The following is a 72,089-nucleotide window of genomic DNA, read 5'->3' as shown; positions in this document are numbered from 1 at the left end:
TGTACTAATGAATTATCTTGATCTTATGCATTCAAAAAGATATGAAAACCACACAATGGTATACAGTTTTTATCAAACAATGACTCGCTACATACAACGTAATTCAAATAGCTTCAGGGATAGCACAGGGGGCCAGTATTATTTTTGCTTAGAGATTTGTGCAAAACTATTTAAACGGTTGAGAGACTCCAAAAGGTCATGCAAAGTTTGAGATATTTTTTGAAGTCACGCAAATCCAAAAAGTCATGCAAATTCAAGCTTTAGGAATAGCACAGGGAGCCAGTATTATTTAAATGGTTGAGATGCAAATTCAAACCTACACCGGTCCACAGAACCGGTCGAGATGATTTTTGAAGCTACATTGATCCACAGGATCGGTGTAGTTTTTGGTGTGGTCTTTGGTGCAGCATATCTGTGGCGGGGTAAATGTTTGCTCCGTTCCTAGGACCGGTGTAGGTGGGACTTTTTTTTCTACACCGATCCTAAGGATCGGTGGAGGCTAGTTTTTAAAATTCCGTTCAAAGAAAACTTGTTCTCTTGAAATAATTTAAATGAATACTATTTAAAAAAAAAATCGAGGGTGAGACACATTTTTTATGAATTTTGAAAGACATAAATGCAGCCCATCACGTGACAATCACCATAAATCAGAATTTTAATTCACACCTAAGATTTTTAATTCTCACCTAAAATTTGCGTGACAGGACCACATGGGTGAGGGTGATGAGACACATTTTTGGAATTTTGAAAGACATAAATGGAGCCCATCACGTGACAATCGATCACCGTAAATCAAATTTTTAATTTACATCTAAGATTTTGAATGAGAAAGAAAAAAATAATATTATATGTGTACTTTCAATTCTTTGACACTTCTCAAAACTTTTTTTCCTCCAAATTTATTAAAAAAATTTGAAAATTAAAAACATTAAAGTAAATACATATAAAATTTTTTTGGCTCTTTTTTTCTTTCATGTGAAACTAAATCATTTTTGAATTATATCTGAATTATTTTTCAATCACGATTTTTTAACCCTGTCGAACCTAATCCAAACAATTAATTTGTCACTATGCTCAGAGTACGGATTTCATAGTTCAAATAAAAAAAAAATTACACAGAGCAACGAACTTTTCAAATAGAACGCGAAATATTCGTAAAAAACGTATTATTCGTTATTTTATTCGTGAATAAATTGGTAAAAATTTGATCAACCATTTTATTCGCTGTTCGATTCAATAATCTCTAAAAAATATTTTATTCATATTTTATTCGCAAATAAAATGTGAATCTGTGTTAGTATGCTTGTAACATAAGTTGCAGTGACGTTCCTGTTTTCTTCCCTCTTCCTGTCGGCCTTTGGCCACATTACAAATTTTACTTTGTTACGGCTTATATTATACTTTAAAGAAAATTCTTCTAATTCGAATCCATCCCTTTTTTTTTTCCCTTCTTTGAGACCAATTCTATATATGTTCACTTGACAAATTACTAGAAATACTAAAGTTAATTATATAGGTGAGTGCTAATCAGCATTTAATCCTTTGAGTAAGAAAACTTACATGTCAATTGGTTCTGTTAAAGCTGCAATATAATCAAATAAACAAAGAAAACCATATTAGAATCAGATCTTTGAAGAACTTAAAAAATTTAAAAGAGACGTACGTAAGGTGACCAACTGAATATTAACCACTGGCCTTGCCATAAAATCTCTGATTAAACACAAACTATAAAACAAAAAAGTTAAAATAAATTAACTAGAGTATCAATGGACCCACATCAATTTTTGCTAGTAAATATAAAGGTCTGTATGGAATTTACCGAACATTTAAAATTAAATATTTGTTTTTTTTCTGAAACTTATGTTACAAGCATAGTGCATGTGACATTCTTCCCATAATTGCAAATGGGACAAACAAACTCGGTATTGGGCTTTGGGGGCTTTATTTTGGGAGGAAGTCTTCTAGATTTTCTCTTCCCCATTTTCGCTCTTGGAATTCCTGAAATAATAAATATCGAAGTAAACAAATGTAAGTTAGATTCCAAAATTAATTAAACATAAACTCAAATCTAGCTCTAGTCAACATAGTAGACACTTTTCGCGAGGGAAAAAGTGCATTTATGCGCGAAAAGTACCGTCGCGAATAGAAAAAGCAGAACAATGACGGTACTCCGTCGCGAAAAGTCATTTTTTTATCCTCGCAAAAAATGTCTCATTCTTGTTGATTGCTATCAAGTATCAACATACAAAGATTGAGATATTACTTTTGGCCTTTTAAAAAAAAAAAAAAAAAGGAAGTTTCAATTTAATATATACTTAAGAACTTATCGATTCAATATTTACGCTAATATTGTTTGCGAGAAACCTTTGTGACATTTACTAAATACAATTACAAATCATAAACCAAATTTAACAAAGTTCAGGAAACAATCTTGAAATTGATGAATATACAATATTAAAATTCAGAGTGCTCAATACAATATTTATACTTTAATTGTTTTTCAAAAATGATGTTGTGTAACAAATTAAATAAAATCAAGTAACATTTCATACTTCAGAAATGATAATATGAATAATTTAAACAACCAAATATCATATAATGCATGTTTTGCAAAAATAATCAAAATAAGGCAAAAGTAAAGATCAGGGAGGATTGGGGGTTTTAGACCTTAAGTTTATGAATAAGGCCCTTCTGGCTAAATGGTGGTATCGGTTTCTAGATAATTCTGTTTTTGGTAGATGGAAATATATTTTACTTAGAAAATATGGAACTAGAACTTCTCATTCTCTTTGTTCACTATTTTGGTGATCAATCCTAAAAGATCATGTGGTTATCAATTTAGGCTTAAATAAAGAGATAGGTAATGGAAATACAACTTTTTTGTTAGATAGATGGTGTAGTGAACATACCTTAAAACATCAATTTTCAAATATTTTTTCTATTGTTACTGATAGGTTTATTTCTGTGGCAGGGGCATTTTCTAATTTTCATTTAAGTTTGTCTTTTCAAAAGCAAATAACTGGTATTTATAGGACTGAATTGATTGCCTTGCATCACAAGTTTCAACATTTTACTTTGTCTTCTCATTTGGAAGATAGATTGATATGGAGATGGTCACAAGATGATCATTTCACTGTTCATTCTTTTTATAAATTGTTAGAGTATGGTAGTATCCCAAATTCTGAATATGATACCATTTGGAAATCTCACATCCCTTTAAAAATCAAAATATTTCTTTGGCTCGTCCGACGAGATAAAATTCTCACTAAGGTTAACTTGAAAAAAAAAGGTTGGCCAGGAGATCTTACTTGTGCATTTTGTGACCAACATGAGAGCGCTGACCATTTATTTATACATTGTTCGTATGTACGCTTGATCTGGAATTGGATTGCAACATACAATTCATTCATCTTTACATGTAATTCTTTAAATGATTTGTGGTTACTTGATGCTTCTATCCCCTTAAAGGATAGATTACTTGTAGAATTATTAAGGTAAGCTATCTTATGGAATGTATAGTTAGAAAGAAATAGAGTTATTTTTAATGATAATACTACTCCCATTTCTGCTAAATCATTAGGGTTTAAGATAATCTCTTTAGCTACTTTTTGGTGTAAGTCTAGATCTGAAAATTCATACTTAAAATTAAGTCTAATGCTTCCATGTGATATTAAGGACCTTCTAGATCAGATATTGGAGGAGGAAGAGGAGTCAATCCAAGCTCTTGGAGCTGGCAACCCCCCAGGTCATATGTCTGGAGACGAGATTTCGGATGAGAATTTATTGGATTACTAGTCTCCTAGGATATGATTGATTTTTGAGATTTTATTTGCTTAGTATTCATTTTGGTTGAAGATGCTTTTGATGTGGTACTGTTTCTACTTGTATACTCTTATGTCTGTTGATGTTGACCTGCTGTAAGACTTTTCATATTTTATCTTGGTACCTATTTTGAATACCAAATCAAGTATGCTTGATTTCTATAAAATTGGTTGTAATACCACTATTTAAAAAAAAAAATCAAAACAAGGCAAACTACATTTACCTGTGAGATCTAGGAGAGCAAGTACTGGAAAATTGTCCGACCTTCGGTTCTCCGGTCTGCTTGCACGAAATTATGTATTGGAAGATAACTAACGGGGATATGTATATAAAGACGTAAGTGCATGCATTGAATTTGGTCAAACTAGACTGAACATTAATGTTCTTCGAAAAGATAGTATATCTGTTTTAATTTGTCATTATTTAGCATATCTTTTCAATTGTATTAAGTTAGTATATCTTTATAAAACTTGAAAACGTTACTACTCAAGGACATTAAAAGAGTGTATCTTTATAAAAAAAATTATCCAAATTTATTAACAGCTCAGAGAGAACCTTTGTCAAAACTCAATTGAAGTGTTCCAAGCACCTTCAATTGAAGTGTTGTATTAGGGTTGTAAATGCCTTAGTATCTTGACATATAGGTACACTAATAGAGTACTCCAAACACCTTCAAAAGCAGTGTTGTATTAGGATTGTATATTTTCAATTATCTTGCCATATAGGTACACTAATAGAGTGCTTCAAATACCTTCAAATGGATTGTTGTATTAGGGTTATATATTTCCAAATATCTTGCCATATAGAGACACTACTAGAGTGTTCCAAACACTTTCAATTGGAGCGATGCAATAGGGTTGTATATGTCCAATTATCTTGCCATATAGAGAGACTACAGGAGTGCACCAAACACATTCAATCAGAATGTTGTATTATGATTGTAAATGTCCAATTATCTTGCCATATAGAGACACTACAAGAGTGCTCCAAACACCTTCCATTGAAGTGTTGTATTAGAATTGTAAATGCCCTATTATCTTTCCATATCGAGACACTACGAGAGTGCTCCAAACACCTTCAATTGGAGTATTATATTAGGGTTGTAAATGCTCTATTATCTTGCCATATGGAGACACTACTAGAGTGATACAAACATCTTCAATTTGAGTGTTGTATTAGGGTTGTAAATGCACAATTATTTTTCCATCTGAAAACACTACTAGAGTGCTCCAAATACCTTCAATTGGAGTGTTTTATTAGATTTACAACTACCCTCTTATGTTGCCATCTGGAGACACTACTAGAGTGTTGCAAACACCATCAATTGAAGATTAAAGACTGAGACCAGTACAAGCTTGGCTAAGGTCTGTCCTTTGTTTGTGAGACTTCACCACATACTTGCTGGCTGTTGAATCTAACTATAATAGTTGGTTTGTTGCAGCCTTCTTCGATTCTTGTTCTCCTCTTCTGGTTTGATATCTCTTTTTGTAAAGCCATATGAAGATACAGACCTTCATCGGCGCACGAATTCTCCAAAGGAATTGATAGTCGACAGATAGGATTCCAGTTTGACTGATTGTTCTGTATGTCGACTCACAAGTGAAGATATTCGTTGTTGACCACCGCCAAATCAGCCCATTGGTCGTATCCACCGAGCATGTGTAAAAGGGGATAAAAGATGCGAGTATTTTTAGGAAAGCCGAATCCTCCATATAGGCATGTATGTGTGATACCTGTGATATGCCATAAAATCTCCATAGAGTTACCGCTCAGAGCCCCACCGGTTTATGTTCTAGTTTCCATAGTCATTTTGTTAGGAGAGCATCATTCTGAGTAGGCAGGTTAATGATTCCCAGACCCCCGTTCTGAGTAGGCAGGTTCTTTGAGCATTTGACATGCATTCGTTTAGAAGAACATTCGACATACTGTTTAAACTTAACGTGTATTACACTATTTTCAACATGTTGTTTAAGCATGTTTTCAACCGGTTTAAACTTGTATTACACTGTTTCAGCATTCTGTTTCAGAAACCGCCAGCATGTTTTATATAAAACTGTTTTGTACATGTTTTACATTAAGTGTGCTCAAAGAACAATACACTTAAAAGAATAATAAGCATAATAACATAATTAAAGCCGACATTTTTATATTTACTCAAATTTTAAAATATTTTAATAAAAATAACCAAGGTTTTGAAAAAAATTTAAAAATACCAAAGTGCGGAAAAAAAATCTACGGCCTGGAATTAAAATTCGGAAGTGAAAAAAAATTCCACGGCCCCGAATAAAAATTCGGAACCGTGGAATTTTTCCATGGCCCGGCCCTTTTTAATCCGAAATTTTAAAACATAATTAAATTGCTCAATCGATCATTTCACCTAACTAAAATTTTTAATTAACTTAACGATCGTTCAGAAATTATTTGACTCGTTAAAACGAATCTAAAATTTTGAAATATAGAAGAACTATGAAATTATGTATATTAAAACTTTGAGATTTGCAACATAAAATAAAGTATAGAACATGCGGATCTGCATGGCATCGGTGTATATAGAGGGAGATTACGGCAATTTTATGCGCTCGAAGATCTTTGCCGATGATGGTTACACTCCCACTGGTCGAAAATGTGCTCGTGATGTAAGTAATGCACCTAAAACAACACACGTTTTTTTTTATCACATTTAACTCTTTTCCTAACTTTATTTTTTAATCTAACTTTGTTTTTTTTTTAGCTGCTAGTGGCGATTAAAGGTGCCGCGCGATCAATCGTTTGTCTTGGAGAATATGGCTACAGAGCTTTTGGACATGCGATGTTGAACTTGGTTTCCCCCTACATTGAGAGCCACGGCCCCGAAGCAGCTTGTCACCATGCTGCGAGATGCCGGAGAGGAAATTGATTGGCGGAGACTATAACCGGACGATCCTGATGCACCACTTGTTATGGCTTTTGAGATGCCACTGGAGCCCTCAGAGCAGTCAGAGTGAGACTACCATCGTTGAGTATTGGGCATATCTGGTTGGCTCGCCTTCCTTGACGAGCATGAACGTCCAGTTTTTCCCCAAGTATGTCATTTTTTATTTTATGTCAAGTTAGTTAAATTTAGTTAAAATTTCCTTCCTCAATAAACTAAGATTGAATAATTGGTATCCTTACAGGGTCCTGCCTACATGCCGCCACCGCCTGAGCCACATGAGCAGCATGAGTTTCCGGACCCCCAGCCTATGCATGAGTCTTCGAATTTCCAGATCAGTATTGATCCATTAGTGTATCTATTTGGGCCCACATTTTACTCCCTGCATCAGCCGTATCCAGCAAGGGCTCATGATTAGAAGTCCTCTGGTAGCGGGACTCGGCCTGACTATACGTCCTAGCTTAGGAATTCCTTATTCCATACCCCTTCCCCTCGCCACCGCCAACTACTCACACGGCCGAGGATCCCTCATTCCATACCTCCCCCCACCGCCAACTACCCACGCGGTCGAGAATCCATGGAATAGATCACTCACGATGAGCATAGAGGCTGAGCTCGAGGAGGAGATTACACCAGCTCGCAGAGCGCATGACGGAGAACTACAGTGGAATGACTGGCGTGAATAGAATTTCAGTAGTGAAAATAGGGGTAGACTACCTCACCGATTTACCCTTTCAGAATATCAAGGATAGAGAGTTTTTTTATAGTTTTAGTTCAGTTTAGCTATGTTGTGTTTTATTATGTTTGAGTTTAGTTTTATAGTTTTTGTTTTAGTGTAGTTTAGTTTCGTTATGTTTTATTATCTTTGAGTTTAGTTTTATAGATAATTCAAACCGGCACTACTAAATTCGTCAAAATCAAAATCCAACAAACAAATAAATTGATTTAAAATGGAACTTGTAATTGTTGAACAATATTTTTTCTTATGATTAACCATTACAAATCGGCACTACTATATTGAAGACATATATATATATTAGATTTTTCTCACATGCGATGATTCTGTACTGATGTCGTAATTTTGGCTGCTACCAGCATTTATTGGGGTTTGTTCGTTTGTTATGGAATTACACGGGATGAATTTGACTGAAATGTGTTCAAATAAGTGTTTGGTTGTACCGTAAAATTAGTTGCAGAAAATTTTGATATATTAAGAAAAAAATATTTTTATTTAAATTTCTAACCTATTAAAAATAAGAAAAAAATATGTAAATAATTAAATAAAATATTGGAAAATGTTACTTTGGATTTTTTTTTTCTCAAGATGCTAATTTGTCAAACAATTATGATTATGAATTTTGCAAAGATATGAATCATTTTTCATGTCCCCGTAAATAAATAATTGAAGACTACATATCGGTCAATTTTTATGATTTTTGATGTCTCCTTTTCTCTCTCTTTCTCCTTCTCTCTTTCTCCTTCTCCTTCTGTCTTCTCTTTCTACATGACCAGAAAAAAATGCCTATTTATAATGCAAAAAACCAAAAAAAATGTCGGACCGTGGAATTATTCTGCACTTTTGAATTTTTATCGAGGGTGCAGAATTTTTCCGCACTTCTGAATTTTAATTCGGGGGTGCAGAATTTTTCCATACTTCTGAATTTTAATTCCGGGCCGTAGATTTTTTTCCGCAATTTGGGTATTTTTAATTTTTTTTCAAAATCCTGGTTATTTTTATTAAAATATTTTAAAAATTGGGTAAAAATAAAAATGTCGGTAATTAAAGAACTGCTATAAGCATGTAAAAAGGCAAATTTATCATAACAGAAGGGCAATTTTGCAAAAGCATACATAATAATTTTGTTAAAAATAGATAAACATGTAGAAGGGCAATTTTATCATAATATAATAATAAACATATCATAACTAATTAAAGAACTGTTATAAGACACATATAACCACAACACATGAAATAATAATTCCATACATCAACAACCAATTATTAAACATCAGGTACTCCAGGAAACTTCAACAGTATGGCTTTGACATCTTTTGCAAAGAGGGGTTGACACATTTGACATCCCCTGGATTGTTGTTTCTGTTTTGACTACTCTTATTGCCTAGTCAAGTAAAAAGATTGTTATAAGAAAAAAAATATGACAATTAAACCATATATTCATTTTTGGGCTCTAGTAATATTACTCCAAATTCTAAATAATAGTAAGCAGAAATGCTCTCTCTTTCTCAAGGTTCTAATAAAGCAGCACGTTGAATTCCACATAAAGCTTATTTTTTTATAATTAAATTTGGTAAATTCAGAAATTCATCAGGATGAATAAAATTTAATTTTTTTTCCTAACTAAATTTGATCAAGTCATAATAAGAGCTACCAATACCAGTAGTATCACAATTACCTCATGATATACATGATGTGATTTGAGGTTTACCAGTGCCTCGATTTCTGTGATCTCATCCTCAGTGAGTGGACGGTGAAAGTTGAAATCAAACCTGAGTTGACAAGACCAAAGAGCCAGCCTGAGCGCTCGACTCAGCATAGAACGGGATCTGGTCCAACATCACCTCCAGCTCAGTCCCTTCGGAGACATGCTGTACTGAGTTCCCATTTCCCAAAATACCCTTCACTACCACTGCAATGTGAGAAGAAAGTAGGGATCGAAAAGGGCGTGGCCAATGGATTCGAGGAGGGTGGCGGTGATTGTAGGAAGTGGGAGATGACAGCAAGAAGGAAGAGGCGAAGCGCTGCGAGAGAGAGTGGACAGAGGTAAGCGCACAAGAGGGACCAGGCGATGCGATGAGCAAGCGAGCGCGACAGAGAAGAGGAGGGGAAAGGTCAGAAAAATGGAAGAGGGGGCTGTCCGATGGCCATCGGACCAGTTTTGTGTTTGATGAGTTCTGTCACCGTCAGATCTGCTTTAGGATTCGTGTGTACGGATTTTAAAGCAGACACAAAATTGCGAGCGCAAATCCTAAAGCAGATCCGACGGTAAAGAAAACTCATCGAACACAAAAGTGGTCCGATGGGCGTCGGACACCCCCCTCTCCCCAGAAAAATAGGTGAGGGTTTTACTGGGTTTTAAATTCAGAACAAATTGAATTCGTTTTAGGATTTGAGGACTCCGCTAATCATTTTTTTTTTGTTATCATACGGTAGATCTGCCCATTGAACTCAAAAGTGGTCCGAATTAGAGGTGAAAACGGATCGAATACGGATTGGATAGTGATAAAACCATATTCGTATCCGTTTTTATTTTCCGGAAATGGATACGAATCGGATATTAATCGGATATGAATACGGATCGGATATTAATTGGATACGAATACGAATACGAATACGAATTGAATATTAGTCGAATACAAATATGAATACAAATATAAATTGAACTCCTAATTCAGATATAAGCATGTAGCTGTGTTAGAAAATGAATAAGCATGTTAAGATAAAAGATGGTTAAATATCCTAAGATGTCTTCATCATGTAATGGATAAGCATGAAAGTAATAAAGTATGAACATTAAGTTTTTTAGAGAAATATGTAGTATACAAAAATCAAAACGGTAAGAAGCAAATCAATTAAACCGATGGTTAAATAGCAATAATAAATCAAAGACTCAATCAGTTAATAGCAGGGATATAACACTCAATTACAGTTAGAGGTCAAACATGAAAATATCCACAATAAAGAAAGGTAGAGAGAAAGAGGTGCGTGGCTGCGTGGCAAAATATCTGATGAATGTATTCCGAATAGCTGAATCTTTTTAGAATGGCAGTAGGATGTAGTTTGTAGACATTTAATTCTATTTCTTACTGTTTTTAGGTACCAGTCAATAGATGTTTGTCGTATTTAGACATTTACTTTTATTTCTTACTGTTTTAAGGTACCAGACAGTGGTACTGGTATTTTATAGAGATGAACATTTGGATGTAATGATGTCTATTTATTAATTTTCAATGCATGCGTAAGGTCTTCTCATAAAAAATAAAAAAATGAGTGTACTGTGTTGTATCAGTACCTGTATGATCAGACTGGCATAGTTTCAACCGTTTTGTATTTTTAAACTTTTTCTTTGGCAGAGCATGATTCAACCTTGAATCCAGTGGTATTGTTATGGTGTCATAACTCAACCGTGAACCGTGAACGGAGAGTCAGGGAGAGAAGATTATGATCGCTGATTCACTGTGCGAAAGAGAGAAAAACAGAGATCTCACATCTCACATCTCTGTGCGTGTGTTGTGCGCATCTGCCCAATTCCACTGCACCCAATTGATACCAATTGTTTTAGAAATTACAAATAATTATTTTAGTAATTTTGGTATCAATTAGTAATTTAGAAATTACAACCGATTCGATAGGCAGAGATGCAATTTGATAGGCAGGCGGGAAGAGAATGATGGAGGCGATTCGAACCTGAACTCGTTTAGAAAAAAAAAAACCAAACCCGATTTCTGTTTACTCCTAACTAATACTCTGGCTACGTCACTGGCGTCAAGTGTAGAGTTCCAACCACAGTGTGTCAGAAACCCTCCAATAGAAGGATGGCATAACACCTTTAGTTGCTCTCATGCACCACGGCACCACGGCACCACCAAACCATCTTTTACAACTATTTCTTGAACCTTAGTATAATTATCACTGGTCACCCACAAAAATATAACCTGGCTTGTAACCAAACCAGAGGCAAGTTCTTCTAACCGAGTTTGTGATACAGAGAGAAAGCTACCGAGCGAGATGTACAAGACCGACTTCTTCAGTTGCTCATCAAGCCATGTCAGGCAGTAGTCTTTGTCTGGATTTGTACTAGCATTTAATTGTAAATATGGAATACAATATACAAGGTCCAATTGGGTAAATGGGGCATGGATGTTGTTGCTTTATTAAGTCAATTGTGTCTGATTAGAGCTCGTAAAATGAGGTGAAAATGACACATTTTGCTTTGTTTATCAAGGGAAAATTGAAGGATCTTCTTCAGTGGTTTCATCGTATGCATTGTATTAAGATCACTAGACCTTAAAGAGTGTAGCCCGGGAATATATTGCTCCAATGGCTGATCATTAAGCTCTGAATTAAAAAAATAGTTTGTTTACATCTACCAAACTATGACCCAAAATACGAAAGTCATTATGTTTCGAAGAAAAAAATACCCTTAAATCTCGTTTAAGAACTGAAACTTTGAAAATATAAAATATCATGTGTCCAGTTTTCATGATTGTTGTTCATTCTTTATTTAATTTCTTCATTTTACATGATAGTTGTATAATCGCCTTATGAAATAAGAAAGGAACTCAGAAGTTTTAGAAGGCTACTTCAATCCGACCGAAACAATAACTATTTTTGTAAAATTTGACAAACAAAAACATAGTACATGAACAAAATTTGATAATTAAAATGAAAATGATCAAAATAGAAATTTGATAAATAAAACATAGTACATGAAACCGAAATTTGGTCTACATGCTTGTAAAAAGAATATTAAATCGTTCGGAATATTCAACGCTGCCGATAAAATAAAAATGATGAGAGAAGGGAGACCATATTGGGTCTTAGTGTTGAGATTATTGTTCAACCAAAGATTGTGTATAGAATCATATAATTAATATTTCATACTTTACATAATATCACATAATGGTGCCAAGTTTACAAGTAATGCAAATTATAGGGCACTTTCAGAAATTTGTAAAAATTGCATCCGCATAAAATAAATATGGAAAAGTTGTAATATATAATTTTTCAAACCAAAAGTTCATAAAGATTCACTATACATCAAACATAAATATTAGATACTTATTTAGAAAACATATAATAAAACATATATTTCCAAATTAAAACTAAACCAATGGTCCTTTAACTATCCCCTTCGAGTTAGAGCAGCTCCAATCTTTCTAGTGGAAAGGACAACCTTCACATATATCGTATCAAAATATTGGTCCATCAAAGTAAACAAACCATAGCGCCAATTTCTCTTGAAATAAAGAACAGCCATGAAGCCCCAAAAACTGATCACAAAGAAAAGGAAAAAAGAACCGAACAATATGAGAAAATCGGTGCCATCATACCCTTCTTCATCACTCACTTCGTTCGGAGAAGGATGTGCTGCGCCACGAGTAAGGATGCAATCATTTGACAGGGGAGGCCCACAGAGATTTGGATTGCCTTCATAGCTGCTATTATCAAATGTACTAAACTGTGCTTCCATATCTAATGTAGGTCCAGATAAATTATTATATGCCACAGAGAAGAATTCTAGTGTGGTTAGTTTAGTCAGCTCTCTTGGTATTTCCCCTGTCAAAGAGTTGTGAGAGAGATCCAAACTTTCTAATTGATGCAAATTGGATATGGAATTTGGTATTGCACTGCTTAAATGATTGTTTGACAAGTTTAGTGTTATCAACCAATTCATTTGACCGATATCTTCAGGAATGTTGCCTACTAGTTTGTTCGAAGACAGATCTATTATACACTGGATTAGTAGACTTTCTTCCAAATAGAAATCTAACCTTGCTTTTGACATAAGTTCCAATTCAAAATTTGTTGGTACTTCATCACTCAAGTTGACAGTATATTTAATGTGTAAGAGAAAATTGGCATCACTGAAGTTCACCTCCTCAAAATCAAAACCAAATTCCTCTGCTCCACTCATGGAAGAGGAATCATCAGCTGTTGATCCCATATCTACAATGCATAATGGTATTTCTCCAGAAAGATTGTTGTGGGACAGATCCAATATGCGTAAATATTTGAATTGACATATTTGTTTTGAGATAGGTCCTCGAAACAAGTTTTGTCTTGCTTGGAGCACTCTGAGATTGGATCCCTTAGTAATCCAAATTGGAAGTTCTCCATATAAATGGTTTTCTCCAATGTCAATGGCTCTTATATAAGAAATATTCAACCATGTTATTGGGAAGTTCCCAATTAGATTGTTTTGACTCAGATCCACAATTTGTAAGTCTGACTGATTAGAGCAATGAGGAATTGATCTAGAAAACTTGTTATCAGAAAGGTCAAGCAACCAACGGTCTTGCCCAACACACAACTCCAACGGTAAGGATCCCTCTAAATGATTTCCACTTAATTTCAATGCCCAAAGAAAAGAACGTCCAATTGCAATGCAATCAGGTAAAACACCACTTAGCTCATTGTTACTGATATCCAACACTTGAAAACTGGTATTGCAAATGCTAAATGAAATCTCTCCATTTATATTATTATCAGCTAACATTAATAATTAATATGGAGTAAAGTTCATGTTGAAAGTAAAAGATCCATAAAACTTATTATTTGATAGATCCATAAAAAAAGGGAATTGATGGCTGAATCCTCGAGAAAGTGTTTTGTATATCATCAATGAGATTGTTACTAGATAAATCTAGAATTTGGAGATTGCCTGTAGGCATGAGAGGAAGAGGGCCTTTAAAATTGTTTTTTGATAAGGTCAGGGACAATAAATTTGGAAGCTTAGTGGTAATGTTTGTTGGTAATTCTCCGCAAAGATGGTTGTCAGATATATCCAATATTAAGAGTTTTTCATGAGTTAAAAATGGAAGTTGAAGAGGCCCTGTAAAGTTGTTTTTGTGCAAATTTAGTTTGATCATGTTCGTATTGTTTTCTAACAACCACGCTACTGAAAGAGGACCCTTAGAGCGAGTATTAGAGAGGTCCAACACTCGTAATTTATGTTGAGAATACAAGAAATTAGTCAAACCAACATCAATAATACAATTAGCTAGTTCAAGGTCTTGAAGCTGAAAAGGCATATCCATCACCACTTCAACTTGAAAGTTCAATGACTCTAAAGTTGAGAGCCCCAAAACTTCAAGATTAGAATGATTAAAAAATGACCTTGTTGATAGAGTCCCCTCAAGCTGGTTATGGGATAAGGAAATGTATCTTAGGGACACGAGTCTCTCAAAAATAGAGGAGGGAAATTTTATTTGAAATTGATTATGTGACAAATCAATTAGCTTAAGAGAAGAAAAATTTCCCATACAATGAGGAAGATTTCCAGTAAAGAAGTTGAATGAAAGATCTAACTCTTCGAGATTCGTCAGTTGACATATTCCTACAATATTAACAAAAAGATCATAAATTAATTAAGATTACTCATGTGAAACTCATAAGGTCAATTAGATGATAGTGTTTCTTCATTTCCGGATAGAAATGGACATTCGCTTATGAATATAATCTCAACTTTCTATTCTCGTGATAATGAGCTAAAAGAGACTGAAAATATTAAGAGCTTCTTGAAGGGCTGGGCCATTATCTCACTATTGCATATGACTTGTATATTAGTGTGATAATTAAGGGGAGTACCCATGTATATCCTAAGGACATAATTAGCTTATGAACTTTCTATTAAGAGCTGGGTTTTCTTCTTTTCTTTTTATAATAGTAAAGAGACCCACCGACTTTTATTAAAGCCAAACTATACTGCATGAAAGTATCCCAAAAGGGTACCTACATACAGCATAAATAGTACATACCAGTATCCTTACAGTAGCATCTAAAAACAGTCAAAAATGTTTCAACTACTAAACATAGAGCTATCTAACATCGCAATAAGAATACTATTATTAGGTTACTGTTCTATATTATACCATTTTGAGCAAATTCTACGGTTGTCAAACATCTTCGATCTACCGGTGTAGAGAGACTGCAGAAAATAGAATTTTGTTCTTTTGCATTTAGTAATAAATTGTAAATTACCTTCTGATGTTAAAGTGCCGTTTAGCTCGTTGCCCGCCAATGAAAGGGCATTAAGAGAAGTCGACCAATTTCCCAAATAGGGAAATGTCCCAGAAAACATACATTCCCTCAGACTAAGCACCTCCAAATTCAGTGCACTAAGCTCTGTCAGATTTTCCATTGAAATATCGATCAAATTTAAGAACAACAAAATAAGCGTATACTGTTGTCATAACTCATAAATACAAAATGGCTAATTTATGAGAGATTATACCTTTGACAACGACATTAATATTGCCATCCATCATATAATTATCATCAAGATATATTGCTCGAAGTGATGATACTTTGGCTAAGGAGAAAATCATGCTTTTAGGCAGGAAATTGTCTGAAAGGTCTACCGTCTGTAGCTTAGTCAAATTGGACCAAGATTCAAACCCTGACAAAAGAAATTGCTTGTCAGGAATGATTGCAGTAGGAATTGCTTATTTCTTTCTTCTGTTCTTAACAGGAATAAACCTCAAATTAATCAGTTATTCTAATAAACTAGTTAAGGTGAATATATATATTTTTGAGGTTAATTGTTTTAGTTTTTTTTTTTTTTTATTGCACTTGTTCTTCTAGAAAATTCTCATCTAAGAATACAATTGAAGATACATACCAGCACCATCGGTACAATTGTATTTGCGTTGTCCAGATAATGACAGAGATCTTAGGTGACGGAGAGGCAAGAACAAAGTGACATTTAGTAAACTACCCCGATAATAATCTGATGACTCGTCATCATCATAATCATCATGGGATATACTGAGATCAAGTTGAGTGACGTGACCGGTGATTGGATCGCAGGTGACTCTTTCCCATCGGCAGCACTCCTTGCCTTCCCACAGCTTGCCATCTGAAGACTGAATAGAAAAGGGCAAGGCAGCATTGATCCGAAGAAGTGCCAACCTCTCCTCTTCCCTGCATGATATCGACTCTGACCCGCTCACAGTACTCATCTCCCCCTGTACTACTAGAACCAGAACCAGAAGCGCTACTGCCAATAATAACTTCATTGCTCTCTTCTGTTGTGTGATTGAATATGGCTTGAACAGACTACATATGTGGCCTGATTTATAGGAAGATGAGGATGATCTTAATTTGTTAGCAATTGCGTAATGGACCGGTCACAGTCGGGCGACTTGAAAATTGAAATGTAACACCCATCTCAATTCCTGGATGTGTCGCATCAGTATTCAAAGCAATGCAATAATTGTTTTAATTTTCTGGTAATCTTAAAAAGATTTTGTCTATTAATTGGCAATTCACTCACATCCATTCATTGCGGCTGATAGTTTTATATCATTCTTATGTTATTCTTATTAGAAATAAAATGCTGAACTTTTTCTTTTGAAAATAATTATTTGAAAATTATGTTTGAAATATCAGGATTGTTTTTAGAAACTTTTAAGATCAAAATAATAGATAAGTAATGATTATGGACAATTTATGTTAATTTGTTCATAAATAATTAATAAATGATGGGTCCCCTCTTTGTCTTATAGTGGCCTTATACCACAATCTTTTTTCTCCATAGATGGTCCCTCTTTTTCTATTCGGCTCATTTTCTCCAAATTAAGAAGCACTGGAGAAAGAGAAACCAATGACATGTGCTTTTAGAGATTAACTGGACTTGTCATTTCTTATGAAATGGCGTGAAATAAAGAAATCCTTACCATCCAAGACAAGCTTTGTCGACCGACAATTTCAAGTCGCGAGTTTTCAAAAACAGGAAGGCATCCTGCAGGGATGTCAAAATTTAGTTCTGCAAAAAAAAAAAAAAAAAAAAAAAAAACTAAACTAAACAATAACTATGGGATGCCATGCGCTATCTGAAAAATAAATAAATAGATTATAGTGGGACGCCATGCGCTACTCCTCTCCAAATCTGAAATTTTTTTTTTTTTTTTTTTAATAAAAGTCGGCCGCCATAGTCCAACTATGGTCTATTTAATCCCCCACCACACACACCCCCCAAATGATTTAGTCTCCTCCACCCGACAGAAAGGCCTAAAAAAAAACCCTAAAACAGCAACAGTGTATTTGTATGATTAAAATATATTTTCATTTATTAGATTAATAATTAGGTTTTTTAAGGGTGCTTAAGTGCCATATTTTTTTTTCCGTCGAACCATAGATTGGCATGGCGTCCCAATTATTTATTTTATTTTTTCCACCGAATCAAAGATTGGCATGACGTTCCAGTTAATTTTTTTTTTCCGTCAAACCAAAAATTGGCATGGTGTCCCATCCATATTAATTGATTTTTTATTTTCCCTATAGAACCGAAGTTTGACATGACGTCCCTGCAGAACCCCATGACACAATACGTCCATATTAATTGATTTTTTTTCCTATGTATAAAAATTGCGGAATCAAACATGTGGATAATATTAGTGCTATATTAAATCAAATTCAACTACAACATGTCATCCAATCATCACTGCCTACATTTTTTTTTTTTTTTTTTGATTTCAAAGCCCGCGGGCACACTGCCTGCATCTTTTGATTCGACTGAAAATGATTTGTCATTCTTCCACTTCAGATCGAAGGAACGGTCAAGATAGAGACGAACTGTTTAAATCTGTGAGTATTAAGTCTCAATAATTGCAGATGGACCTAGCATTTTCGCGGATAATCTATCCATATCCGCTACAACTGATGATGTATAGTAGAGGCTGAAATAAAGGTCCAGACTATTCGATTGAGATCGAACTGGTTTAAAGTGGACCATGACTCTTGAGATATTTAGTTTGACCATTCTTACAAGTTACAACCTTATTCGATCAAATCCAACGGTTCAGATCTGAGCACTAGTTTTCTACTAAAATCTAAGCAAGTGAACTGCAAAAAATGCGCACCTCACGTTGACTGATTGACTCCGTTCTAAATGAGTGCGTATCCCCCACCACTTCACGTTGACTGATTGACTGATTGATTCTGAGATATCTCAAACTTTGCGTGACTTTGTGGAAAATTCTAACCGTTTAAATACGTTCGGCACGAATCTCAGAGAACACATAATACTGACCCCAACATCACCCCCGAATAGGCACCAGACACGTCGGTCACGCAAAAGTTGAGATATCTCAGAGGATAAGCACTCGATGGGTAGATGGGTAGAGATATTAACATGTCAGCTTTAGTTGCACGCAGCTCACGAACTATAAAATCAAAACAACACTAAATATTGTATATGCGCTGCATGAAGCTAAAACTACTCTGTTAAAATCTTCACCCGTGCTAAATCATTCCCACTTCGTATTAAAATAAAAAAAAATCCCACAAATTCCTTCTCATTAGCAAATACCATCACATCTTTCCCTCTCCCATCAATGGCTTCCTTGAGAGAAAATCCCTTGCTTTCTTCTATTTTCTCTCTCTACCTCTTCTCTCTCCTATCCATGTCTACTTCAACATACACCATCACCTCCAACTCATCTCTCTCCGGCACCAACCAAAAACTCTTCTCTGCTCAAAAACAGTTTGCACTTGGTTTCTACCAGCCTCCCAATTCCTCCTACTGGTACATATCCATCTGGTACAATACCATCTCCCTGCAAACATCTGTCTTCATAGCCAACCGAAACACACCGCTCACTGACCCCACCACAGCCCGGCTCACCATTGGTTCCGACGGAAACTTGGTCTTGCTTAATGGGTCTAAAACTGAAGTATGGTCCACTAATGTTACCGGTATAACCCCGTTAAACAAAACCGAAGCAGTGTTGAATGATGGTGGAAACCTCATTTTGAGATATGTGTTGAATGCATCTAATGTATTGTGGCAAAGTTTCGACAACCCAACAGACACGTGGTTACCGGGCAGTAAATTGGGTCTCAATAAAACAACTGGTATTAGCCAAAGGCTCATTTCTTGGAAGAATTCAGCTGATCCGGCTGAAGGTATATACTCTGTTTTATTAGATCCAAATGGTACCACTCAATTTTTCATAGAGGGGAACAAGACTACAGTTTTCTGGACCAGTGGTAACTGGAGTGATACACTGAGAGTTTTCACGGATATCCCTGAAATGTCCCTGAATTACATGTACAATTTCACTTACGTGAGCAACGAGGAGGAGAATTACTTCATCAACTTGATAAAACCTGGTACCGGTATGATATCGAGATTTTCAATGGATCATACTGGCCAAATCATGAGTCAACTAAATTGGATGAACACATCAAAACAGTGGCTTCTGATCTGGGCTCAGCCGCAGCGGACTTGTGATGTCTACGCTCTTTGCGGGGCCTACAGTAGTTGCAATGTGAACAATATGCCGTATTGTAATTGTTTACATGGGTTTTCACAAAAATCTAAGACCAATAATGATTTGGGGGATTATACTGGTGGGTGTGTGAGAAATACCGAATTACAATGTGAAAGCAACAATCTGACTAAGGTACAACAAGATAAGTTCTATGTTTTGAATAACATGAAATACCCCGACAATTCACAGAGTATACAAGTTAATAGTGCACAAGAGTGCGAATCGGCATGTTTGAAATATTGTACCTGCTCCGCTTATTCGTACCAAAGCGGGTGCAATTTGTGGTATGGGAGTTTGTTGAATCTCCAAGATGGATATAGTGGAAGTGGTGCCCGTACCGGTACGCTTTATCTCAGGTTGGCTGCATCAGAATTTACTGCGAGTAAAAGTCACATGGGTTTATTTATTGGTGTAGTTATAGGTGGCGTAATTGCCGTGCTTTTTTGTATCATAGTTGTTTTGGTTGTAATAAAGAGAAAGAGAGATCAGAGGAGAGCTCGATTGTTAAAGGAGTCGAAAGGTACCTTAATTGCATTTCGGTACAATGATTTGCAATTTGTTAGTAAAAACTTCTCTGAGAAATTGGGTGGAGGAGCCTTCGGTTCGGTTTATAAGGGATATTTACCTGATTCAACTGCTATTGCTATTAAACAACTAAATGGTTTTCACCAAGGTGAGAAGCAATTTAGGGCTGAGGTCAGCACGATCGGTATGATCCAGCATGTAAACCTTGTTCGTCTAATTGGGTTTTGTTCTGAAGCCTCTCATAGGCTACTGGTTTATGAGTACATGCCTAAGAGCTCTCTTGATGCGCAATTATTTAATTGCAGAGATGTGATACTAAATTGGAGTGCTCGGTACCAAATCGCGCTCGGTACGGCAAGAGGGTTAGCATACCTACATGAAAAATGTCGGGACTGCATCATTCATTGTGACATTAAACCCGAGAATATTCTCTTGGATGACAGTTTGGTACCAAAAGTTGCCGATTTTGGATTATCGAAGCTTTTAGGTCGGGATTTTAGTAGGGTTTTGACAACGATGAGAGGCACCATAGGTTACCTAGCACCAGAGTGGATAACAGGCATACCGATTACTCCTAAAGCTGATGTTTATAGCTACGGAAAGATGCTTTTCGAGCTAATATCCGGCCATAGAAACAACTCTGATCAATGGAATAGTGGTTCATCGGGTTTGGATTTCTTCCCTACTTTTGCTGCTAGAAAACTAATTGAGGGCGATGTTCAGACACTTTTGGATCAAAAATTGAACGGAGATGCACCGATTGAAGAGATTGAAAGAGCATGTAAGGTGGCATGCTGGTGCATACAAGATGACGAGACTGCTAGGCCGACAATGGGACAAGTGGTACAAATTTTAGAAGGCATTTTGGAGGTCAACACGCCATCAATGCCAATGTCACTTAGGGTTATGGAGGAGAGCCCTGATTATATCAATTTCGTCTCAGATATTTCTTCTGGTATGCCTTCGAAGACCCGAAGAACCATCTCAAATACCAGTGCATCTAGTCATCTAATTAAGAACTCAGGTTGAATTCGTTTAATTTATATTATTTAAGTTTTAGATCTAGTTGTACTGTGATAGCTTGCATTATATGTATATATTGAGAAAGGATTTTGTTTAATATGTAGTTGTATAATGGGAAAAAAAAAACATATGGTTTTAATAATAAATATATCTAGATCTTTACATGGTAAGCTGAAGTTTAATCCCATGCATGAAAAATCAAACTGGACCCAATAATTCACAAACAAGTTATGAGTATCTATCTATCTGAAACCGAAAGACTGGACCCGAAATATCTACGGGTAGATAGGTACCTTGATCTGGACCCGATATGGATCGAAATTCGGATCCAAACACTTTTAGAATACATATCCAAATATAATAGTATCCGGATCCTACCCGACCCGATATCACCTCTAAATTAAACATTTAAGAAAAAACCAAGTCATTGAGTCCGTAATTTTAGTTACAAGGAAAAGTATTCTTGCAATATCCAAAAAGAAAAAGTTGTGTGGTCTATTAGGCGCATTATAATATTTTGAATATTAATGTTTTTTTTTATAAAAAAAATTCTGAAAAAAAATTGAAAAAATAGGCTGAGGCATCACTTTTTAATTTTAAGTATATATTTATATATTTTTTTTTTGTCTGAGAATATATGGGGTGGCTCCGAATGGAATATAATTTTATAATTGGACGCATTTATAATTATTCGGATTTTAAATATATTTTTATAAAAAAAAATTGTAAAAAAGCATATTTCAAATTTTAAAAAATTGACTGGGGCATAATTTTTTGAATTTTAAGTATATATTTTTATGTTTTCATCTTTTATATTCTAATTTATTTTTTTCATGTCTAACTGTTTTTCATTTTCCACATTAAATGTTAGTAGGCCTCGCATCAGATTGGTTACCAATAAGAGGGTTGATTAAAATGCATAGAAGCTATACATTCTCTTCTTTGATTTGTTAGGATGTAAAATATATTTGTTAGGCTGAATACCAGTTAATGATTTAGTGCAGCGGAAAGACGTGTTCAATTATAAAAAATAGCATCTAAAAAAACCGGAATGTATGAAACTCTTTAATAAAATTAAAAACACATCCTGAAATATATATATATATATATATATATATGAGTGTGGCTAATATACAAATGTTTGTTCCTGGACTCGAGAACAAACGGTTCGGTTCTCCGATTTTTGAAATCCAAACAGTCGATCCAAACCGTTAGATATTCAATCTATATTAAAATGTGTTTGGAGATCAAATTTTACATTTTTTGAAATTTGTTTACTATTTATTCATATTGTTTGAAAATCGTTGTTTTTATTAAAATTTTGCATCATTGAAATGATAAAGAATATTCCCGTAACTTGCTTGATTTTGGCAGCAATGATAAAGATCACTAGTCCTCTATATAGTTCTACAATTTGTCAAATTAAAGATGATTAAAATATGAAAAAAAAATAATAAACAAAGATAAAATGGAGCACAATAATTAAGTATCAACAAAAGTTGAAAAAGAAAAAAAGAAGCTAGATAGCTTACATTCAAAATATTCCCGTAATTAACTTGTGATTTTGGCAAAAATGATAAAGATCAGTGGTCCTTTATATAATTCTCCAATTTGCATAATAAAGAAGGATTAAATTATGGTAAGACATATATCCCGGTATGATTTGTTCTTCTAATTATAGAAGGTGAATTTATCTATTTCGCGCCAATATATATTTCCTTGGCGCCAATATATATTTCCTTCGTGCCAAGGTGAATTTGTCTCGGTTTGGAAAGAAAATTTTGGGGATACTATGTTTTTATTAGTGTGATTATTAAATGATACATACAAGCTAATAATTTGGTCTCAGAAAATTATTAATATTCAATGTTAGTAAGGTTAGATTTATTTTTACCGAGTGCATAAATTTATTTTTATAACTGATAACACAATAATCATAATTTTTTAGGTTTTTGAAAAAATATTTAAATTACTTAGTAAACAGCAAAATATGAATTATGTCTTATTCCACTTCATAATACTGACTTATATATTGTGCTCCCTATACTTATTAATTAATTTGAGTCTGATAAATTCCACATTTGTCTGATTAGTTTTTAGGATTTGTACAAATATTAAAGTGGACATGCACAAATATTAAAGTAACACTCACATATTCTAAAACGAATCAAACGTATACGCGCAACTCATCGGACTCAAATTTGAGTCTGATAGATGTCGGATCCAAATTGTTCCCTTACTTATACTTGATATAATACATTTATTATATACACTTACAATGTTAAATTGTAAGTTCAAACTAATGTGGCTAAAATTTAAACACATTAAGGGTTGTAAATTCATAAAATGCATAGTTGGGAATACAACAATAAGGGTTTCTAGATTCATTAAGTGTTTTTATATTTATAAACTAGTGAACAACAAAATATGAATCAAACCTTATTCCTCATTTCTTAGTGAACAATAAAATATGAACTAATTCTTATATATATATTTGATGTGTGTCAAGAAACGAAATACAACACAACCCATTTATTTATAGATAATATATATTTTTTATTTTATAAATTATACTTACAATGTAAAATTTTAGGCTTAAATTAACTAGTGGGGCTTAATTTTAAACTCATTTATAAAGGTTTCTATAACCATAAAACACTATGTTTGATATGATGATAATGTTATTAATTCTATAGTGTACGAAAAACAAGGTTTAAAGATATATTTAGAATCAAACTTAGTAATGTTATTTATAAAACTACATTTGACAGAATAATCAGTATCTTTAAGATTATTTATATGTCAAAAATATTGTGTCAGTACGTAAAAATTTAAAGAGATATTTAGAATCCACTTTAGTAACATTTATAATTAAAAACTATATCAACAATAATATTGTATTTTTAAGAATATTTATAAAAATCAGTATCAAATTTAGTAATATTTATATATCAAATGTTTTTTTTGACAATATTATCAGTATCTATAAAATCAAATTTAGTAATACTTATAAGCAAATACTATATTATACTGTGTTCGAAATATACATAACTTGCTAATTAAATTTTCAACTAATTCGACACTTAAATATACATAGTTGATAATACAACAACAACTAAATATATATGAACCAAGTTTTATTCAATTCAATGTTGGTCAACAAACGAAATACAACGCAACCCATTTATTTATAGGTATGATACATTTTTTTATATAAATTATACTTACATTGTTAAATTTAATGTTTAAACTAGTATGGCTTAATTTTAAATTCATCAAAATGTTTGTATAGACGGTTGATCTTGTAAGCTTGGATATCAATAATCACATGATGAGTGAGGCTATTGTACTTCGCAATTCGCAGATCGTTCTGTACATTGGACTCATATATATAACCATCTTCAAAGTTCAAATAGTAGATCTGAACTGCTCAACATTATTATCATATGAAAATATACTTGGAGACCAAATTTTATATTTTTTGAAAATTATTTTACTATTTTTTGAGACAATTAGAAAATCACTTGATCTAAAAATTTTGGACCACATCCGAAAGTAGTGATTTTATACCTACCTCAAAAAATTGTAAAAAGTTTCTAAAAAATATAAAATTTGATCTCCAAGTATAATTTCATAGGATAATAATGTTAAGCGATTCGGATCGACTATTTAAACTTTGAAAACATAAATATTAATTCATTGCACAGAACGATCCACGCATTGCAAAGTACCATAACCTCATAATATTGTCTAGCAATGATGTCGCACCGTTTTAATAAAACTGCTGCCTATTCATGTGGTTTCTGAGATATAATATATTCATGTGGTTTTAATATTGAGCTAAGTCTTATTAATTTCATATATCTAATATATTTATTAAATTATTGTATAAAACATATTTATAATAATATTAAAGACGTGATTAAATATTTTCATGAATTGGCAATGCGCCAAGTTGGTACATCTTTCCATTAAAGTCATTTAACCCAGCCAGAAACATCTTTCCATTTTATTGCATCTGCAAATGCGCCAGGTTGGTACAATATTTAGAAAGTGCATTTAAAATTGTTTCAAATTTAACAAGTCGCCTGGAGAAATTAAATGGTAAGAAATATATCAACGGATGCCCCTCTCTGTCGCTCCATCAATATCCCTAAAATCCTCTTTCCCCACTTACAAAGGTTTCTTTTTAAGTTCAAGTTCAGAGATATTTCTTTCTCATCAATTCCGGATATTTATTTCTTAATTTCATTATTTATCACTGGTTTAGAGAAAGCACAACAACCTCCCCGCCTTTAGGTAACATCTGTCATAATAAGGGCTGTAGAATTTTCTCCAAATTGTTTTTCATATTTCTATTTGTTATTCTAATGTGGTATATGTTTTTACAGATTAGGAGATCCCAACCTCGTCTAAATTTTTTGCAAAAGTGGGCTTCGTTCATGTATGTGATAGGTTTGATTTTTTTAAACAAGTTAATTTTGGTTTTATATTGTGTAAAAAAAATATTATATGTCATTACATGCAAAACAAGGTATTTAAAACAATAAAATCTTTCTTTTAAGTTAATTTGAAATGAGTTTATATAGTTAACATATATACTTTAATTTGCGCAGATGTGTCCGGTGTATCCACTTATGAATATCTCAGGCAGAGATGACTACTGGTAAGGATTTGGGATTTTTTTCAGAAACCATAATTAAAAAAATAATTTTTAGGGAACCAATAAGATTACTTTTTTTTTTTCAAAAACCATAAGAACCGTGGGAACCTCACGGTCTGGCATTTTTTTTCCAGACCGTGTGCTTCTCATGGTCTCGGAAATTTTTTTTTTTTTTTTTTTTTTGATTTCTTCACACCTGCACGAAAATTGTCACAGAAGATCCGAAATGAAATTCAAGACCGTGTGCATCGAACGGTCTTAGGAATTCCAATCTCAAGACCGTGTGCATCCCACGGTCCCGCCTTAAATACTCAAGACCGTGTGCTTCCCACGGTTTGGCCTTCAATTTTAAACCCCCCACGAGCCAGAGGCCTTTCTTCCCCCACGCACCCTTCTCCATTTTTTTTCTTCCTCTTCTTTCTTCCTCTCTTCCATCAGATTTTTTTTTTTTGTACTCTCATAATTAAAGTAATTTTTATTTTAATTACATAAGTTGATATATTTTTGAGAGAGGAACAAAAAGAGCTTCAGATCTACAAATTTCGTTAGGTATGTGTTTAATTCTTGTATTTTTGATAAATAATTCATAATTATGAATAAATAAGTAGAATAGATTGTTTATGTAGTATAAATGGTTTATGTAGTAATTGTAGTATAAATAAATGGTTTAAGTATAATTTTAGTGTAGATGCATGTAGTTTTTTTTAGTGTAGATGAATGTAGTAATTGTTGGGTGATTTAATTATTTGCATGTTTTATGTGCATGTAATTTTTTTTAGTGTAGATGCATGATGCATGTAGTAATTTTTGGATTATTTATTTGTGGTTTATGTAGTAATTTATTTGCATGTAAGTTTTTTAGTATGCATGTAGTAATTGTTGGGTGATTTAATTATTTGCATGTTTTATGTGCATGTAATTTTTTTTAGTGTAGATGCATGATGCATGTAGTTTTTTTTAGTGTAGATGAATATAGTAATTTTTGGATTATTTATTTGTGGTTTATGTAGTAATTTCTTTGCATGTAAGTTTTTTAGTATGCATGTAGTAATTGTTGGGTGATTTATTTATTTGCATGTTTTATGTGCATGTAATTTTTTTTAGTGTAGATGCATGATGCATGTAGTTTTTTTTAGTGTAAAAATTACTACATTCATCTACACTAAAAAAAACTACATGCATCATGCATCTACACTAAAAAAAATTACATGCACATAAAACATGCAAATAATTAAATCACCCAACAATTACTACATTCATCTACACTAAAAAAAACTACATGCATCTACACTAAAATTATACTTAAACCATTTATTTATACTACAATTACTACATAAACCATTTATACTACATAAACAATCTATTCTACTTATTTATTCATAATTATGAATTATTTATCAAAAATACAAGAATTAAACACATACCTAACGAAATTTGTAGATCTGAAGCTCTTTTTGTTCCTCTCTCAAAAATATATCAACTTATGTAATTAAAATAAAAATTACTTTAATTATGAGAGTACAAAAAAAAAATATCTGATGGAAGAGAGGAAGAAAGAAGAGGAAGAAAAAAAATGGAGAAGGGTGCGTGGGGGAAGAAAGGCCTCTGGCTCGTGGGGGGTTTAAAATTGAAGGCCAAACCGTGGGAAGCACACGGTCTTGAGTATTTAAGGCGGGACCGTGGGATGCACACGGTCTTGAGATTGGAATTCCTAAGACCGTTCGATGCACACGGTCTTGAATTTCATTTCGGATCTTCTGTGACAATTTTCGTGCAGGTGTGAAGAAATCAAAAAAAAAAAAAAAAAAAAAATTTCCGAGACCATGAGAAGCACACGGTCTGGAAAAAAAAATGCCAGACCGTGAGGTTCCCACGGTTCTTATGGTTTTTGAAAAAAAAAAGTAATCTTATTGGTTCCCTAAAAATTATTTTTTTAATTATGGTTTCTGAAAAAAATCCAAGGATTTGGGTGCGAGCCAATGTCGGGTACGACTTCCAGTATCACTGGTACGGTTCTGATAACGCAACTGGTCAAAGCCTAAGAGGTACTGACACTGGTACGGAGCCTGAAGATGAGATGAACCACACTCAAATTGGATAAGAGGCAAAGCAAGCAAATTTTCTGTTATATTTTCTAATTTTTTAGATTCATTTCATATTTTTCTTTTTCATGGGCTCCATAATGTCTCAATCCATTTTTTTTCTTTTATCTATAAATGACATTGTAGTTTTATTTTATTATTATCAATGTAAATTATCTTATATATAAATGTTTAATGAAATTCATTTTGGAATTTATCTGTTTTTATTTTATATTATATTTACAGTTTGTGTTATAAATCGAGAATATTCATTTATATTAAATTAATCGAATGACGTACTAATTGTAACAAAATATTGATCAAAATAAATTGCCTAGTAGCAACCATGTATTTGGTTACAATAGATTTTTCTAGACATTTCATGTAACTAAAATTTGATTGCAAAAATTATACAAATTACAACCATGAATTTCGTTGTGATACACTATCTTATTGCTACTATTTTTCGGTTGTGTTAAATGCACATTAGCAACCGTTTATTTGGTTGCAATATATTATTGTCACGCATTTCATGCAACTAGAATTTAGTTGCAAGAATTACACAAGTTGCAACCATTGATTTAGTTGTGATACACTATCTTATTGCTACTATTTTTGGGTTGTGTTAAATACATAGTAGCAACTGTTTATTTGGTTACAATAGGTTATTGCTACGCAACTCATGCAACTAAAATTTGGTTGCAAGAATTGCACATGTTACAACCATAGATTTCGTTGCGATACACTATCTTATTACTATCATTTTTTGGTTGTGTTACATGCACAATAACAACCATTTATTTTATTGCAATACCTTATTGCTACGCCGTTCTTGCAACCAAATTATGGTTGCAATAAAAAAAAATTATTGCAACCAAACAATTGGTTGTGAATATATTGCAACAAGAGATATTGCAATCACCGGCAACCAATTTTCTTTGTTGTAAAATTATTTTATTGCAACCAATTTTTTGGTTGCCCGGCATAGAAAATGGTGTAGTGTACTCCACAACCAAACATGACATAATAATTTAAATGCATTCTACGTCACAAAAAAAAAACATCGCCATCATGCATTTTCCAAGCTAGCTAGAGGCTGAATGTGCACGCAGTAAGACCTTACACAGCATTATAATTTAAATGCATTCTAAGCCCTTACAGGTTACAGGCTTACAGCATTCTAAGTCAAAGAAAAAACATCGCCATCATGCATTTTGTAAGGTAAATGCATTTTATGCCCAAGCAGCATTATAATTTAAACACATTATAAGCCCATACAGCATTCTAAGTCAAAAGAAAAATATCGCACATCGTGCGGCAGGGTTAAGATCACAACTTCCCTCTCTACAAGGCTCAAAGAGCTGCTCTGTTTCTCCAACACAAGCCACTCCTCTGTTTCTCCTTTTATTAACTCGAAAAATAAACAACCATAAATGGGAGAAGCGAATGCAGGCAATTTGATGGGTAACCTGATGCGTGCACAATACCGCGCACATTATGCCACAACACCAGACCAGGAGAACATCCAGCTTCGCTTCTTGAGTAGTAACTTGGCAGTAATGGGGCAAACCAACGCTGCAGTCGCATATCAAGCCTTCGTCAACCCACCAGCGAGAGCCTAGCCTACCCTCTTCCAACATACATGCGTGTGATCTTCTCAGTGCTTCAAGGTTTCACCTTCATATCTGGGATCACTGCAATGGCGATCGGCTGGCGCTTGTTTGTCATGGATAACCCCCACCAACACCGCCGCCTTGCAAAGATAATCATGTTACTAATGCAGTTAGCATCTGTTTTCGCCTTGGGAATCTTACTCTTGGCCTGCTCTTCTTCGGGTTGATATGCTGCATTAGTCTGTCAATTAGCATGCACTGATATGTGTTGTGTGTACGTGTGTGTGTGTGCATGGGTGCGTGCATGATCTTCTATATATGGGTTTTATTTTATAATAATCTGCACTCTGCAGACATCTGTGAGTGTGTGCAGACAATAGACGTGTGTTTGTGAAGCGATAATTTATTAAATCATTGACTCTGTCTAATGGGCCAGTTGACCTCACAAGTTCACCTAAGCAGATTCGGATCTTTAACGGGTTTGGATCGGAATTCGGAATTGGGAATTGATTTGCAAGCTGAGAGTTTGAGACGCTCTTTATCAAGATTGGGTATCGATTTTGATGGAATAACGGCCACAACAGAAGTTGCAGTGCCGTACCTGTTCCTGTCGGCCTTATCAACATTACAAATTTTAGTTCCTCTGTTTAGGTGATTATAGGAGATGCATGCTTCTGATTCCACATAAAAAATTACACTTCAATTAAATTTTAAATTTACACCTAAACAACCTTATCAACAATTTCATTCATCTTTTGAGGAATTTTAGCATTATCGTTTGGCACAATTGAAAGATAATTTTGAAGGTTGGGATCATAGTGACAAACAAATAGTTTGGATTCAATTTGGTAGATTCAAAAATTTGTGATTCGGGTATAATTCATGAATGATCTGGTACAATAAAAAGCAGAAAAAAAAAGCTCCCAAAAAAAACAAAAAGACAATTTTCTAATTTTTTATTTTATTTTTATGGTGTTTTTTCGCCTTTTTCTTGCAAATAATTCGTGAGTCGTGTTTTATTCATGAATAAAACATATTATATTTGTTTTCATTTTATTCGGAGTTCGGTTCGAAAACGTCAAAAAAATGAATAAAACACGAATTATTCACGTATATTGTTACTATGGTTGGGATAAAATTGACAACTTTGTTTATGAAGAATTTTATTTTATAATAAAAATAGAGTCAAGCCTTCTAATTTTAAATATTGACAATATATTTTTATAATTAAACTTTAAACCAACGGCTGTTTCTTGTCTATGAAGAATTTGTAAAGAATCTTCATGATTATCTCATTTACGTAATTTAATTTGAATTTAAAAAACTTTTCGGTGTAATACGTAAAAATTAAACACCATATAAGCAAACTCAGGATTGCAAAACTTAGAATAAAAATGTTGAACTGGATTTATTTTAATTTGATATCTAATTTTTGTAGCTATACATAGAAATGATGGTTATCATTAGAATGTAATTCCTAGACACATCATGATATTATGACAATATATAAGCTTTGTGAATTAATAATTAAAATTAAAATTTTCAAACTACAAAGTTTTGAGAAGTGATTTAAAATCACACGGGATTTGTGTTCCTTTTTTTCTTTTTTTTTTAAAAAAAAAAAACTTGGTAGTAGCTACCAAGATTTGTCTCGCCAACAATTATAAGATTTAAAGTTCATTTGATACACGAAAAGGGTGAAAATACCAGCAATTGTTGATCTACTTGTTAACGCATTATACGTACAAACAAAATTAATATAAAATAAATAGTTCATTCTAATAATTTGAAATTCTACAGTTAAATTATTAATTAATTCTTTGCCTTTGCTGGTGTGCATTTTTATGTTACTAATTGAAAAAGTACACCGGATGTATTTAATTGGAACTTCATCCAAAAAAAAATAACTTTCCATTTTCTTAAATTAGCCTTTCATGTTGTTAATTCATATGTAAAAGTAAACATGAAAATTATTCTGCGTAAAGTTAAACAATATTTAATTTTTGGAAATATTATAAATGTTTTTCAGCATAAACTCCCGACACATTAATATCGATTTTAATTTTTTTTAATCATCTCAGTTTTCAATGATATATTACTTAAATTAAAACATAAAAAAACCATGCGGCAAAATTTAATAAAACATTTTCAAATTTTTAACGGTACAAAAATAGAAGAAAAAAAAAAATAGAGACCCGATCCATTAATATCACTATCTGATTCAGTTTACGCTCGACACTTTGCGCAGCGAAGCAGAATCAGCCAGAAATAGGGAATTCTTTCGAGACCTTGATACATACGTCATCCAGTGCACCACTCAGACTCTTGTGGGTCCCTTCAGCCATCCAGCACCACAATTACGAACAGTTATTTAACCATACGCATTACACCGGGTCCATCCAGGTAACGACTAGTGAAGGAGATACCGTGTGGTCCCCGCACCCGCTGTCTATACATGGCACGTGTCATTTGTATTTTGCTCGAAAGTGATATTCTTCTCCATTACTACGTAAAAAAAGAAAAGAAAACGCCTCCAAATATACACATTTCTAAGGTTCAAAACGTCTCCAGTACAGATTATCAAAATTTAAGCTCACCGGAGAAAGCAAATTCGGATCGTTAACGGGTTTTGTATTGGAATTCGAAATGCTTCTAATTCAAATCCATAGATGATGCTTCTAATTCCCAATAAAAATATATATTTCAGTTAAATTTTATATTTTACATCTAAACCGCCTTATCTACATTTATATTTATCTTATTTTATTTATTATGATGACACAGTTCATATTGCTCCTTATTTAAGAGATAATATATGTTTGTTATATTTATAAAAAAAATTCAACCGATTAATATATGTTTGTATAATCTTTTGAGTTCTAAAATATTTATTTATATCAAAATGTTACTTTGCTCTGAAATTTTCTGGAAAAAAAATTCAATTTATTATGAATATAATTCCACATAAATAATTATACTTCAATTAAATTATGCCTCTAATTACACATAAAAAAATATACTTTAGTTAAATTTTAAATTTACACCTAAATAACCTTATCAACAATTTCATTCATCTTATGAGGTAATTTTACCATTATTGTTTGGCACAATTGAAAGATAATTTTGCATGTTGGGATAATATTGACAACTTTGTTTATGAAGAATTTTATTTATCATAAGAGTAGAACTAGGGTGTTCTTAAGCTCACCAAAGTGTTTGGTGAGCTTGACTCCAAAATCCGTCAAATCAGTTTCAAATGACGAATCCAAACCGTTGGAACCCGCCTATTTTACGTGTGATGCATCTACATGTGAAATTTTTAAACTTTCGAATTAGTTTAGTATAAAGTCAAGCGGTCAAAACATGTTCAAAAAATGAATGCACTAAAATTAATTTATTAACCTTCTAATTTTGACCAATTGACTTTATACTAAACTAATTCGAAAGTTAAAAAATTTCACATGTAGACGCATCACACGTAAAATAGACGGGTTCCAACGGTTCGGATTCATCATTTGAAACCGATTTGACGGGTTTTAGAGTCAAGCTCACCAAACACTTTGGTGAGCTTAAGAACACCCTAGTTCTACTCTTATCATAAAAATAGAGTGAAGCCTTCTAATTTCAAATATTGATAATTAAATTTTAAACCAATGGCTGGTTCTTGTTTATGAAGAATTTGTAAATAGTCTTCATGATTATACGTAATTTAATTTGAAAACCATGCGGCAAAATTTAATAAAACATTTTTAAAATTTTAACGGCACAAAAACAGAAAAAATAAAATAAAAATAGACACCCGATCCATTAGTATCACTATCTGATTCAGTTTAAGCTCGACACTTTGCGCAGCGAAACAGAATCAGTCAGAAAAGCAAATCCTTTCGAGAACTTGATCCATACAACATCCGGTGCACCATTGAGACTCCTTTGGGTCCCTTCAGCCAACCAGCACCCCAATTACTAATAATTATTTCACCATACGCACTACACCGTATCCATCCAGAAAACACCTCGTGCAGAAGATACCCTGTGGGCCCCTCCCCCGCCGTCTATACATGGCACGTGTCAGGTATATTTTGCTCAAAACCGACAATATTCAGCTTACCATAATCCTCTCCATTACCACCTAAAAAAGAAAAAGAAAACCTCCCAATAAACACATTTTCCAGGTTTAAAACGTCTCCAGTAGAATCACACTGGAGATCATAAGGATTTATTCTGACACGCGCCTGTTAGAAGAAAATATTACCATAATCATCTCCATTACTACTTACAAAAAACAAAACAAAACGCCTCAATATATACACATTTTCCAGGTTCAAAACGTCTCCAGTACATTGCACTGGAGATGGTGAAATTTTATTCCCACGCGCGCCTGTTGTAAGGATCACCCAACAAAAGTTACACTACTCTGTTTTCTTTTCACCTCTGTTTTCAAATTTCAAAGCAAAACCTCCTCCTTGATCAATGGCTCCTACAACCAATTTCGCCATTGCTCATGAGTATGCAAAGGCTCGTAGTCTTCGTAGGATCTCATCCAATGGCTGGAGTCGCTCTGCGATTGTACCGAAGAAGACAGAGGAGGATGAATCCAACGAAGAGAGAGATGAGGTAGAATTGTTGATGAAGAAATCGAGCACTGGGATGCAACATCCAGGGGTTTGTGCTAATTGCCGCACTTCTAAGACTCCTCTCTGGCGCTCGGGACCCACTGGACCCAAGGTTTCTCCTATTCCCTTATCCATTTTCTGTTTAAATTCGTTTTTATTCCCCGATACTGTTTTATCCTCTGTTTTTACTCGAAATTTGTTTTCTCAGGAAAATTTTCACTGATCGCGTTAGATTAATTGTAGATAGAAGTTTGATAGCTCTTCTTCTTTTATTACAAGTTTCAAAGGCTTGAATAGGAATTTATCGTTTGTTTAACTTCAAAAGGTTTGATTTATAAGATAACATTTTACATCTGTTTGAGAGTTTCAAAATCAGATCATACAGACCTGAAATTTATTATGAAGTTGTTTTAAACAAAATATTATTAGATATTTCATAATTTTGTATGATTAAGTTTTTAAGTTCTTCCATCTCTGTATGGAATGTGTTTTACCTTCTAACCAAAAATAGAAATTTTACTTTTTCGAAATGCCCCTTTGTAGTATAGAAATCCGCTTTGCAATGGATCCAGTTTGATCAAATGATATGTTCGATCGCTCACTTGTTAAATTTAAATGTTAATTGCTGTTTGGTGATGGATTCAATTTGTTTAATAAAATGCTTTGTAGTACAAACTTTGAGATTTAAGCAAGAATTTGATTCATTTCCTCACTATAATTGAATTTCAGCCATCTCTCTAACCAGATCGATTATTAAATTGAATAATAAAATAGAATAAAAACAACAAATAATGAAGAAAATATCCTATATAAGTATTGTACACCACTGTTTAATTACCACATCACCTTTTAGCGATAATCTGATCCACTGTTTAATTTTCACTTATCACTTTTTTATTGATTTTCTTTTTTTTATTACAAGTTTCAAAGGCTTCAATAGAATTTTTTTGTCTGTTTAAGAGTTAAAAATTCAGATCATATAGACCTGACAAAAGCTTATTTTAACAGAGCAGTTTTGGCTTCATGCAGCGTATAAACCATGTACATGCTATTCTGATTTTATAGTCTGTGTGCTGCACTAAGCCAAAACAGCTCCGTTAAAATCTTTTACAAATGCAAAAAAAGTTATTCTAGTTTTAAAAGTAAAAAAAATGTAATGTTGTTATTGATGTTATGTTTAACCCTTTTGTTTGCTGCTTTTTTTTACAGTCACTGTGCAATGCATGCGGTATTAGATTCAGAAAAAGGCAATTGGAGGCAGGTGCGGGTAACAATTCTCTCCCGTTTTTCACTCTGACTGGAGAGGAAGCCTCATCCGAGTCACCTTCTACTAATGTTCTCACACTGGAAGAGATGAAGGAGTTGCAAAAAGCCAAGCAACGGAGGTTTCTCAGGTTCATCGCCAAACGTCGCGTTCAAGAGATGCGTAAGAGGTTACTGGAGAGGTCAAGTCGTGACATGAGGCAAGCGGCCCAGTTGCTCGTGTCTCTTTCAAAGGGTGCCGCATAGCGCACTCTTTATGCAAACGAACAAATATCATTCTTTTCTGACCGCACGGGTGCCCGTTTCTTTCTATTTTGTTGTTTTCTGACAGAAGGATTACAATTTACACTTTCACGTAATTTGTTTTCTTATAGAGGGTTGAGTTGGGATACATGGGGGGTGAAATACAAAAAGTACATGTTAGGGGTAGTTTTGGTAAATAATCTTAATTATACGCATAGCTAGAAATTAAAATGGATTGGAAGGGCTATTTTGAATGATGGAAGACTTAACACTTATGTTTTGTAGTTTTTCAGCTATTTCAAATTAAAAGTTTTCTTTATTAATGCTTAATGGATCCATTATTGAAAAGGTTATACCAATTCTTTGATTTACATCAGAGAAGAATGGCAATAACAATCCAATTCATTTTCCTGATTCACATTGATAGTCTTGTACTAAATTATTAGTAATAAACCATGTCGTTTAATATTCATATTGATAGACATAATAAAACATAATGTGTTTTTACAATTAGAATACGTAATCCAAAATCCGTAAATCTAAAATAAAATAGCAAAGAAATTTAAATCTTATAGTTCTGAATTGAAGACATCTTTAGATAGAAACGTTAGTACTGATCTTCAATGGTTTTCCTCAGATCTGATGATGGATACCTTAGGCGTTTTCTTTACTTCTCTCTTTCAAAAATGGATGAAACTTTTTCAGAAGGAGATCTCTCAAAATTAGTAAGTCTTAAAACATTTCTGAATGTGATCTCTTAAAAATAAATGGGTGACTGGAATGGGATCCGTTCAAATAGAGAAGAGGTCTTTTTTATATTATCTGAGGCAACCTTTGGGACCAGTACATTTATTAATACCAATCTGAATTTTTCATCAAAAATTCATGTCTTTTCATTAATTTCTTGAAATGAAATTGGTGCACAATAATAACATAGGCCACATAATAAAATAAAACTAACATTCTGTTACTTGGCCGTAATGTTATAACATAATAAAGCACACATTCAAAATTGGTCAATATAATTTTCATTAATTGTAAACTTGTTCAGTTAGAAATACCAAACTAAACTAATGTAATTCGAATAACAAATGTCGTTATTTGATCCCATTAATTATAGCATTGGTACTCTTTCCAACAATGGTTAATAATCTTCATTCGGTCCTTATAAGTAATTTGCTTAGATTAAATAAAATTATGCCCATTATAATAAGCAAATTTATAAATTCAAAGTCAATACATAATTAAAGACTCAGTACATAACATAACATAATATATATATATATATATATATATAGAGGTAGGCTAATATACAATCGATTGTTCCTAAGGTTCCGTACAACCAAGTCATTTTCTGATTTTTAAAGTCCAAATAATCAATCCAAACCGTTAGATGTGATCTCCATATTAAAATGTGCTAGGAGACCAAATTTTATATTTTTCTGAATTTTTTTACTATTTATTAAGCCACTTTGAAAATCGATGATCCAACGGTGGCTTCTGATTTTACTGTTTTGTTAAGCCACCGTTGGATCTGCGGTTTTCAAAGTGGCTTAATAAATAGTACAAAAATTCAGAAAAATGTAAAATTTGGTCTCCAAGCACATATTAATATGGAGAACAAGATGAACGGTTTGGATCGATCATTTGGACTTTAAAAATCAGAAAATGACTTGGTTGTACGGGACCTCAGAAACAATTGATTGTATATTCTACCTCTCTCTCTCTCTCTCTCTCTCTATATATATATATATATATATATATATGAGGAGGTATCAAGTTACAACAAGCATTTTCTATATTTTTAAAGTCCAAATCATCAATCCAAACCGTTAGATGTGATATCTACAATAAAATGTGCTTGGAGACCAAATTTTACACTTTTTGAAATTTTTTACTATTTATTAAGATGGGTACAAAATTCAATGGTCTGAATTTGACTAGGTTTTGTATCCATCTTAATAAATAATAAAAAAAAAATCAAAAAATATAAAATTTGGTCTCCAAGAACATTTTATTGTAGATATCACATCTAACTATTTGGATTGATGATTTAGACTTTGAAAATGTAGAAAATATTTGTTGTAACTCAAAAATTATTGTAACTTGATCCCTCCTCTATATATATATATATATATATATATATATATATATATATAGTTTACAACACCAAAATTATAATATATTAATTAAACCCATGCCGGCAACATGCTCTTTGTAAAAAGTGAGTGAAAGCGCCTTTGTTAAAGAATCAGAAAACATAGCTCTTGTATTAATATGTTGTATCATAATAGTACCATATTTGACTTTGTCTCTAACAACAAGATATTTGATGTCAATCTACTTAGATGCACTACTTGATTTGTTATTCTTAGTGAAGAAAACAACAACCTAGTTATCACAAAATAAGGTAAGTGGCCTCACAATACTGTCAATTACTTGAAGTCTTGGTATAAAATTCTTTAACCAAACTGCTTGACCAGTAGCATGATAACACACCGCAAATTCTGCTTGCATAGTGGAAGATGCCCTTATAGACTGCTTAGCACTCTTCCATGAAATTGGTCCCCCTGCAAGCATAAGTATGTAACCTGATGTGGATTTCTTACTGTCAACACATCTAGAAAAATCTGAATCAAAATAACCAATAACTTCAATGTTATTTGATCTCTTGTAAGTATATAATCGTTTGTTCGTTGCAAATATCGTTAAACTTTCTCGGCAGCTTTCCAATGTTTCATTCCTGGATCAGTTTGATATCGGCTAAGCATACCAACTGCAAATGCAATATCATGACGTGTACAAACTTGAGCATACATAAGACTCCCTACTACCGAAGCATAAGGAATTTGCTTCATTTGAGCACGTTCTATTTCATTTTTAGGACATTGCAACTTATTGAATTTGTCACCCTTGACAATAAGAGCAACACTAGGGGAGCAATTGTGCATGTTATATATTTTAATCACTTTCTTAATATATGTTTTTTTGGAATAAACCTAAGATTCCACGAGACCGATATCGATAAATTTCAATTCCAATAATATAAGAGGCTTCACCAAGATCCTTCATTTCAACTTAGTTGATAGAAAACATTTTGTCTCGTATAACATGTATAATCACTATTTGTCAATAAAATATCATCCACGTACAAAACAAGAAATATAAATTTACTCTTAATAATCTTGAGGTATATGCATTGATCTATTGTATTTTCTTTAAATCCAAATATGGTTATGACCTCATCAAACTTGAGATAACATTGTCGTGAAGCTTGTTTTAACTCATATATTGAATGTTTTAACCTACATGCCATATGCTCCTTGCCTTCTACAACAAACCCTGCATTAGATTCATAAAAAATGAAATGCTTACTATTATCAACTATAAATCCAAAGAAAAACATAATAACATTAAATTAACTTTATATATAAGGACTAACATTAATTATACTGAAATAAATAATAAAATGTCAAATTATATTTCATATCATAACAATTTTTGCACAAAATTCAATTTATATCACCGTTGGGCATAAACAAATTGAATTGCTAAAATTAATAAATTCACTTAATAAATCATAATGACAATTAAAGTTGGTAAAATTAATCTTCATAATTTATTAAATGTGAAAACGTAACTTCATGAAGATTAATTTGTATCACTGTTGGACAAAAACAAATTCAATTATTAAAACAAATAAATTCACTTAATATTATTTTTTGAAACTTATCTAAAATAGAAAATATTTTCCCAGCGCCTTTACCGCTCGAGTTGATGATGTCAAAATTATCGTTTCTTCCCCTCTTCGTAACAGATAAAACAAACAATGTCAACTATTTTTCCTCTACAATTCACACTTCGTCTAATCACACTTATCTCTAAATTGTTAAACTATAGATTAGTACCAAATTTATTATTAAAGTATTTTTTGAGATTATTATATATAATCGTAAACTGTGATGCATCATGTGGAAATTGAGTGATTTTTGATGTAGTTGTCTAAAGTTCAGAAATGAAATTTATATCAAATCAGGTATAAATTACGGGCCCTCGATCACAATTAATTTTCATGAGTACTCTAACTATGATGCGGAAGATGATAGGTTTATATGGAGAGTAATAAATAAGAAACTTCCGTACATACAATCTCATGTGATCCATATTAACATATAACATGTATCACTCCTCAAGATCCAATACAATGTTTTTATAGAAGTTATGTCCTTCCACTTAATAATCATGTGATTAAGGTTTGAACCAATTTTTGTAATGTTAGACTCATATTGTCAAAACTCTGGGTTATGATCTAGTTTGGATCAAAATTTTATACATACTTAGTTGTATTAGATCCAACACATCAAATAAAGAGTACCCCATGTGATCCATGACATGATACATATTGGTTAAAGGCCTCTAAACATTGCATCTCCAATGAAAAATACATTGATCCACATATATATGCCTACATAACAGAGAATAAAAATTCTCAGTTAAAGTTTCTCGTTGAAAATTTTTTGTCAATACATATGTGCATACATAATATGTCGTCAACAAATATGTAATATATTGTCAATCCAAATATCGTGGAGAAATCCTTTCATGTTATAGATCATCCTTCACATAAGTGCTATACTCATGCTCTCAAAAGCATAAGCTTGAGCAGTAAACCAGATGACAGATGGAAAGGCCCAGTCTTGCACGATTTACGGGATCTATCCCGACTGTGAGCCATCTTGCTTTGAGAATCACAAAATAAGTGTGATTATATTTTGGAACTTATCTAAAATAGAAAATATTTTTTCCAACGCCTTTTCTTCATCGCTCGTGTTGATGATGTCAAAATTATCGTTTTTTTTGCTCTCGTGACAGATAAAACAAACAAGGTCAATTATTTTTCCTCTGCAATTCACACTTATCTCTAAGTTGTTAAAGTATAGATTAATGCCAAATTTATTATTAAAGTATTTTTTGATATTATTATATATAATCGTAAACTGTGATGCATCATGTGGAAATGAAGTGATTTTTGATGTAGTTGTCTAAAGTTCAGAAACGAAATTTATATCCAATCAGCTATAAATTAGGGACCCTCGATTACAACTAATTTTCATGAGTACTCTAATTATGATGGAGAAGATGATAGGTTTATATGGAGAGTAATAAATAAGAAACTTCCGTACATACAATCCCATGTGATCCATATTAACATATAACATGTATCACGCCTCAAGATCCAATACAATATTTGTATAGAAGTTATGTCCTTCCATTTAGTAAATATGTGATAAAGGTTTGACCCAATTTTCGTAAAGTTAGACTCATATTTTCAAAACTCTTGGTTATGATCTAGTTTGGATCAAAATTTCATACATACTTAGTTGTATTAGATCCAACACATCAAAAAAAGAGTGCCCCATGTGATCCATAACATGATACATCTTGGTTAAAGGTCTCTAATATTGCATCTCCAATGAAAAATACATTGATCAACATATATGTTCCTACATAACATTGCATCTCCAAACGGGGGACTGATGTTTGGCGCAATTGTCCGAAATTCAGAAATAAAATTTATATCCAATCAAGTATACAAAAGGGACCCTCGATAATAGCTAATTTTCATGAGTACTCTAACTATGATGCAGAAGCAGATGTACTGGATTTCGGAATAGATATTGGATTGAGAAATATTACATGTGGGACCATTCATGTATTCATTGACTGCAAACCAGTTGTTGACTGCTTCAACCCTGGAGCAACTGACAGCTTTACTGGAGCAAACATTTCTCATCCTGAGCGTATACGTATACGTGTGAATAAAATAAATATAGGGAAGTAACTTCTGAACCTATATGGAAAAAGAAGAACAAACTTGGTGGACCCCAAATACCTCCAAATGAAAATGTGATATATTTATATCATATACATCAAGAATTGAATCAGGCAGCGAATATACTGGCATAGGCAGGAAAACATGAGAAAATTTGCAAAACAACCCCATACAAGGGTATCACCAAAGTTTTGAAAGATGATAGATTTATATGGAGAGTAATAAATAAGAAGCTTCTGTATATGCAATTCCATGTGATCCATATAACATATATCACTCCTCAAGATCTAATACAATGTTTGTATAGAAGTTATATCTTTACCACTTAGTAATCATCTGATCAAGGTTTGGCCCAATTTTCGTAAAGTTAGGCTCATATTGCCAAAACTTTTAGTTATGATCTAGTTTAGACCAAAATTTCATACATACTTAGTTGTATTAGATCCAACACATCAAAAAAAGAGTGCCCCATGTGATCCATGACATGATATCTCTTGGTTAAATATCTTCAACATTGCATCTCTAATGAAAAATACATTGATCAACATATATGTGAATACATAATAGAGAATTAAAATTCTCAGTTAAAATTTTTGTCCAAAAATTTTCGTCAACATATTTGTGCGTACGTAATTTTTTCTGTTTCCATAATGCCGGTTGTGGTTTCTTCCATTACTATCTCGGTCAGAGGAGGAAAATCGATCTGACGAGCCCAACTTCTACCCATATCATAAACTATACTCGGCTATACCATAGAAAACTGTTGGGTCAGTCAAACAAAAAGCCGATGGATCTATCGAACGATACAAGGCTCGTCTAGTTGCAAAGGAATTATCTCAAGAGAAGGTGTTGATTATTTCTAGACCTTTCGGTTGTATGACCCACTACTATGAGAGTTGTACTCTCTTTTGGATGGACCATTAGGCAACTCGATGTACACAATGTCTTTCTTTATGACAATTTCAAAGAAAGAGACGGTTTAGTAATGTCATATTGAAATTTCGAAGATCCATTACTTACAATCCCCCACAGACTACATATTGAAAGTAATGCCATAATTTTTCCAGCAACAAAAAACTTCAAAGAAAAGAATATGCGTAGTGTATCAAGAAATAACTTGAATTTCTTTAATAAATAAAGAACTTAGTATTTCCTTCTTACCCAGGAAATGAGTTTTTATTTTTCACTTTCTTTTCCTGATAACTCTTTTAGAGAAAAAAGAAACAGTCCCAAAATACCGTCAAATGTTGTCAATTGAGATTTCTTGTATTATCAATCCATTAATGAATTCATTTAATGAAGTATGTTGTCAATCCATATTTCTTGTAAATTTTCTTTCAGGTTATGGATCCTCCTACACATAAAAGCTATGCTTATGCCTTTAAAAGCTCAAGCTCAAGCAGTAAACCAGATGACAGAGACAATGGCCCAATCTTGCACGATTTACAGGATCTATCATGTTATTCATGCGATCGTTCCGATTATGAGCTATCTTGCTTTGCGAATCACAAAATAATATCAAAAGATGATTATTGGATTACACACAAAGCCGACATAGAAAAATTTCCACCTCTAAATGATACGATTAGACCGGGAATATAATCGTAAACTGTGATGTATCATGTAGAAATGGAGGAGTGATGTTTGGTGTAGTTGTTCGAAGTTCATAAATAAAATTTATATCCAATCATGTATACAAAAGGGACCATCGATCACAGCTAATTTTCATGAGTACTTTAACTATGATGTGGAAGCGGATGCACTGCATTTTGGAATATAAATTGGGTTGAGAAATATTACACGTGGGACCATTCATGTATTTAGTGCGTTGTAAAATAATATTTTTGTTGAATTGCTTTGAACGAATTAATATTCTTTTTGTTAGTATATTATTTATATTTCATTCGGGTTGTGTTGTAAATATATTCAATATTTATTAACTTGTCAGTGAACATCTTTCTAAAGTATTTGAAATAAAATTATCCTTTGTATAGATTTTTAAATTATAAAGTAATATGTTCCTTACAAAGTACATATACTAAACAACCATAAAACTATTTAAATATATTTTATGATGGTTGAAAAAACTATATTTATACAAAGTTTACACTTTTAAGTAATTTATTTTCTTATAGAGAGTTAGGTTGGGAACTGGGGCGGTGAAAAAAGAAAATGTTAGAGGTGTTTGGGTAAATAATTTATATGCATATGTTATAGGGTCTTTTAGGGGCTATTTTGAATGGTGAGAGATTGAACACTTGTGTTTTTCAAGCAAGAAAGATTTTTTTGCCTTCTTTCTCTATCAATTTATGTATTTATAGAAATGATTTGAAATTTTGAACCTGTTTTTATTTTCTTAGAAAAATGTACACTTTTGCTTAGGAAAAAAAAATTAAATAAGATGTTCAAATACTAATGTAATTTATATTCTTAAAGAGAAGGAATCATTTGATAATTATTTAATTTGAAAATGATGATTTTTAAAATTAAAAATAAAAATTTAATTTAACATTAATAATTGGCTTGATCTATATGATATGCACATCATGTCTATAACAATACTGTAAATTGAAATATATATTTTACTTTACAATATTAAATCAAGTGACTTGGAATTTTAGTTATTCGAAATTAACAATTCTTATGTATCATTAAATAATATTCACATTATAACAAATTTGACTGTTGTGTATCGAAAATGTCCAATAACATTTATATAAATTTACTTTTCAATTGAAAACTATTTTAATTAATTTGAAAATTATTTTCTAAATTATTAATATAATCATTGTCAAGTGATACCTTCACTTTTAAAAAAAAAAAATTAAATTAAGCGCATCGTCACATAGGAAACGTGATGGGTTCATAAATCGACAAGTTTCGAAGGAAAGAATAGCGTGAGCATGTCGGCTGTTTAATTGCTTGCATCAAGATTTGTATTTCAAATTAGCTGCGCTATATATCTCTGTGTTCTCTCCTGTAACGGGTGACTATCAAATGATAATAAATTGTTGAAATGCAGAACAGCACACATGCATACTTTAAAATGATCATGGGAGATCCTGAATTACTCACGCCAGGCGACGCGTGGAAGGGCCGATTCCTGAGAATTCGTATCCTCTGAAATATCTCAAACTTTGCGTGACTTTATGAAAAATTCCAACCGTTTAAATACGCTCTACACGAATCTCAAAGCACACATAGTACTGATCTCCTACATCACCCCCGAATAGGCACCGGACACGTCGGTCACGCAAAAGTTGAGATATCTCAGAGGATACGCACGCGATTCCTGATGCATTGTTCTATATATATTTTTTTAAAGTATATTATTTAGTCTGATTTAGAACACAGTTAGCGTGTGATGTCATGATGTGTTGGTCCATAAACTTTTTTCAAAATTATTGAAAATAAAATTATGTTCGTATACATTTTCAAAATAGAAAGTAATTAATATGTTATTCACAGAGTACATATACTAAACAACCATAAAACTGTTAAAATATATTTACAAATATTTACGGCGACTATTCAGACAAGTATGAATTCTGTATAATATTTAATTTTGATAGAGTTCACATGTTTTTAATATTTTGTGTACTAGAATGATATATTTCTTATATCAAACGAGCAGCCAAATGTGTGGGGGTAATATTTTATTTAAAAAAATAATAATTGTCTAAACAGATCGATCCAAGTATGGATTCGGTCAATATATTTCATATATCCATTGAAAAAAAATGAAAAATCAGAAAATCACAGCTTCACTCTCAAAGTCAAATTTTATTTTACCAATATAAATCGCTTTCAAATAATTATCAAATACCTAATCAATTTCATATTGAAAAAGGAGACCATGTGTACGGGCATTTCTCTGATGTAATAATGTAATGTAAGTTTTACAATCTATCTTCTCTTAATAAAATTCTAATTTGGGCCGAAAAAAATTTGCGCTGTCAGCAATCACTATCAGGCCCTAACTAACGATCCAATAAAAAAGGTTCTAAGCCGACGAATGCGGATCCTCTGACATATCTTAAATTTTGAGCGTCTTTCTGGAAAATCTCCACCGTTAATATAAGTTCCGCGCGAATCTCAAAGCACAAATCATACTGATGCCCGTGCTATCCCCGAATAAGCACCGTACACGTCAGTCACGCAAAAGTTAAGATATCTAAGAGAATTCGGATTCGGATTCTAGGCCGACAGCCTCGCTCCAATAAATAAAAAAACGGATAATACATGCGTTAAGTATATATTCGTCGTTGTCGTGGCACAATGAACAGGCGCCAGAATAACACGTCTCTTCTTACGAAGTCTCTCCTCGCGCCACGTGTCTCTCTTTTCATTCTATAAGAAGACTTTCCTTTCACCTCTCTCAAATCATTAATCACTTGCAATAGTTCTAAATTTCTAATACACATCCCTAAATTTTACAAGGAATTAATCAAACTACAAGAAGCAATGGTTCATGCACCGGCGTGTGTGGAGTGCGGCACAAGGCGGAACCCGTGTCGGTGCCGGGTCGTGGGACCAACACTCGGGTTCTTGGCTTTTGCCGTAACGGCAGTGGTGGAATGGCCGGTAGGAGCAGTGGTTTATATCTTCAAGCACATGAAAGGCCGACGTATCACTTGCAATAGTTATAAATACCGAATTTGAATTGCAGAGCGAGACACTTCGGAAATTTGAAGAGTTGTCAGGTCTAAAACAGAAAAAATTTGGATTGTCCAGAGAAGAAAAGATACTAATAAGTGTGATGTTAGTATTGATGGAACAGATAATAGATTACACAAATGTGAAACATTAAAATGATAATCCTGCCCTTGAGCCTTAACCTTGAATGTGTGGCATGGACTCCAACTTCAACTCACGAAGTGCGATCAGGTGATGTACCTCAGGAAGCACCCGCAACTTCCGGCAGCCGCATATCTTGAGGTAGTTTAGCCTCACCATAGACTCCTCCCTTATTTCCCAAACATCAAGCTGAATTAACTGAGACACCTCCAACTTTTTCAGGTTGACGAATTCTCGTGCTGGACATGTCAGCTTTTTCCCAAGATAAGAGTGCTTCAACAGTCGCAGCTTCTTTAGATATTTCAGCTTTGCCAGTTCTGGCAGCGGGTCTGACTGAAGCATGGAACCGACAAGTGTGAGCTTTATAAGGTGTGGTGGGAACAAGCTTGCATTATCGGCGAGATTCACCGACCATTTGCCCTCCAAGTACAAGGACTGTAAACTGTGGCAACTCATGTTAACGATCTCCAATGGGATTTTATCACCTTTTATCCCGAGGGAGACCAGGGACGGAAGAGTTGTGAGCACTTTAGTCACAATGTCCCATTCTCTAAATGTGTTCTTGATCCCAAATCTTCGTAGGTTGGTTAATCTTGGCAATTCATTCCGCCATGTTTCTGAAACCAGTATCCACCGAAGGGTTTGGAGATGTTCGAGTTCTTCTGATGATGCTGGTCCGCTCAATGGTTCGCTCAACTCTACATGCCTCAGTGTATCTATTTTCCATAAAAAATTATGCATTTCCATTGGAGTGGTATGCGGTTCCATTGAAGTGGTATGCGGTTTTATTGAAGTGCCTCGCACATCCAAGATTTCAAGGTTCAATAAATAACCAAAGGAACGGGAATCTATGTGGACGTTTTTGCAATTCCTAATCCCTAGGTGTTTCAGGTTGATCAATACATTGAGTCCCGTTAGTTCTATGCCCTGCATAATACCCTCGATTTGTAATACCTTAAGCAGCCTGAATGCAGCAAATTTTGGTAAAGGCTCGCCGAAAAGGAGGAAAGAACGGGTATTGGGATTTATATCTTTTATGAGTTGAGAACTGCAAAACTGAAGTGAAACACGGCGTGTTTCCCTGTTCGGCTGATGTACATCTCCTTTTGAGAAAACTGTGATAAAGTTATCGTCTTCAGCTTCATGTACAGCCAAGTCACGAAGAAGATCATGAACTCTCAAGTTCTTGATAGAATCATTTGTGCATCTGCTTGATACTTGAACCATACACCTACAATAATAACGGTACATAAAGAAATCAATACAAAAGTTGTCAGTGTTTTTTTTTTTTTTTTTGCCCTTAAGATTTAAGTTGTCATTCATGACAAAGTCTTCTCATATTTTCCTTCTTTGTTCTATTTTGTACTATTATTTGTGACTAATAAGATTGAAGGTTCCTTAAAATGCTATAAATAAAATTTAAGTCATCTTATTACGTAATAGAACTAGATAAATAACCATATAAATTGAGCTAATGAGTATTATTTACTTCATCCAGAATTTTTTTTTTTTTAGGTAAAACTTAGAGGTCGAGCCACCCAACTATTTAATATGCACTAGGGATTCTATCCGGATTACGAACCTGCATCCTCCCACACGGAATGCATTGTCTTTACACTAGACCAACAAAGGCTAATTCTTCATCCAAAATTTTAATTTTTAACAAACGAAAATCCAAATCAAAGATTTTAAGGTTCTTAATTATTATAAGAGTGATGCTTCTGTGCATACAAGGACCTATTTGTAAAATGAACATATTTTTATTTTCAAAGTTCAAACAGTCGATCCGAACCGTTCATCTTGTTCTCCATATTAATATGTGCTTGGAGACCAAATTTTACATTTTTCTGAAATTTTTTACTATTTATTAAGATGAGTACAAAAAATATCAAATTCAGACCATTGAATTTTGTACCTATCTTAATAAATAGTAAAAAAATTCAGAAAAATGTAAAATTTGGTCTCCAAGCACATATTAATATGGAGAACAAGTTGAACGGTTCGGATCGACTGTTTGAACTTTGAAAATAAAAATATGTTCATTTTACAAATAGGTCCTTGTATGCACAGCAGCATTTGCCTTGTTATAAATGTAAAATTTAAAAAGAAATAGATAATTTTTCTTTACAGTTGAAAATTTTAGGATTGAAATATTTTCTTTTTTACCAATTAATGCATTGGTTCCTTTAAGAACAAATAAAGGTAAGAGAATATAATAGGACAACCTTTGAACAAGCTCATCCAAGCAATCCTCAGCAGTTTGCTCCATTGTTCTGCTCCTCGTGCGTGGTGGTAGGAAACCTTCTGCTGTCCACAATCGGATCAGGTGTTTTGCAGAGATTTCGTAGTCTTCAGGAAAAGAAGAAAAATACATGAAACACGTTTTTAGATGGGGAGGCATGTCTTCGTAGCTCATGGCCAGGACGTCCATGCAGTCCTTTCCGTCGTCTGAGTGCCAATCCATTGTTTCCAACACTTTCTTCCATGCATGATAGGATGGGTCTTTAGTTGAGAGGATACCACCTACCACTATCAAAGCCAGAGGTAATCCCTTACATTTCTTCGATAGTGGCTTCACGACCTCCCCGAGGACAGAGGAGCAGATTTCATCGGGGTTTTGAAATGGGAGAGCCTTTTTGAGGAGAAGATCTAGGCTTTCCTTCTCATTTAAAAAGTTAAGTAGATAAGGTGTCATTGAATGATCAGCTGATTTAGCAACATTGATAGATCGACTGGTCATCAGCACACGACTCCCATTATTTTCATCAGGTAATGCTGCTTTGAGTTGAACCCACAAATCTTTATTCCACACATCATCCAAGATAATGAGATATCGTTTGCCGCTTAACAATCTTTTGAGGTTGGCAATGAGATGACATTCGTCTTCCTCCATTGGTTCAATGAGATGACCCTCGTCTTGCACATTTGGTTCAGAAGAACTGAGGTCAATCATTTTTCTCAGTATGTCAGATAAATTGAAGTTCTGCGAGATTGTCAGCCACACATGACTGTTGAATGCTGCCTTAGCACTGCATACATAAACAAGAAAATAATTAAATTTGGTTGCAATTGAGTTCTTCTTCAGTGGTCTTATCTGTTCTTTATTCAAAGAGTGCCATAATTTGATAGGTGAAGCTACAGTGCTACACAATTGTTCATACATTGACGCAATCATCAAAACCCAAATATTTCTCATCCAAGATGTATTACGTTTTTCCAGGAATTATAGCTGCTATTTGTGTTTACATTCATATTTGAGGACATTTGAACTCTTTTATCTTTAGGAAATTTGCTACCTCAAATTTGACTTATAGGGTCATTTGTTACCTATCAGCATTATGATTCATATAAACAGTTTGTTAACATGGTTAGAGCAGATTGACCATGAAATAGGAATCAGGTTAATCGGTTGGAATTGATCGAAACGGATTGGTAACTCAACATTTTTGTAAAAAGCTTGATTTGCAAAAAAAACATAAAAAATATAAAAAAAATAATTTCTCAAAAAAATTATGATAAGAAAATAATTACACTTAACTAACCCAAACGTTAAAAATTATACAAATAGTCTGACGTAAAATAATTCAAATGTTCAAAACTATATAAATAGTATGACGTAAAATAGCAAACGAAAACAAAATATTACATATTCAAATTTAAAAATATTACATTTTTATGAATAATGTATTTTAGAAAGATAAAATATTGACCATAAAGTAAAGTTTAGAATTACTGAAACAGATTTAATGTAGATAAGAAAATTATAAAAAATATTTCATTAATAATGAATTATTTTATTTGTGTCACTTTCTTATATAATAATCTTAAAACTAATTCGTTTAATACAGCATTGAAAGCTAGTCCATCAGTCATTAGACATCGTTTTAACTTTTTAAAAATGAAAAGCAAAGTTTAATTGGAAGAAGGAAAAAGTAATAAGAACTTAGATAAAATAATAACCGAAAAATAAATATGAAATAAGAAAATGACCAAAAGTGTGGCCCATTCCTTTGAAATTATGGGTACTTTTGGATGAAATAAGGAATAAAGTAAGAATAGAGCTCATTTCAAGTTTGAGAATAGTAGCTAACTCAACTTTTGGTTGAGTTAGCATAATAGTGAGTTAACTCATATAAGACAAACAAAGAACAATGAGTTAGCACTATTCTTGATCCATCCAAATATTGAATAGCTCAAAAAAATAGTGCTATTCTCATGATTGGTTCACATAAATGTAGTACCACCTTGTCATACCCTTTTTCCTCTCTCCCCTTTCATGCTATATAGGAAACAAATCGATGAAAATGGTACATCTCTACTCAAAATCGTCCAAATTTGCAGAGATTCAATGATTTCACTGATTTTTCCGGACAAAACTCAGCCGATTCTACAATTTCGAGCCGATTCTACGATTTCGAGCCGATTTCTTCAAGTTTGTGCACAAAAATTGCCAACTGTTAAAATCGGGTAATAATCGACTCCATCTCGCTCCGAATCGGCTGAGTCAACTTGGACTCAGGCCAATTTTCGAAAACCATGATTTTGCAGATTTAAACTGATCCACATGAATCTCAATGCGGATCAGAGAGTAAACAGATCATAAACCCAGTACTTCCTTGCTTGTCTAGGACACCAATAAATACTAAATAATCCTTGTCGATATGCGTCAGCTGTAGCTAATTAATTAATTAAGAATCTATATTGTACACTACAATGTTGTTCCACAGGAAAATTTATTAATTTCATATCATCTTGTAAAATCATACTTTTTAGATAGGAAAATAAAGGTTGAACTTGCCTTTTGTAGATCATTTGTGTAAGAGTAGTCTTTCCGATTCCACCGGGACCTACGATTGATATGACGGTGCACCTAGAAAGATTTGCGTCATGAAGCCGATTGAGGATGATGTTCTTGTCAGACTGAAGGCCAATTACTTCAGTTTCATCAATGTCTTCGAGCATATACCGCCGACGCAAGAGCTGTTTAGGCTGCCATTCCTTGTCTTGGTCTAGGGACACTTCATAGCGGTCTTTTCTCTCGGAAATCTCACGAAGAATCACTTGAATTTTATCAATCTTGGTGCCGAGGCTGTGCAAAGGATCTGGGTTAAAATACTTCATTAAGAACAGGAATGGCACTCTACTTGGGCGAATGTACTTCATCTCTACAAAATATTCGTCGAGGGCATCTTCAATCTTGTAGGCAACATCTCGAACCTCGTTGATCCAGTGCTTTGCCAGCTTGTTTTGCGAGCGCTTGGACTCGGCGTGTCTGAGGAATCTCTGGATGAAGCCCAGCTCACGGTTGACTAAGTCCACCTTGTCACCGACCTTGCCCAGGAAATCAGCTTCCGCGGACAGGATATCTGCGATCTTGTTCAACACAATCTCCACAATCGTCTCGGCCATTATTCGCCGTGCGCTCTCTTTGTTTAGGAATCAATGATAGGGGTCACAAAAGTCTCTCTTTCCAAGTCTTTCTGAGTCAATGGCAGGGACATGAATTTCATGTTAATCCCTCGGAATCTTAAAATTACGTATTTTCTCACTTAAAACTTACGGAATTTTACGAATACCCCTCAAAAACTTTTAAATTACTTATTTATCATTCTAAACTTTAATAACTTCTCTTATCTACTTTATTGTCTTCTATATTAAAACTCATATTAAATTTATAAAATATCATCGTTACTTTTATTAAAATCATAAAAATTGTAAGTTGTTTACGAAACATGTCAGTCTTATATGTGATCGTTTTCCGAGAGTAAATGATTTATTTATTTTTTACTTTTGACATATACACAGTGATATTTAAGTATGAGTAAAACTAGGATGTTCTTAAGTTCACCAAAGTGTTTGGTGAGCTTATCTTCAAAATCTATTATATTAGCTTTAAACAATAAATCTAAACCGTTGAGACCAATTTACTTCACGAGTGATGAATCTCATGTAAAGTTTTTAGAATTTTGAATTAATTTTGTATAAAGTCAAGTGATAAGAAAATATTCAAATAATGAATGTACTAAAATTAATTTATAAACCTTCTAATTTTGACCGCTTGACTTTATACTAAAATAATTCGAAAATTTAAAATCTTTACATGTAAATTCATCACTTGTGAAGTAGATGGATTTCAACAGCTTGAATTTGTCGTTTGAAACCGATATAATATATTTTAGAGTTAAACTCAGCAAACACCTTGGTGAGCTTAAGAACACTCTAGTTTTACTCTTTAACTATACTCTTGTGTAGGAATCAGAAGTACAAAAATAAACCATTTGTACTCATAAACTAACCATTTATAAAACCAACATTTTTATATTTTTAATAAAGATGAAAATAGATATTTAAAATAAATTTTAATATAAAAGATAATAAATTTGTAAATTTCTGAGTTTTAATATAAAAGACAATAATATGTAATAATATGTGGCAGCTTAGGGTCTATTGTGAGTTTATACACAGAGCTAGCCATGATCCAGGCACTTGGGCGATGGCCCTGGGCCTCAAAATTCAAAAGGCCCCCAAAAGACAAAATAGTTTATACATGTTAAAGTTATCACAAACCTTTTAAAAACATGTGACGTTGTGTTTTAATTCAATCCGACTGGGCAAAGGCCTTATCAAGCTAAACATCATTTGAAATAAAGACAGAGCAAGTATGCAGAATAATTAAAGAAAATTAAAATTTGAAATCTATTGCATCGAAAAGGGCCCCGCTTTTTTTTAGTTGCCACCCCAATAAATCAGAATTAAATCAATACCACTCGTTAATTCTGAATTCAGATTTCGCCACGTTCGCACCGTGGATCTGCGAACGGGTCGCGACCCGTTCGCGTAATGGATCTGCGAACTGACCCGCTCGCGCCCTGACCCGCTAGCGCCTGGCCTGCTCGCGCTATGACCCGCTTGAGTGACCCGTTCGCACCGTGGATCTGCGCACCGACCCGTTCGCACTGTAGATCTGTGCACCGACTCGTTTGAACCAACCCGTTCGCACCGTGGATCTGCGCACGTGGCGGAATCTGAAATATGATTTTTCGGGTGGTATTCATTTAATTCCGATTTTTGAGGGTGGTAGGAAAAAAAAACGGAAAAGGGCCACATGGCAGAATTTGGAAAATTTCACATACAAGTAGTGTTATAATGACAGGCAGGGCACGGGCGAGCCGGGTATATCCGGGGACGAGCACGGGCACATCGGGTATACGGGTACCACGGGCCGGGCATCACGGGTTTTTTTTCAAAAATCCTGCCCTGCCCGTCTTATACCTGTGTCCGTGGTACCCGCGGGGGGCAGGGCGGTCCGATCCAGTTCGATTTTTGTTTCTGTTTTTTTACGGTGTTGTACGAATATTATTACATGTTTATAAATTCTAATTCGACTTTTAAAATATGAATAGTTCAATATCAAATAGTGTATATAAATAAATAAAATTTGTAACTTATATATAAAAATTATTTGTGCGAAAAATTTGTATATTTATTCGACTAAGTACAAATCTATTTATTTATTTCTTTACACGTGTTTATAATTTATTTATATCTCGAAATTTTTAGTTTACATTTTAAATTGATAATATATTTTTTAAACGTTCATTTATTTTTAATAGGTTAAATAAAATATAAATGAAAAATATATTAAAACAATAGATTAAAAAAATAAAAGTTACTCTCCTTCTTTATTCCGGACTTGGGACCGGCTATGTAAAATAACATAGGTGGAGTTTTAACTTTTTTTTTAGTAATTCTTCTTTAAAATGAATAATTTAAAAACTAATTGAAATGTTTAGAAATTTATAATTTAAAAAATAACCATAAAGATTAAAAGAGATTAGAAATTTATACCAACACTACCTATGTAGAAGTTTGGATTCATATACAATTGTTCGCTCTCTTGCGCACCGTCTGAATCTGAATTAACCTCGTGCTGGGCCTCGGTACCACTTTCTTCAGTGTTGACTTCGGATGATGATGCTTGTTCAGGCACATGTTGCTTGCGCTCTTCAGCATTAATCCAATCTTTCAACCACACAAGTCTCTCAAAAATATGTGCACCCAACTTGCTGCGTTTATCGGAGATGATCCTATTCGCCGAACTAAAACAACTTTTGGAAGAGACGGTTGAAATGGGCACGGCAAATACGTTGCGGGCCATCATAGCCAGCACTGGAAAGGCCCTTTGATGCCTCCTCCACCACGCCATGATGTCAAGTCCATGTTCACTTTCGTTGTGCATCGACATATAGCTCACTATCTTGTTTGTGGATGTGTGCGGTTCGCTCTTTGACTGAAAATCTGCTAACAACCCACCACTGCTAATGCTCCTAAAAGTGTACTATTAAAAAATAAAATAAAAATTAGTGGACAAATAATTGAGATATTATAAATAATAAAGATTAAAAAACACACGTATATTTATGGCCAGGAGGGGTACATCTTCCTAATATTTTAGAAATTTTTGTTTCATGGCATCTACGATCGGCGTGAGAGATTTATCGTAGGTTTCAGCTTATTTCAATTGACAATACACCTTGGAGATGTCATAGAGATGTCTGAGCAACTGAAATGACGTCGGTGAGTTCCAATTGCAGTGCCTCAGAGGTGGAGCTTCTCAAAAACTCCTTCTATGACAGCTCTGTAAGGAATGCATCGGTTCAACATCCTATAGATAAAGTTCCAACGGGTATCTATATCTCAAAATACTTTTAACTTGCTAAATCTATGGTTGACACACATTGTGGCAAACTATTGTTTTCTTTCTTGGTTTGAAACAATGTGGTTGAGGACATCCTTAAATTTAATTATCTATAGTTTCACGGCTTATGTTTTAAGACCCGCCTTCACGATGAGGTTAAGAATATGGCAAGCATACTTTTGGTGAAACATTTCACCATTCATGATCGGATTTAGTGACCGTTTAAAAATCTCAATGGAAGCTATATTGATGCTAGCATTATCGAATGAGATAAAAAAAACCTTGTTGATGTGTGTTTTAGATTTGTTACATTATTTGGATGATAGTGTTGTCATGTGAAATGATGGATGTAATTTTACTTTTATTTAATGAAAAAATATACTTGACAGCCGCTGTCAAAATTTCAAAAAAAAAGAAAAAAGAAAGAGAAATAGAAAGAGAAAGAGAAGAAGGGAAAGGCAATTTCGGGTGATTACTTGTAGTTGTCAAAAAAATCTCCCGAAATCGCCTTTCTAAATTGGCTTAACAAACCTATAAGGCTATAACCTACTTTCACTGGACAACTCCATTGTTCTTGTTCATTTCTCCCTCCAGTTCTAAAGTAGTAATATCCACCTGAACTATTTTCAATTAGAATTCTTAATGTGATCCATTACGCCTGCCTCATTGCCCAGTTCTTCTTTCTCCTTCCTCGCGACATAGAACCGAGTTGAAATCGACCCATGTTCGCCAGGAACGTGACAGTGGCTGTCAGGGCACATGGATTAATAGTTTTCAAAGGATTAATAGTTGAAATCGACCCAGTTCTTTTATTTTGTTGTCTATTATTGATTATTTGATCTTCATTTATAGTTTTCAACGGATTAATATAGTAGTCTGTGTCATGTGATGTATTAACATGAAACTCAATCTTAATATCATTGTTCTATTGAATTGTGATTTAATTTCTTAATACTATGATTGTCATTCCAATTTAATCTGCTTATTTTGAATTATCATACAGACAAAGACTTTTGCCTTCTTTTTTCACATACTGAGAGCATTGGCATTAGTAACAAAAGGAGGGTACAAGGGAGAGCTTGAAGATGTGATGGAAGATTTTTTTTTTTTTTTCTAAAAAAGAGGTGATTGAAGATTATTTTGTGTTTGTAACAAATGAACGCATATGATTATTTTTTTCGTTTGCAGGGAGGTTTTATAAAGTTTTCCGAGTGTACATTTTTTTTTTCATTTTGCATTGATACATAGTTTAGATGACATATAATAACTATAATGTTGTATGTAAAATTTTGTTTCCTCAATGAAACATGCGAATAAAAGAAATACTTTTTTTGAGAAGCGAATAAAAAAAATTACTTAATTGTGCTTTTGATCTAGATGTCTGGAGATAAGAAAGATTAACAAATGGAACTTGTACAGTTTGTGAAGCCACCGATAACTACAAAATGCATTGTCTAGAACAACTGGAAAAATCCAATTGGCAGATCTAGTAAAAACATCAGTATAGAAGAAAACACATTGGTACGCTAAAAGTAGCCAAAACATTAACACCTTGTTTGGATGGAGAGTAGGGGAAGGAATGTGAGGTAAAGAATAGAAGGGAATGGAATGGAATAGAAAGGAATAGAAATGAAGATTAACATATTTAACATCTTTGTGTTTGGATGATTAATGAGATAAAATAAATTTAATTTTTCTTTCCGTCTTATTTATTGTTTGGTTGATTAAAATTTAGGAGGTTAATGAGAAATTCGGTGACTGTTGTAGGTTTGAGGAAAAAAATCTTGTATGAGAATTATATATGTAGAATATAGAGTTGGGTATTTATGTGATTTTTTCTAAAAATATTTGTAACAAAATTTCTTTCCATTCGCTACACTCCAATTTGAGAAGGAAACCGATTCTATTAATTATAATGATACAAGGTTAAACCTTTCACCTCCGACATAATTTTATCAACCAAACACGATTCAACGGAAAGTTTTTGTTCCTTTCTATTCCCTCCCTTTCTCTACTCTCCATCCAAACAAGGTGTAAGGGTGTGCTCCACAAACTCAAATAAAAAGGGAGGGGAGGGGAGGGGAGGGGAGGGGAGGGAAAGGGAGGTTGAGGAAGGGAAGAATTTTAATAGAATTACTTGCTCCACAAGTGCATAGAAGGGAAAGAAAACTTGAGATGTAAATTTAGATTTTAACATATATTTTATTTAACTATGACTATTTTGCCCTTACATAGAGGAAAGAAAAACTGAGGTACTTCTAACTGGTATAAACCGTACAGAGAACTGAGAGATGCTCCGAGTTGCATTTTATTATCACTATGCCTGAACATATCTGAGTCTTAATAATTAAATACATACATTCACATAAAAAAAAAAAAAAAATCATATTTCTCCTTTTGATGTCCTAACTGCACCAGGACACAGAAATCAACTCGTGATAGGAAAGACATAAAGTTAAAAAGAACTGAAATGTAACTCTGCAGAATAGCGAGTCAAGCAAATTGATAAACAAATCATATTCTTACCTATACCAAATTTCCTAGGTAAAGGCCCTGCCAAAGTCATATGACTTGAAAGGGAAATGAATTTGAATATCATAAACCCTGATCAAATTTCGTAAACTCAATCATACAATTTGAGGAAATAAATTTTAAATTAACCATAAACCCTTATTCAAGGAATGAGTACGGGAGACATACTGGTACATGTGGTTTCAGGAAATGAATTTTAAATTGGTAAGGTCTCTGACAAGTAAGAATGAAAGGACAAAACATACTAATAATGTTAAGTCAAAAATTGGTGAAAATGAAATGAAATGTGTGAATCAAATTCCAGTTGCGCCACTCCGAAAATTTGCATCATCCGAACTCATCTGAACTTTTAAAAATATATCAATAGTTGCAGTCGATATCCTGTCAGCTTTACGATATTACAATCATAGCTCGTGAGAATTTAATTTTGATCCAATCAATTTATTTTTCTTATGTTGCTATACATCTACTAAATGGTCTAATGTTGCTATACATCCACTGCACTTATAAATTCCTTTCTTCTACTAGTGATATGCTAGGAGGGCCTCTGAACTGCTACCCTGATCTTCTCGCCCAATTCACCAGGTGGTGTCGCATCTGTACATTGTAGTTAATGCTAGCACCCACTGCATATAACACAAAAATGAGTATGACTTGACATACTTAGGACTGGTACACAGAGGGACCTAGTGACTCACATTGATAGAGATTTACTAGCATCATACCACACCGGTACACAGTTAAAAACACCATGTTGTAGTTAGAAATGAATATAACTCACGTCAATGTGTTTATTGACTCAAACTCGTACATAGTCTTGTAAGAATACACTGTTCTAAATACATATGCTATAAGAATATAAGATGCTTAAAAGTTGTCAAATGCAATCTTGAAACACAAACAAGCATTTTTTCAATTTAAGTCCAGATTTTATCCGAATTTTTCTAAAAAGTGCAAATTGCTAAAAATTAAGTTTTAACTGTGTTCAGATTTTGCATTTTGGTAATATCTCTTATACAAATCAGAAAATTTGGACAAAATGGGAAAATTGAGGAATGCATACAACATAATTGAACCAATTTGTCCTTTGTCGTTCTATATTTTATTTTCTTATCAATGCTAGCAGTTCTAGTCAAAACAAAACAATAAGTAAAGCGTACCAGTACTGAATCCTCATCTAAAAAGACATCTTCTATTGGACCAATTTATCTTCTATTCCTTCATCTCATTTTTCATTGGAGTTGCATTACTTCATCTTTTGGTCCAGTACTGAATTCTCATCTAAAAAAGTATGACTATTATAGAAATCATTACATCAATCTCAATTAGATCAAACTACTCTCAATTACACAAGCTCGATAAGATACCAGATACCAAACTATTGACAATTTGGGCCCTACCAAAAGTGCATACAATCACCATACAAAATCAAGCATAAATTTCTGTATTAACATAACTAACTTCAAAAATACAACCATCACCATACAAATCATAAATTGGATAAATTTTTGGGCTGTGCAAGAAAGGTGAAATTGACAAGGCAACAAATTTTCTACATGACATGAATTCTAAGGGGCATCAGGTGAAATTGAGAAGGCAATGAATTTTCAACATGACCTGATTTTTAAAGGGCATCAACAGGTGAAATTTAGAAGGCAATGGATTTTCTACATGACATGATTTCTAAAGAGCATCCTGATGTCGTGACCATTTCTAATAAAAATCCTTTTCCCTTCTAATCAGTTACAATATCCTTAAACTAATGTATAAAAAAATAAATCAAAATTGGATATATCTAGATACACATTCAACTTAATTTCCCTTTCCTAATTCGTGTGCCAGTAGGGATTGATTCCCTCCTTCATTCTAATCCAATTCGCCAATATGTGGGGCTGCTTGAGCATATCTTCTAGCGTGTTGTAGCTGAACCCTCTCCCAGGAGACTACGTACTTGAGGGGGCTCTGGTGGGGATGGTGGTGGGCGAGGAGAGTGTACTAAGACGACTTGCTTGAGCAGGAAGAGGGTAAGTTTGGTAAATTTGCTTGGGGGGCCCGCTTTTCCTTCGTCTCCACTCCGATTTGGAGGGGACGGATTTCTTTGCTCTAGGGTGAACGACTAACTCTGCCTCTGCTTTCCTTCCGATATTTTCTTCTGGAGCAAGTGAACTTCTGATTTTTTTTCTTCCCCTCTCCTCCCTTCCCCTCTGTTCTCTCCAACTGGAGCACAGTCTAATACACTAGTAAAAACAGAAAGCTTGTAAGTTTATATATAACTAAAAATCCATCAGCATATATCAAAAGAAAGCAATCTAAATTCTGTAACAAAAAAATATAGTTCTATCTATCAAAATGCACATGTCATATTATGATCTTTTCCTTCTCATTATCTAGCTAAATACAAAAGTTTTATGTTTGGATGCTATGTCAACTTCATTCATTCCAGTCTTTCATAGTATTTCTAGAAGATTTATAGACATATTTGTTGTTAATTATGTCCTGCATAAAAAAAGTAGAATTATAAACATCAAAAGAGACCATATACAGAAAGGACCCATAACTATACATAATGCAAATATACAAAACCGACTATATAACCAAAAAATAATATAGTAATATTTTAAGAAAAGAAGCAGCTAGCATACCATCTGACTGAAAGCTGTGTTTTGCAAAGGATAAAAGGGTAAAGGCCAGATAGTACTTGAATCATCCTACAACAATAGAAAGCTTTTGAATGTTTAACTTGTATGAAATTAACAAAATCAAGTAAAGGTTACTTGCATAATATGCAACAAAGTGGCACTCACCATTAAAAGGTCGGTGAAACTAGATTTAATTTCATCATGTGGTTGTTTTTCAGACATCCTTCCACATTCCTTTCCTCCAACAGAATAACAAGTTAAACCTAGTACATCCAATGCCTATATAAAATGTCAAGTGTCAAACAAAAAATTAAGAAGAATAGCTATGAGCTTTTGTTTCCATCAATTTATGAGAACATTAGATGTTATACTGTTGGAACGGCTTTACATGAGACCTAATGGAATGGTGAAATGCGCACAACAAGAAGGGCAATTTGGTCATTTGCTAGAACAATGACCAAATTTCAGCTTCTATTATTAGGGTCAACACTACCATATTACAATCACATTTAAGTAAATAATAAATTTATATAATCCCTCATAATCCGAAGTCATCTTGCCACTAGAAATTTTACAAAAGAACCCTCATAATTTTTCTTATCGGTCTCTATTTTGGCCTTCTACCACTGCTTCACCTTCAAGAGATTTCAGCATTTTTCCTATATCAGCAATACTAGCATCCCTATTCATGTGAGTCAATTTTTCCACAAAAAATTCTGAGCTGATCAGCATTGAAAAGTGATGTTAATTATTCAAAGAACAGTCATATCTAAGTAAATAATGAATTTTTATAACCTTTCATAATATAGAGTCATCTTGCATAGTGACATGACCAGATGCACTGCTCAACTATACACTCTTTTTAATCTCAAGCATTGGAAAGTCCAATTTGGAAATTAACTGTCAAAAATCAAAAGCTGTTAATAAACCAGTTTGTTCCTTAGCTTTGACTTTAGAAAGCATTGAAATCATATTTTATCTTCTCTAAATGTGGTTGGCGACCAGAAAAACATGAGCCGTTGGTACAATTTTTTAAATATCAAATTGAAAATTAAAATGGCATCAAAGTTTTTACCTTTTTACCAGCTTCAATATTGAGCAAGACATACCCAAAATACATATTACTAACTATTTGTACTAAAGATGATAAAATAAGGGAAAAATCTCACATACCAATTGCTATATAACTCTACAGCTTGCTTACATCTTTTGGCATGAGACATTTAGTTGCAATTTCATTGTTTCCAGATTCATTGAAAGAAACAGAATAAAGAATGAAGAAATGAAATTTTTATTTAAAGGAAAGAAATGCTTGAAGCAACAAAAATGTAAAGGTGTGTAATCAATATTAGTGTTTTTTACTGAAATAATTACTGAAATTGACAAATTTGGGGCTATTCCACATAAATAATTGAATGAAATAATAGATAGTGAAATTGACAAATTTGACCTCAAAATGTTAAACTGGTATGATTTTCTATGCTGCTTATGTTTAGTTGGGGTTTCTTACACAAATGGTGCTGAATTTAAGGTCTACTTTGATCTCATGTCCAAGTTCAAATTAGGGGGAAGAAAAAGAAACAGACTTGGTCAAAAACAAGGCAAAAACATAAACCAATTAACAATGGGAGAAACACAGTAAAGAACATCAACCTTTTCAGCTTACTAGAAAAAAATGTGAAATATATTACCTTGGTAGTGAATATTGAATAGTACTGCTTACGGGCTTTATGCACCTAAAACAAATAAGATATACCTGACATTGGATAGGAGAGAGCAGCTTGAAATTATGCTCCAACTGGCACTTGCAGTCCCTTAATTAAAACCTTCAGCAGTGTATCAGGCCTGATCATCAGCAATGATTGCTCAAAGTTAACAGTTCACGGGGGTGAAGCCCAGGAGGCGGCGGACGAGGGAACACTCTCAAGAGAGATACTCAACGCCAACGCCAGAGGTTGCTGCTACAACTGCTATTTTCAATTAGGAAAGGGGTGAGGGTTAGAAGCCAAAATAGTTCGGAAAAGAAACATGATGCTTCAATGCAAATTTACTATGTTAACCTTCCAAACAAAATTTCTTTTAAATTTAACAAAGAATATTTGCTGACAATAAGAGATATACTGACCGTTCGATTTTTAAATATGAATGGTCCGTATTTCCTCTTATGACAGTAGAATATGCCTTTTAATAATAAAAAAATTACAAACCTGATTTCATTTATTGCAGATGTCAAATTTCTTTCCATGTCAGGACAGCCGCAACCACGAACACACACATAACAAGGGTCAGGTGGAATCAACCCATCCGGCAGAAAATGAAGCAAATAACAGTTTTTGATTTCCAACCTTCTAAGTGATGCGATGCTCTGCTGGCCGGTATGTGGCTTTTCATGAGAGGAATCCCCGAAGGTCTCAGTAGATGAGGAATCCCCAAAGGTCTCAGTAGATAACACCAACTGCATTCCACCCATTCTTAGTGAATTCAAGGCTTGGCATGAATAAATTTCCAGTGCAGCCAACATATCTAGATCCCCTAGTCCGGTAATCGACTCAAGGTTGCCACAAGAAACAATCTGCAATTTTTCAAGCTGGGAAGATACCTGCTCCAGCTGCAGAACTCGAATACTAGAACATGCAACAATGGTGAGGTGTTTGAGAGAGTGAAAATTTTCAAATGGAAGAGATTGAATATTTGCACAACATTCTAACAAGACTTCTTGAATTGACCGGAAGGAAGATGGATCCCTCATCCAGTTTGGTACTGTGGCAGAAGGATACCATCTTACTAAAAGTTTCTTCAGGTTAGGATGTGGCTGGAGGTATTCTAGCAAGGAAACTGCATCATCTGCACAAACTAACCCGCCCTTACAAGCTTCTGGTATGAGGCTTAACCTCAGTTCTGATTTTGCATCATAAGGTGATATGTAATATCCAGGATCCCAGCATAAATCCAGAGTTTCAAGTTTGCACTTATTTATCAAGTTAGCATGCTGGGCATCTTCTAAATTACTCATGTTTTTTAATCCTCCAATAGAGAGTTTCCCTTCAAGGTCCTTCATATCCTTTAACCATTTTAAAGTTCCAACTCTCAACCATGCTGCCATTGTCTTTATTGCTGGAAAATTAACAGAACCATGAGGTACATAATCGACCTTTCCATCAGGTAAAACATCATATGAACCACCAAGAGACAACAAGTTAAGCTCCTCTAAACTAGTGAGACAACCTATCGTATTAGGCAATGCTTGAATCCGATTAGAACGAATTGTTAATGCATAAAGGTTGGAGAGATTTTTGAGATCTAAAGGAACTTCCTCCAAATTATCACTTCTAATAACCAATCTCAGTAAGTTACTAAGTGAACAAAGAGATTTAGGTAGTTTCTTAATTGCTCCAGATTGAATATATAAAAACTGTAAGTTTGCAAGATTACCAATACATTCAGGTAGATATTCAAGAGAAAAGCAATCAAGAATTAAAGTCTGCAGGTTGCAAAGGAGGCCAATGGATAATGGCAACATTTTAAGGCGTGGAGAGATAATACCAAGATAGACAAGATGTTTCAACATGGAAATGGAGTCAGGAATCTTTGTCAAATTATATGCTTTCAATTCCAGTACCATGAGTGCTTCAAATTTAATAAGGTTACATATGGTTACTTCTCCAGAACATTCTTCATAATATTCTGACAGCTCCAAATTTAGGTCCATCGCCTTTGTATTGTTTATACAATACTGGTGCTCCAAATCTCCACTACAACCTCTCAGATCCATAGAGAGAGTTCTTAAACCCTTCAGATTTTGTTGATTTTGTAGGAGAGTTTGATTTACATATCCCATGAATCCTCCTACATATAAATGGTGTGCTTCTAGCAAAATGTTCCCCTTTTGAATATCATGTGGCTGATTGATCTCCACCAAACTGTGTTCCTTCTCAGAATTATATCGAGCAAGGTCATGGATCATATCATGCAACTTACAACATTCAGAAAATTGACCAGAAGAATCATCAAGAAAGTACCTCTGCTGTAACTCCCAACATTCTGAAATACAAAAATCATCAAGAAGTGACCTCTCTTTTAACTCCTCGTAATATTCAACACCAATTTCTGTGGTTCTTTTTTTGCCCCCGAACTCAATGTAGCCATGAGAGATCCATAACTCTATCAATTTTGTCTTTTCTATTGAGTAATCTTTTGGGTACATTGAACAAAACAAAAAACACCGCTGAAGATGGGTAGGTAGATGAGCATAGCTGATCTGGAGTGCTGGGAATATATCATTTGATGGATTTGATTCCCAAAGATCACTTTCTAGAATCCCTCTCCAAACCTCTTCATTTTCATGCCTAAGGAGGCTTGCGATCAACTTCACTGCCAATGGCACCCCGCCACACTTTCTCATAATCTCCATTCCCATAACTACCAAGTGTGTTGGCACAAGGTGACCTGTACCACTCAATGCGTAATGCTGAAATAACTGCCAGCATGAATCTTCAGGCAATCTAGTTAGGCTAAAACAAGTCCTTGCTTGCATGACCTTTGCAACCTTTCTATTTCTTGTTGTCACGAGAATTCTAACCATCTTTGCTTCTTTAAAAGAAACCTGAAATAACTGCCAAAGACTTTGATTCTCATTCCACACGTCATCTAAAACAAGCAGTATTGCTTTTTCCTTCACAATTTTCACAAGCTCTTCTTGTAATGGGTTCAATTCACTCACACCATAATTGATTTTCGAGATTGATTCAATGGTTGCTTTGACGAGTCTCCTGACATCAAATCCTTCGGAGACACATACCCACCCAAATAAATCAAAGCATCGAGAAGCCCTCAAATCTCTATAAACAAGTTGGGCAATGGTGGTTTTTCCAAGGCCACCTTTGCCAACAATTGAAATGACAGAAAAGGACTTTTCTCTTTCAGATAATAAGAAATTCCTGACCTCCATAGTTTCATCACTTCTGCCAAAAATGGTTGCCTTATCCACCATGTGACCTGTGAGGCCAACTTTGTCATTAATTGAAACAACCGAAATTGACTTCTCTTTTTCAGATGGTAAGAAATCGATGACCTCCATTTTTTCAGCACCTCTGCCAAAAGTACTTGCCTCATCCATAGTGTGACCTATTGAGGATGGTAAAATTGAAAGGTCAGGCATGCCGCAACCACGAACACTCACATAACAAGGCTCACATTGAATCCCAGCAGGTAGGAAATGAAGCAAATCACAGTATTCGATTTCCAACCTTTTGAGTGATGAAATGCCCTGTCGGCCGATAAGTGGTATTTCATGAGACAAATCACCAAAGAGCTCAGTAGATTCCACCAATTGCAATCCATCCATTGTTAGTGATTTTAGAACTTCACAAGAAAAAATTTTCAATTCAACCAACATATCCAGATTCCCCAGTCCGGTAATCAACTCCAGGTGGTCACACTCTAAAATCTGCAATTTTTCAAGTTGGGTGGGCAGCATCTCCAGCTGCAAATTACGGATACTAGAACATGCCTGAATCTTGAGGTGCTTGAGAGTGTGAAGATTGCCGAATGGAAGAAAATTAATATAGTCACAACTTGATAACATGAGTTCTTGAATTGACTGCAATAACAATGGATCACTCATCCATCCTGGTACTATGGCAGAAGGATAACCCTCTACATGAAGTATCTTGAGGTTAGGATGTGGCTGGAGGCATTCTAACAAGGAAAAATGTACATCATATGTGCCAATTATCCCATCTTCACAAGCTTCTGGTACGAGATTTAATTCAAGCCGTGAGTCCATGGCCCATTCAATTTCATCCTTATAATCCCAGTTTAACTGCAAAATCTCAAGTTTACACTTATTTCTCAGGTTAGCACGCTTGGCATCTTCTAAATTATTAATGTTCTTTAATTTTTCAATACAGAGCATCCCTTTAAGGTCCTTCATATCCTTTAACCAACCTATAGTTCTAACTTTCCAACATGCTTGAACTTTTGTTATTGACGGAAAATTAACAAGACCATGGGGAACATAATCCAAGAATCGGCCGTCAATAGTTAATTCCAGTAAGTTAGTAAGTGAACTGAGAGATTTTGGTATCTCTTTAAGGTTGCCAGCAGAAAAAATATATAGAAACTGTAAGTTAGCCAGATCACCAATATTTTCAGGTAGATATTCAAGGGAGTAACAATGAACTTGTAAAGCCAACAAGTTGTAAAGGAGGCCAATGGATAATGGTAACATTTTAAGACGTGTAGAACTAATACATAGATAGGTAAGATGTTTCAATTCGGAAATGGAGTTAGGAATCTTTGTCAAACTATCCCATTTCAATATCAATACCCTGAGCACTTCAAATTTAGTGAGGTTACATAAGGTTACGCCTTCTGAAGAATCTTGACAATCATCCATCAACTCTAAGTTTGGGTCAAAATACTCTTCCCATTTTTCCATCTCAATAATAATAGTTCTTAAACCCTTCATATTTTCTTGGGGAATTCGATTTACATGTCCCAAGAGCATGGAACCGCCTACATATAAATGGTATACTTCTCGCAAGACAGTTCTCTCTTGAATATCGAGTGGCTGATTGATCTCCACTGAGTAGTGTTCATTCTTAGAATTAAGTCGAGCAAGATCATGGATTATATCATGCAACTTACTATAATCTTCTTTGGGATATACATCTGCATCATCAAGAAAGGACCTCTCTTTTAACTCATTATAATATTCAACACCAATTTCTGTGATTTCTCTATTTCTCCGGGACTCGATGTACCCGTGAGCAATCCACAACCTTATCAAATCCATTTTTCTTAACATGTAATCTTTTGGGTACATTGAGCAAAACAAAAAACATGGCTTAAGATGAGCAGGTAGATGAGCATAACTAATCTGAAGTGCTGGGAAAATCTCTTCTTTTGATTCTTTTATTTCCCAAAGACCACTTTCCAGAATCTCCCTCCAAACCTCTTCATCAGTTTCATGCCTAAGGAGACTTGCTATTAACTTTACAGCCAATGGTAACCCACCACACTTTCTGATAATCTCCCTTCCCATATCTACCAAGTGTTTTGGCATGGTGTAACTTGTACCACTAAATGCATAATGCTCAAATAACTGCCAGCATGAATATTCAGATAAGTTACTTGTGTCAAAACAGGTTGTTTCCATGACCTTTGCTACCTTTTCATTTCTTGTTGTCACGAGAATTCTGACCATCCTTGCTTCTTTAAAAGGAACTCGGAACAACTCCCAAAGATTACGATTCTCGTTCCACACGTCATCTAAAACAAGTAGTATTGTATTTCCCTTCACAGTTTTTGCAAGCTTTTCTTGTAATTGGCTCAACTCACTCAAATCGTAATTGTTTTCGGTGACTGATTCAATGATTGCTTTAGTGAGTCTCCCAACATCAAATTCTTCGGAGACACATACCCACCCCTTTAAATCAAAGCACCGGGAAACCCCCTCATCTTTGTAGACCAATTGGGCAATGGTGGTTTTTCCGAGACCACCTTTTCCAATAATTGAAATGACCGAAAAGGGCTTTTCTTTTTCAGATAGTAACAAATTGATTACCTCCTCTATTTCAGCATCTCTCCCAAAAATGCTTGCCTCATCTACCATGTGACCCGTTGGGGGCCGTAAAAGTTTATTGTCCGGACGCCTCGCCCCATCACTCTCGCGTAATTGAAGAGCCTCACGATCCTTTGCTATTTCATCAAATCGACTTCTTATTTTGTTAAGCCGATCAACAATACCATCAGGAATTGGTACAATGTACTGTTAAAAAAGAAATGAATTACAATGCTAAATTTCAGTAATTTGTTAGCTGAAAATGATAATTAAGGGATCAAGGCGCCTAGAATGTGAGTGACTTCTCCATCCTTTTGCAAATTGACCTCCGACTTTTTAATAAATAATCGAATATGTACGGAAATAAGTTACATGTACAAGTTCATTAGATTGGAACAATATATGTACTGTCCAAAAAAGAATTTATTAGATAAGTATATCAAACTTTGTAATTTTATAATTAAAAATGATATTCAAGGGATCAATTGACACTCTAATGTTAGATTTGAAAAGCTTATTATAAAATAAGTGACCACCCCAGTGGATACCAATCCAACGGAAAGAAAATAAATTGCGTTTAGTAACACTATCACAAGTAAGATCCGTTAAATTTCTATATGCACAAGATACTAACTACTAAACGTATGACCTCGTACCGGTACTCGCTGAGCCTTTCTTGCCTCTACTTGGACACGTATGACCTCGTACCGGTACTCGCTGAGCACATCCTCGGCATCATAAGCGACCTTCCTGAGCTCCTTGAGCCAGAGCTTGACGGAGCAGTATCTGATCTCCCTCTCCTCAGCATCGTACAGCGTGGCCTTGATCCACTCCAGAGTTCGCATCAACCTCTCGAGATCCTCCTCAACAGCTCGAGCACGTTTAGAATTTGAGGAAGAGGAAGGAGCATATGCAGAGGCTGCAATTGAGGGTAGCAAATTGGTGGCTAGAGAGAGCAGAGAGTTTATCAAAGTCGTTGCCATCTTGTAGATTTTTGTGGAGAGGCTAGGAGGAAAGAACCTTATTTCTGAGTTGTGAAAATGATAAATGAGAAATGAGGAAAGAGCAGCAGATCTAAGGAGGAGGTTAGGTAAGCTCTTGGAAATGAGTCCGCTTCCCCCATGTAACAATCCAAAAAAAACAGACGGTCCAGATTAACCTCAGCGATTCAAATTAGATCCGGTGCCTATTGAAGCTACAGGGATCTGCTTTGAGATTCGTGTCAGGTAATAATAACGATCCAGATTTGACACTTGCACCACAGGTACCTGGGGTGATACGGATTCGAGAGGGCGTGGAGAAGACAGTACTCAATGTTTATTTAACGTTTTCTTTTTCTTTTTATTTTTTTTTTTAAAGACAGAGGGGACCCCAGTGGGGTCACTAATTATTACCTTGTTGAAAGCTCCCGAATTTTTTAATAATAGAAAATAAATTATTAAAATATCGAGATTCAATACTGTTTGCATTTTTTTTTAAAACTAAGAAGAATGGAATGACAGAACCCGTTCCTGCGGACGGACCAACTGAACCCGTCCGGTTAACAAACAATTAAACAATTAACTAAACTAACCAACTAAACTAAAACCAAACTAACCAAAAAAAAAAAAAAAAAAAAAGCTGGACGGGAAAGTCCAACCCGTCCGAAAGAATTGAAAAACGACAAAGACGCGGTGCGCGAAAAAAGAAAAAAAAAAAAAAAAACTGGACGGGAAGTCCAACCTATCCCAGAGAATTGAAAAACGCCAAAGGCGCCGCGCGAACAAAAAAAAAATGGGACGGAAAAGTCCAACCCGTCCGATCCCATCCAGCGCCAAATACTTTGCCACCACCTCCAAGGCTGCTCCCACACCACCGCCAAATACTTTGCCACCACCTCCTTTTCATCTTTCGCCTCTAGCACCAGCCGATAGTTCATCCCTGATACAACCTGTTGATCTCCCTTCACCACTTGCACGAACACCAAGCTGTCTTTAGTGACCTCACCGTGCTTCGACACGGCGAAGACTCCGAGATCCTTCACGTGCTGATCTTTCAAGTTCTTGATCGGAGACCAACCGCCGGGCATTGGCTTCGAGGTGACAAGGTTAGAAGCGGCGAGGAGAAAGAAGATGAGGAGGAACAAGGACTTCGCCATTTGCGAGAATTCTGATTTTGGTTTGAATTCGGCCTTTTTGGTTAATTTTGTTTTAGAATTTGGGAATTGGATGTCAAATATATATATAGATAACGTTTAGCAAATCGGACTTTATATTTGGAAGAGAGGAAGGGTAAAGATTTTAACAGAGCAGTTTTGCTTTATGAAGCTTACGGACTAGATAATAAGAAGGTGCTGCGTATGATTCTTGCGTTGCATGAAGCATAACCTGCTCTGTTAAAATCTATACCCGAGAGGAACGATGTCGGTAATACAGCGTGAGGGTGAGGCATGAGTATTCTGTGGATATTCTCATGTCGTTTTCTGTGAAGGTAAGTAGTGCTAGCCTTTTTCTTATTCTTTTTTTTTTTCGCTGGACGGGATCGGACGGGTTGGAATTTCCCGTCCCGGTTTTTTTTTTTTTCGCGCGGTGCCTTTGTCATTTTTTAATTCTCTGGGACGGGTTGGACTTCCCCGTCCAGCTTTTTTTCTTTTTTTCTTTTTTTCGCGCACGGCGCCGTTGTCGTTTTTCAATTCTCTCAGACGGGTTGGACTTCCCCGTCCAGCTTTTTTTTCTTTTTTTTTTTCCGGTTAGTTTGGTTTTAGTTTAGTTGGTTAGTTTGGTTAATTGTTTAATTGTTTGTTAACCGGACGGGTTCAGTTGGTCCGTCCGCAGGGACGGGTTCTGTCACCCCGTTCTTCTTAGTTTTAAAAAAAAAATGCAAACGGTATTGAATCTCGATATTTTAATAATTTATTTTCTATTATTAAAAAATTCGGTTGAAAGGTCTGTAGTTTTTTTTCTCAAGGATAAAATGAGAAATGAGTGTTCTCAAATTTTTAGAAAAAAAAAGAAAACTTTTATTTACTTTTATTTATATATATATTATATAATTTATATATATATTATATAATATATAAAATACTATCATTTCATTGATCAAGAACAGTCGAAAAAAAAGATTTCAAATTTCTCACTTATCAAAAAAGTTTTTGATTATCTTGAAAATCAGGATTAGAATCAATAGAATCAAAAATCTGCGATAAAAGACTTGTTGAGTGTTGAGATGAATTCATATCCTCCACGGTACTATAATAGGGAATCTTTTACAATTAGTAGATCTAGACCGTTCTTTTTAACTTAGCACAATCTCAATAATACTCCCTCCTGTTATAGCTCGAATCTCAAAGCGGCTGAGAGAGAATCTCAAACCGTAAAGTGAGGAGAATCTTTTACAGTACATACTTTTCCATGTTGAGATAAGAGGGGATAAGATAAGCTGAGATTTTTTATTAATACCCTAAAAAATAAAAAAAATATCAAATTTGTCCTCACATTGAAATTATTTTTAAAAAAGTCATGACTGCCCAAACGTGGAATGGTTAGTTTTTTCTATCAAACCGCTCCGCATTAGGACGGTCAGCTTCTTTTTGTTTTTTGATCAAATCGCTCAGCAGCGAGACGGTCAGCTACAATAATTTTTTTTTTAGAGAATGAGAAATAAAGATTATATCAATAATGAAGATTATTTGTTAACTTTTAATAATCATGCGTTGACAATTCTCATTTTTAGAGATCTTAATATTTTCATGCATTGGCAATTTTTTTTTGGAGATCTTAATATTTATTAACTTTTTTATTTAATAAAAATTATAAATATTTTATTTATGATTTACATAGTTTGTTTATAAAATTTAATATAATTCCAAGCTAATATATAATTCATTCAGTGATTTGATAGGTCAGAGATTAAATATTTTTCAGAATGCATTAAATTTGATATAAGTGCGTCTAAACTATATAGAATATAAAATATCAAGGTTCTAAATAGCGATTATAGCGGCATAGCGGGGAGACCAAAAAAAAAAGCTATTGCGAATAGCGTAGCTATAGCGGAAGCTATCACACATAGCGATTTTTCCTTTTCACACTTTATATTCTATATTTCTACTAATTATCAACATAATCAATATTAGAGAATTGATGTAACAACTAAATGACAACTAATTTAAGTCTATACTTTTTATCAATTACACAAATAAGAAGGAAAAAAAAATCTAAAAAGTAACATTATTTAATAGTTTATACTTCATGGTATTACATATTATAATAGA

At 34.0% G+C, this 72,089-nt stretch overlaps 5 protein-coding genes and 1 pseudogene across 19 annotated transcripts; 2 read left to right on the top strand and 4 right to left on the bottom strand.

Annotated features, from left to right (window-relative positions):
• Positions 1-12,428: 12,428 nt before the first annotated feature.
• On the bottom strand, positions 12,429-16,543 carry LOC144548345 (cuscuta receptor 1-like). Its single transcript, XM_078297016.1, has 5 exons — positions 16,096-16,543; positions 15,709-15,873; positions 15,456-15,599; positions 14,030-14,811; positions 12,429-13,977 (listed from the first exon to the last, which is right to left on the bottom strand). The coding sequence occupies exons 1-5, from the start codon at positions 16,490-16,492 to the stop codon at positions 12,598-12,600; spliced, it is 2,868 nt and encodes a 955-aa protein (XP_078153142.1). The 5' UTR covers positions 16,493-16,543; the 3' UTR covers positions 12,429-12,597.
• A 2,242-nt stretch (positions 16,544-18,785) lies between these two features.
• On the top strand, positions 18,786-21,374 carry LOC144548731 (G-type lectin S-receptor-like serine/threonine-protein kinase At2g19130 pseudogene; annotated as a pseudogene). Its single transcript, XR_013509438.1, has one exon. The product of XR_013509438.1 is annotated as a G-type lectin S-receptor-like serine/threonine-protein kinase At2g19130 pseudogene (transcript).
• A 12,713-nt stretch (positions 21,375-34,087) lies between these two features.
• Positions 34,088-35,895, top strand: LOC144548745 (uncharacterized). The gene is made up of 2 exons (XM_078297463.1): positions 34,088-34,380; positions 35,478-35,895. Exons 1-2 carry the CDS (start codon positions 34,126-34,128, stop codon positions 35,775-35,777), a joined length of 555 nt encoding a protein of 184 aa, XP_078153589.1. The 5' UTR covers positions 34,088-34,125; the 3' UTR covers positions 35,778-35,895.
• A 9,989-nt stretch (positions 35,896-45,884) lies between these two features.
• LOC144548451 (putative disease resistance RPP13-like protein 3) lies at positions 45,885-51,831 on the bottom strand. The gene is made up of 3 exons (XM_078297113.1): positions 51,203-51,831; positions 48,630-49,433; positions 45,885-47,635 (listed from the first exon to the last, which is right to left on the bottom strand). Exons 1-3 carry the CDS (start codon positions 51,811-51,813, stop codon positions 46,441-46,443), a joined length of 2,610 nt encoding a protein of 869 aa, XP_078153239.1. The 5' UTR covers positions 51,814-51,831; the 3' UTR covers positions 45,885-46,440.
• Positions 51,832-59,297: 7,466 nt separating this feature from the next.
• LOC144548453 (uncharacterized) lies at positions 59,298-62,681 on the bottom strand. Of its 14 annotated transcripts, none has more exons than XR_013509359.1 (6): positions 62,481-62,681; positions 61,447-62,240; positions 61,069-61,173; positions 60,439-60,552; positions 60,277-60,358; positions 59,298-60,130 (listed from the first exon to the last, which is right to left on the bottom strand). XR_013509359.1 is itself a non-coding variant. In XM_078297117.1 (6 exons), the coding sequence occupies exons 4-6, from the start codon at positions 60,493-60,495 to the stop codon at positions 59,578-59,580; spliced, it is 417 nt and encodes a 138-aa protein (XP_078153243.1). In that variant the 5' UTR covers positions 60,496-60,955; positions 61,069-61,173; positions 61,447-62,240; positions 62,481-62,681; the 3' UTR covers positions 59,298-59,577. The 14 variants fall into 14 exon arrangements, 11 of the variants coding, with proteins under 11 accessions (XP_078153243.1, XP_078153244.1, XP_078153245.1 ...); XM_078297117.1 differs by having other exon boundaries at positions 59,298-59,871; positions 60,277-60,342; positions 60,439-60,955; XM_078297118.1 differs by having other exon boundaries at positions 59,298-59,871; positions 60,277-60,342; positions 60,439-60,932.
• A 30-nt stretch (positions 62,682-62,711) lies between these two features.
• On the bottom strand, positions 62,712-69,974 carry LOC144548344 (uncharacterized). Its single transcript, XM_078297015.1, has 4 exons — positions 69,670-69,974; positions 68,494-68,911; positions 62,873-68,044; positions 62,712-62,744 (listed from the first exon to the last, which is right to left on the bottom strand). The coding sequence occupies exons 1-4, from the start codon at positions 69,972-69,974 to the stop codon at positions 62,712-62,714; spliced, it is 5,928 nt and encodes a 1,975-aa protein (XP_078153141.1).
• Positions 69,975-72,089: the final 2,115 nt, after the last annotated feature.

The sequence above is a fragment of the Carex rostrata genome, chromosome 33 (assembly GCF_964058835.1).
Source record: "Carex rostrata chromosome 33, lpCarRost1.2, whole genome shotgun sequence".
NCBI lineage: Eukaryota > Viridiplantae > Streptophyta > Magnoliopsida > Poales > Cyperaceae > Carex > Carex rostrata.
The sequence above is the reverse complement of the archived record's forward strand: the minus strand, read 5'-3'. Positions and strand labels throughout refer to the sequence as shown.

Coding starts and splice junctions, on each gene's coding strand:
- LOC144548745 (XM_078297463.1), top strand. CDS start 34,126: ATGGCTCCTACAACCAATTTCGCCATTGCTCATGAGTATGCAAAGGCT. Junction 34,381..35,477: donor CGGGACCCACTGGACCCAAG/GTTTCTCCTATT, acceptor TTTTTTTTACAG/TCACTGTGCAATGCATGCGG.
- LOC144548344 (XM_078297015.1), bottom strand. CDS start 69,974: ATGGCGAAGTCCTTGTTCCTCCTCATCTTCTTTCTCCTCGCCGCTTCT. Junction 68,912..69,669: donor GTGTGGGAGCAGCCTTGGAG/GTGGTGGCAAAG, acceptor CCTCCTCCTTAG/ATCTGCTGCTCTTTCCTCAT. Junction 68,045..68,493: donor GAAAGGCTCAGCGAGTACCG/GTACGAGGTCAT, acceptor CTTTTTTAACAG/TACATTGTACCAATTCCTGA.
- LOC144548451 (XM_078297113.1), bottom strand. CDS start 51,813: ATGGCCGAGACGATTGTGGAGATTGTGTTGAACAAGATCGCAGATATC. Junction 49,434..51,202: donor ACACAAATGATCTACAAAAG/GCAAGTTCAACC, acceptor TTATGTATGCAG/TGCTAAGGCAGCATTCAACA. Junction 47,636..48,629: donor TTGGATGAGCTTGTTCAAAG/GTTGTCCTATTA, acceptor TTATTATTGTAG/GTGTATGGTTCAAGTATCAA.
- LOC144548453 (XM_078297115.1), bottom strand. Junction 60,343..60,438: donor GTTTCACCGACCTTTTAATG/GTGAGTGCCACT, acceptor CTATTGTTGTAG/GATGATTCAAGTACTATCTG. Junction 59,872..60,276: donor ACACAGCTTTCAGTCAGATG/GTATGCTAGCTG, acceptor TGTTTTTACTAG/TGTATTAGACTGTGCTCCAG.
- LOC144548345 (XM_078297016.1), bottom strand. CDS start 16,492: ATGAAGTTATTATTGGCAGTAGCGCTTCTGGTTCTGGTTCTAGTAGTA. Junction 15,600..15,708: donor TATTAATGTCGTTGTCAAAG/GTATAATCTCTC, acceptor AAAATCTGACAG/AGCTTAGTGCACTGAATTTG. Junction 14,812..15,455: donor CGGCACTTTAACATCAGAAG/GTAATTTACAAT, acceptor TTAATATTGTAG/GAATATGTCAACTGACGAAT.